We start from the raw sequence: 60948 nt of genomic DNA on the forward strand, positions 1-60948 counted from the left end.
AGTAGCCTCCAGTGTCTACTGTTCCCCATCTTTATGTCTGTGTGTATTCAATGTTTAGCTCCCACTTATAAGTGAAAACATGCAATATTTGGTTTTCTATTATGTTAATTTCATTAGAAAAATGGCCTCCAGCTCTATCCATTTTGCTACAAAGGACATTATTGCATTCTTTTTTGTGGCTATGTAGTATTCCATGGTATATATGTACCAGATTTTCTTTATCTAATCCACTGTTGAAAGGCACCTAGGTTGATTCCACGTCTTTGCTTTGAATATATGAGTGCATGTCTTTTTGATAGAATGAATAATTTTCCTTTGGTATATATCCAGTAGTGGGATTGCTGGGTGAATGGTAGTTCTGTTTTAAGTTCTTTGAGAAATATCCAAATGCTTTCCACAGTGGATGAACTAGTTTGCATTCCCACCAAGAGTGTATAAGCGTTTCCTTTTCTCCTCAGCCTCACCAGCATCTGTTCTTTTTTGACTTTGTAATCATTGCCATTCTAACCGATGTGAGATCTATCTCACTGTGGTTTTGATTTGCATTTTTTCTGATGATTAGTGATGTTGAATGTTTTTTTTCATATGTTTATTGGCTGCTTGTACATCATCTTTTGAAAAGTGTCTGTTCATGTCCTTTGCCCATTTTTAATTGGATTATTTGCTTGTCGATTTGTTTTTTGTTTGTTTGGGGTTTTCCTTTTTTTTTTTCTTTTTTTTCCTTCTTTTTTTTGAGACAGGGTCTTGCTCTGTTGCCCATGTTGGAGTACAGTGGCACTACCACTGCAGCCATCCTCCCACCTCAGCCTCCCAAGTAGCTGGGACCACAGGCTCGTGCCACCACATTTGGCTAATTTTTTTATTTTTATTTTTGTAGAGACAGAATCTTCCTATGTTGCCTAGGTTGGTCTCAAACTTCTGGGCTCAAGCGATTCTCCCGCCTCAGCCTCCCAAAGTGGTGGGATTACAGGCATGAGCCACTGCACCTGGCCTCGTCTCTGATTTCTTTCAGCAGTGCTTTGTAGTTCTCCTTGTCGACATCTTTGACCTCCTTGGTTAGATGAATTCCTAGGTATTCCACGTGAGCTATCTAACATTTGGAAATATTTCAGCAGATACCATATTATCTTCAAACTTGGATTTTCCCGTGTAAAATTATTCCAATGTTCTTGTTTTATTGGGGCAGCCCGGGGGTGGAGGTAATACAAAAACTAGGTACTAATTTCCTACCTGTAGGTTTCTTGGCTTGAGGATATTTCTAGAGTGCATTATAAATGGGACTAGGACTCTACTTTTATTCCTATTTTCCCTTTCCTGCTATCTGTAATGAACATATAATCCATTTTATATCAATTCATGATGTTGATAAGCTCATTTCCAATCTGAAGTGCTTTTTACAAATATAGCTACTCGGGCCAGGCAAGGTGGCTCACGCCTGTAATCCCAGCACTTTGGGAGGCAGAGGCAGGTGGATCACAAGGTCGAGAGATCGAGCATATCCTGGCCAACATGGTGAAACCTCATCTGTACTAAAAATACCAAAATCAGCTGGGCATGGTGGTGTGCACCTGTAGTCCCAGCTACTCGGGAGGCTGAGGCAGGAGAATGGCCTGAACCCGAGAGTCGGAGCTTGCAGTGAGCCAAGATTGTGCCACTGCACTCCAGCCTGGGCAACAGAGCAAGACTCCATCTCCAAAAAAAAAAAAAAAAATAGATAAAAAATAAATAAATAAATAAAACAAATATAGCTACTCGGATTGACAATTATTTATGCCTGTGATTCTCTCAGAAGAGGCTGTACATGCAGAATACAATACTTCAGAATGTGAAATTATTTTCATGAATGAAATATGCTTCAAAGTAAGCAGCCTCTGTTGTGTAGATCCAAAAAATTAAAGCCTGCTGGGGAGTGATGTTATTATAACTAAAATTTCAGGAGCCACCACACACTTTGACAAAGGACTATCAACACTGCAAGACCATCAGATTACCACAGAAAGTGTATGAACTACAACCCTAAGAGGGTCAGATACAATGGGGAAGTTATGAGAATCTGCCACTCTTCTACCCCTGAAGACACACTCCTATCTCGGAAGTCTTCTGACCAAAAAGTATAGCATCTTATACAAAAACTAACTAAGATGGATTAAAGACTTAAATGTAAAACCCCAAAGCATAAAAACCCTAGGAGAGGCCAAGCGCGGTGGCTCACACTTGTAATCCCAGAACTTTGGGAGGCCGAGGCGGGTAGATCACGAGGTCAGGAGATCGAGACCACGGTGAAACCCCGTCTCTACTAAAAAAAAAAAAAAAAAATACAAAAAATTAGCCGGGCGTGGTGGCGGGCGCCTGTACTCCCAGCTACTTGGAGAGGCTGAGGCAGGAGAATGGCGTGAACCCAGGAGGCGGAGCTTGCAGTGAGCCGAGATTGTGCCACTGCACTCCAGCCTGGGCAACAGAGCGAGACTCCGTCTCAAAAAAAAAAAAAAAAAAAAATTCCCTAGGAGAAAACCTAGGCAATATCATTCAGGACATAGGCTTGGGCAAAGACTTCATGACAAAAAGTATAGCATCTTATACCACTGAAACTATATTACTAAGGAGTACGGTCCAGTTTACTAAACCAAGTACTAAACCCAATTTTGGAAGCTATCAGAAAAACTTGTTTATTAATTCCTTGAAATTATAGAAAATATGCTCACCTGGACCCTTAACAAGCAATTGGTAGGAAAGAATGATTACTGCAGTGCTGTTGTCCCAGTAATGAGTTTAGAGACACTGGCCTTTGGATCGCTTGGGTAATATAGTCAATGCTGTAATGTGCTACCCAGATATGCCCCCTTCTCCCCACTCTTTCAGGGCTTAAAGCTGCCTCTATCCTAAGAATTGCCCTCAGCATTAAATTTGTGCCCTCTCTGGGGACAGCCCCCATCTAATGCGTAGTCAGTGCTCTGGTACCAAGGCTGATCCCTTACCTCAAATTTAGATAGTTTTGCAGAGCCATCCCAGCTCTCACTCAGGGGATTGGCTAAACCTTTAGTGCAGTCTTATCGCAGTTCAGCCTCATCTATCCAGTCCTGCTTCTCTGTCATCCTTACAGGTGTTTTTCCAGAATGCACTCTCTAGTAAACCACCTATGCTCAAATTCTGTCTCCAAAACTATGTCCAAAAAACCTGACCTATGACCGATTAAGTTGCAAATTTCTGGTTGCACATTTTTAAACCCTTTGCTTCCTCTAATGTGACGTGTATAAAAATTCAATGATAGGCATATTTGCTTGTCAGGGGATAATCTATAACAGAAAAAAATACACATTTCTTCTCTAAATGAATTACAATTACCAAAGCCCCAACTAGTAATGCTATGGACTCAGCTGTGTTCCTTTCAAAATTCATATGTTGAAGTCCTGTAACCCCTAATGTGATGGTATTTGGAGACAGACTTTGGGAGATAATTAGGATTAGATGAGGCTAATGGGGTGGGTCCCTTATAAAGGTGTGCCCTTATAAGAAAAGACACCAGACAGCTTGCCCCCAACCCAGCCTCCACTCACACAGGCACCAAGGAAAGGCCATGTGAGCACACAGTGAGAAGGTGGCTGTCTGCAAGCCAAGAAGAGAGCCCTCACCAGAACTCAACCATACTGGCATCCTGATTTCAGACTTCCAGCCCCAAGAACTGTGAAAAAATAAATTTCTGTTATTAAGTCACCCAGCTTATGGTATTTGTTATGGCATCCTAAAAAGACCAAGGTAAGTAACAACTGAACACCTGATATGTGCAAAACTTAATACCATGTCGGTGTTTGCAATCTTTTCTGAACCACTGATGTAGTTACTCCTTTCTAATTTTGCTATAATGTATATACCTGAGTGACAAAGGGAAGAGAAAATTGGAATGGATGAGCTGCTGGTGAGGGCTCTGGATTAATTATTGGATATTAAAATGGGAGAAGTTTGGCAATGATCAGTTAGCTGCCATGTTGAGCCTCATATCAGAATTTTCTGGGGGTGACCATTTCTTGATTATTTAGCATCACTTCCACTTCCACCTTCTCCCTTTCTACTAGTACCTAACTTTTCTTTTTGTTTCTAGAACATTCATTAACCCAGAACAAATGTTGAACCAAACTTGGAGATAAATCTAGATTAGCTTAAGCCAATCAGCACCTTCCATCACTCAGCAGCCTGTCATTATTTCTGAACCCATAATTTAGGACCATTTAATTAGGATAGTGTTTCACAGCCAGGGGTGATTTCACCCCCCCCCCCCCGAGAAACTTGGCAATATCTGGAGACATTTTTGGTCATCACAGCTCCATGTGGAAAAGGGGAGTGCTGCTGGCATCTAATAGGCAGATGCCAGGGATGCCGCCTAATATCCTGTAATGCTCAGGACAGATCCTCCCACAACACAGTATTATCTGGCCCAAATGCCTCGAGTATCAAGGTTTGAGACCAGCCTGGACAACATGGTGAAGCCCCATCTCTACCAAAAATATAAAAAATTAGCAGGGCGTGCTGCCACATGCCTGTGGTCCCAGGCGACTCGGGAGGCTGACTGGGGAGGATTGCCTGAGCCTGGGAGGTGGAGATTGCAGTAAGAGGAGATTGTGCCACCACCTTCCAGCCTGGGTGACAGAATGAGACCCTGTCTCAGAAAAACAATCATAATAATAATAAGACTGTAGAGAATGCAAAAAGTATAAAAATCATGGTCCTTTCCTTAAGGAAAAATAGACATTCACCAAGGAGATAAGACATACATCCACAGAAAAGTTATACTGCAAAAAGCACAAACCATAAAAGAAACATCTGATAAATATGATCATATTAAAATTAAAAACTTTCATATATCAAAAAACACCATAAGCAAAGTGAAAAACACAGCACAGAATGCGAGGAGATATTTGCAATTCAAAATGCATAAAATTAACAAATGATTAGTATCCAGAATATAAACTCCTACTCAGTGTAAAAGCTTTGCATGAGAATGGTAAACACTAAATTCATGATAGTGTTATCATAGGGGAAGAACAGTAGGAGAATAGGATTGAAGAAGAAGGCCCGAAGGACGGTAAGTATGTATATGTTTTATTTCTTTAAAAGAAATAAGACAATGTTAAGATTTAATGAAGCTGGATGGTGGGAATATGAATATCTCTCAAATTATCTTCTATTCTTATCTATATGTTTCAAATATATTTCCCCCAAAAAAATTTTTTAAGAATTCTTGCAAATCAGCAAGGAAAAAAATCTCAAAAATTAAGCAAAAAATATGAGCAGCTGGGAGAAGTGTCTCACGTCTGTAATCTCAACTCTTAGGAGGCTGAGGCAGAAAGATTACAAGGTCAGGAGTTCAAGACCAGCCTGGGCAACATAGCAAGGCCTCATCTCTACTAAAAATAAAAATAAAAAAATTTGCCTGGCATGGTGCACACGCCTGTAGCCCCAGTTACTTGAGAGGCTGAGGTGGGAGTATTACTTGAGCCCAGGAGGTCGAAGCTTCAGTAAGCCATGATGGCACCACTACACTCCAGCCTGGGCAACAGAGCCACACCCTGTCTCAAAAAAAAAAATACATGAGCGGAAGAGAAACTCAAGTTCAATAAACATATGGCAAAATGATGCTCAGCCTCCTCCACAAGAGAAATGCAAATTAAGCAATAGTGAGATGTAATTTCTCATTCATAGATTGGCAAAATTAAAACGTCTGACAATACTAAGTGCATGATGTGGAATGACTGGAACTCACTTATACTGCTCTTACAAATGTAAATGGGCACCATAGCTAATAAACACAATAATAAGCACACTCAGAGTTTAAGAGGGTCAATATATAATACCCCCTCTTCCCAACCCAAATTCTGAACCAGTTGAGGGAAACTAAGGAGGAAAGCAGGGAAGAAAAGGTAGTGTTTAGGCCAGGCACAGTGGCTCACACCTGTATTCGCAGCACTTTGAGAGGCTGAGATGGGAGAATGGCTTGAGGCTAGAAGTTTGAGACCAGCCTGGGCATCATAGCAAGACCTCATCTCTATAGGAAAAAAAAGCAAGGTAGTATTTAGAAACAGAATATTCAGATTGGACTATGACTGAATTTGACCGGTAGTTAATATATAGCCCAGAATAGATCATGAGACTCTCCCCCATATGAATACCATTGCTGCCTGGACTTTGTGTCTCCTCATACTGGGGAGAAAGTGAAAATGCCTTTGTTTGTAGGAAGGTAGAAACAGTCAGTTTTGTGGTTCTATAGAAATTTAAGTGAGTTTAGTCACGTGCATATGAATCCGAGTAGCCGAAGTGGTAGGCCATACCGACTACTGAGCTGTGGGTGCTCAGCTTCCAGTCCCACTTCTAGTTGGCTTTGTGATGCTGGAGTTGGGCTCTTCAAACCACCTCTTTCCCCTGCCAGGCGGATTTTTTAGGCTCGGAGAACAGGGGTCCTTAGAGGAGACTTCAAGGCTGGAAGTGGAGAGTGGCACAATCTTCCAATGCCTGTCGGTATCACATTGCTTCTTCCTCACTCCCAAGCAGCAGTTCAGTCCAGGAACAGTGGAACCCAGTGTCCCAGCACTTGCACTCGGCCTCATCATGCTCCCTCAGAAACACTAGCCCCAGCCTATCAGGTTCCTCCTCAGAGTACTGAGTTTCAGCTCCCTGAGGCTCTTTCTCCAAGTTTCAGAGTTTTAGTAATTCAGGGCTTCGGGCCTAGGGGTGGTAGTTGCTTCTTGAAGTTTCTGTCTCCATAATAGCTGTGTCTTCTCTTTGAGCTTTCTCAGTCACTATGCTAACAATTCTTTATACCTAACAATTATTTATATTAAATTCTATCTGTTAAAATAAGTATAGTGGTTTCTGTCTTCTGATTAGACCATGACTGATTTGGATAGAGATAAAAATGTCTGATTTATTTACATAGAAAGGTGGATTGGAGACTTCTAGATTAACACGAATGACTGAAAACATACAGCTAGTTCTGCATCCTCCAAAAACTCCATTACAACAACAGCAAATGATTTTAACTAACACACGGGTAAGGCAACAAGAAATGAGACAGCATCGACACGTTTTGAAAGCTGGAAATCAAATTCATCCAGCAGGACTACGAGAGCCAAATCCCAAGCCTACAGGATGAGGAAGGCTGAGAATCAACACAATTAGTATCACAAAATTCACAAACAGCACAGGATTAGCAAGTACCAGGTACTGCCAGAACCAGAAGTAAAAGTTGGATCCCAGCACTTTGGGAGGCCAAGGCGGGTGAATTACTTGAGGTCAGGAGTTCCAGGCCAGCCTGGCCAACATGGAGAAACTCTGTCTCTACTAAAAATACAAAAAAAAAAATTAGCCAGGTGTGGTGGTGGGCACCTGTAATCCCAGCTACTTAGGAGGCTGAGGCAGGAGAATCACTTGAGCCCAGGAGGTGGAGGTTGCAGTGAGCCAAGATCATGCCACTGCACTCCAGCCTGGGTAACAGAGTGAGACACCGTCCGAAAAAAAAAAAAAAAAAAAAAAAAAAGTAAAAGTCAAGAGGGCTAAATTTCAAAAACCATGGGTAAAAGCTGTTTGAGAGGTATTTGATCCTTAGATTCCATGCCACTGGGAGCCTGCCCCTCCCTCATACTGGCAGAAATCTGGAGGTGTAGAGTCCAGAGGAAATAGAATAGTCTCTAGACTGGGAGGTACCAGGCCCCTTTGAGGATGGAAATACCATGCCCGAAGAAGAGGATTCAGTGGTCATGGGCCTTCTGAATCATAAGTACAGAGACTTCCAATCGTCTTTCCCAAACACTCCTCAGAGCACTGGTAGAAAGATCCTAACCTTCTAGATGTGAGATTGGAAGGTCCTTCTCTGAAAACATCTGGCCTAAAGATGACTGACATTAGGAGTTCTCAACAAATGTCCAATCAAATCACTTTAAAACCCCAAGTTGAGACCACTCACACCACATGATCAAGACCATGATCCAATCAGCTTTCTGGTTCCCCACTCCTGAATACAATCACTCTGGCTTAGCCAAGGATTGAGATATTTGGGAAAACAAATATTAAAAAAAAATTAAATTAACTTTGTAAGACAGACTATGCAGGGAGAAGAAAATTTCAAAAAAAAAGTATTGACATCATCAGAGAGGGAAGAGAGATATTACATTCAATTTTTAAAAAGAAACATTCAGAAAACGAATAAAAAGAGCTTTTAGAAATGTAAAGCTTGTTAGCAGAATTTTAAAACTCTATAAATAGAGTTTGGCAGTTCTTCAAAAAGTTAGACATGGAGTTACCATATGACCCAGCTATTCCACTTCTAGGTATATCTCAAGAGAATTGAAAACATGCGAACACTAAAACTAGTGATCACATATTCATGGTCGCATTATTCATAGTAGCCAAAACAAACAACTCGAACATTCATCAACTGATGGATAAAAAACATGCAGTTTATCTATACCACGAAATATTATTCAAGCATAAAAAATAATGACATAGATATTGTTACACGCTAGAACATGGATGAACCTCAAAACATTATGTTAAGTGAAAGAAGCCAAACACAAAAGGCCACATATTTTATGATTCTATTCGTATAAAATGTCCAGAATAGGTAAACACAGAGATAGAAAATAGATTAGTGATTTTCAGTGCTGAAGGTAGAGGGGAGTTGGGACTAACTACTGATAGGTACAGGGTGATGGAAATATTTTGGGGATGATGTAATTTGTGCAATTATGCAAGTAGTAATTATATTAAAAACACAATGTCGTAATTATAATAAAAACCACTGAAGCATACACTTTAAAATGGTGAGCTTTATGTTATGTGAAGCATATTTCAATTCTAAAATGCTTTTAAAGTAAAACTCAGCTGGGCACAGTGGCTCACGCCTGTAATCCCAACATTTTGGGAGGCTGAGCTGGGCAGATCAACTTGAGGTCAAGAGTTCGAGACCAGCCCAGTGAATGTGGTGAAATCCCATCTGTACCAAAAGATACAAAAATTAGCTAGGTGTGGTGGCACGTGCCTGTACTCCCAGCTACTTGAGTGGCTAAGGCAGAAGAGTGGCTTGAACCCAGGAGGCAGAGGTTGCAGTGAGTTGAGATCACACCACTGCACTCCACCCTGGGTGATAGAGCTAGACTCTATTTCAAAAAAAAAAAAAAAAAGATGCTATTAAAAACAATACTCAATAGAAGGACTGAAGAAAAAAAGTTAAGGAAATCTCCCAGAAAGAAGAGTAAAAATACGAAGAGAGAGAATAGAAGAGAGAAAAATAGAAATTTGGAAACAGAGAGCAGTGAAAGAAAATAGGGTAACTTATGGATAAAATAATTCAAGAAACATTTCCAGAACAAAAGGGCATAGTCTCCAGACTGAAAGAAACTTATAATTGTCTAGAATAATGAATAAAAGCAAGTCCACTGCAAAGCACATGGTAAAAATTTGTGAAAATTTGACTGGGGCAAAAACAAGATTCTACTAGTTTCCAGATAGAGATAGACAGAGAGAGACAAAACAGTTCACACATGAAGAGTGAGAACTCCAAAGAATTTCAGACCTCTCAGTAGAGTCCACTGGAAATTCCTTCAAACTTTTTTTTAAAAAAATAAAACTATTGAGATATAATTCATATGTCATACAATTTACCCATTTAAAGTCTACAATCCAGCCGGACACAGTGCTTCATGCCTGTAATCCCAGCACTTTGGGGGGCCAAGGTGGGAGGATCACTCGAGGTCAGGAGTTCAAGACCACAGTGGCCAACATGGTGAAACCTGTCTCTACTAAAAATACAAAAATTAGCTAGGCATGGTGGTTGGTGCTGGGAGAATCGCTTGAACCTGAGAGACGGAGGTTGCATGAGCTGAAATCGCGCCACTGCACTCCAGCCTAGGTGACCAGCGAAACTCTGTCTCAAAAAATAAATAAAATAAAATAAAATGGGCCAGGCGCGGTGGCTTACGCCTGTAATCCCAGCACTTTGGGAGGCCGAGGCGGGTGGATCACGAGGTCAGGAGATCGAGACCATCCTGGACAACACGGTGAAACCTCGTCTCTACTAAAAAAATACAAAAAAATTAGCCAGGCGTGGTGGCGGGCGCCCGTAGTCCCAGCTACTTGGGAGGCTGAGGCAGGAGAATGGCGTGAACCCAGGAGGCGGAGCTTGCAGTGAGCCGAGATTACGCCACTGCACTCCAGCCTGGGCAACAGAGCAAGACTCTGTCTAAAATAAAATAAAATAAAATAAAAGTACAATCCAATGGTTTTCAGTATGTTCGCAGTTTGCAACCATCACCAAAATCAATTTTAGAACATTTTTTAACCCCCCAAAAAGCTCCATAATTATTAGTAGTCATTCCCTGTTTCTCTCTGCCCCCATCCTCTCCCTACAACCCCTCAGGCCCTGGCAATCACTTGTGTACTTTCTATCTATCTATATTTGCCTATTCTTGACATTTTTAATTGACAGATAAAATTGTATGCATTTGTCATGTACCATATGATGTTCTGAAGTATATATCCATTGTGGAACAGTTAAATCGAATGCATTGCCTCACATGGTTATCATTTTTGTGATAAGAACACTTAGATTTGCTCTCTTTGCATTTTTTTCTTTTTATTTTATTTTGTATTTGAGATGGAGTCTTGCTCTGTCACCCAGGCTGGAGTACAGTGGTGTGATCTTGGCTCCCTGCAACCTCTGCCTCCCAGGCTTAAGTGATCTTCCCACCTCGGCCTTCCAAGTAGCTGGGATTATAGGTGCACACCACCATGCCTGGCCAACTTTTTTTTTGTATTTTTAGTAGGGATGGGGTTTTGCCATGTTGCCCAGGCTGGTCTTGAACTCCTGGACTTAAGTGATCCACTTGCCTCGGCCTCCCAAAGTGCTGGGATTATAGTAGTGAGCAACTGAGCCTGGCCACATTTTTCAAGCATACAATATATCATCATTAACTATAGTCATTGTGCTGTACAATAGATCTCTCGAACTTACTTATCCTAACTGTAATTATGCAGTTCTGCATCTCTTAATGACAGGGATACATACTGAGAACTCTGCCTTTAGACGATGTTATCATTGTGCAAACATCATAGAGTGTGCTTACACAAACCTTAGATGATACAGCCCACCACACACCTAAGCTATATGGTATAGTCTATTGCTCCTGTTACAAACCTGTACAGCATGTTATTGTACTGGATACTGTAGGTAATTGTGGCACAATGGCCAGTATTTGTGTATCTAAACATGCCAGAAGATAGAAAAGGTACAGTAAAAATACAGTATAAAAGATTAAAAATAATACACCCGTATAGGGCACTCACCATGAATGGAGCTTGCAGGACTGGAAGTTACTCTGGGGGAGTCAGTGAGTGAGGGTGAGTGAATGTGAAGGCCTAGGATATTGCCATACACTACTGTAGACTTTATCAACACTGTAAACACTGTACACTTAGGCTACACTAAATTTGTAAAAAATAATAAGTGTGCTACAAGGTTAGGGTGGCTATGACGTCACTAGATTACAGGAATTTCTTCAACTAACTCCATCATAATCTAATGGGACCACCGTTGTATATGCCATCTGTCATTGACTGAAATGTCATTATGTGACACATGATGGTATATCTTTTGACCAACACCTTCCTATCCCCCCATCAACTACTCAAGCCTCTGGTAATCACCGTTCTCCTTTCTACTTCTATGAGATTGACTGTTTTAGATTCCACATATGAGTGAAATCATTCAGTGTTCATCTTTCTGTACCTGGCTTATTTCACTTAACATAATGTCCTCCAGGTTCATCCACATCCATATGAATGACAGGATTCCATTCTTTTTTACTGCCCAGTAGTATTCCATTGTGTGTAAGTACCACTTTGTTTTGTTTTGTTTTGTTTTTTTGTCTTTTTTTTTTTTTGAGACGGAGTCTCACTCTGTCTCCTAGGCTGGAGTGCAGTGGCACAGTCTCAGCTCAGTTCAAGCTCTGCCTCCTGGGTTCATGCCATTCTCCTGCCTCAGCCTCCATAGTAGCTGGGACTACAGGTGCCCACCACCACGCCCTGCTAATTTTTTTGTATTTTTAGTAGAGACGGGGTTTCACTGTGTTAGCCAGGTCTCGATTTCCTGACCTTGTGATCCGCCCGCCTCAGCCTCTCAAAGTGCTGGGATTACAGGTGTGAGCCACAGCGCGAGGCCCCACATTTTCTTTATCCATTCATCTGTTGATGAACACTTAGATTGATCCCATATCTTGGTTATTATGAGTAATGCTGCAATAAACATGGGAGTGCAGATAGCTCTTCAACATATTGATTTTATTTCCTTTAGATACACACACAGTAGTGGCATTGTCTTCAAACTTCTCAAGGAAATTATTTCAAACCTAGAATTCTATGTCACCAAACTCTCCTACAAGTATGAGGGTAAAACAAAGATATTTTCAGACACACAATGGCTTAGATATTTTCTATTTTCCCTTCTAGACCTATTCTTCACTGTGTTTATACACTAGGAGGATTTTTTAAATAACCTGCATCAATGAGCTCCTTAGCCTTCTAGGTTGGACAATGGCAGGCACCAGAGGAGATCAGAAGGTAGGAGGAGAGCAAGGTGATCCTATTCATTCCCCTTGCCTCCCTCCCTGGTTCTCATGGATTGCCTGCATCCCTCAACCAAAGGCCACAGCTCTTATCATACAGTCCTCTCCTCTAGCTACTCTCCAGGTTCTAGTAACTGCTTCCTCTCCTTCAGCCTACCATCAACATCTCTGAGGTTCTGTCCCATCTCTTATTGTTTTTTATTTACTCCAGAGCATCAGTTATCTATTGCAACATTAATGCTGCATAACCACTACCCCAAAGTCCAGTGTCTTTTAGAAGACTATTTTTTTCTCATACATCTGCAGGTCAGCTAGAGTGGGGCTGAGTTAGGCTGGGCTCATTTGAGCATCTTCACATCATGCCTTGCTAGATACAGCACTATGCTTCCCACTGTAGATCTATGGGGTGGTTGGAGCAACTCTGTTCCCCATGTATCTCATCTTCATTAGACCAGCAAACATGTTGCTTGTGGTGGCAGAGGCACACGAGAACAAACAAAAATACGTGATGCCTATGAAGGCCTAAGCTTGGAACTGGCATGCTGTCATTCCCACTCACATGTCATTGGCTAAAACAAATCACAAGGCCAAGCCCAGTGACACAAGGCAGGGAAGCATGGTCCACTCATCAAAAGGGCATGAAAGGATACAGATACAGATAGGAATGAAGAATTGAAGTCAATTTTTTAATCTGCCACCATGCCTTCATCTTTATAAATATTACCTTTATTAAATCCACGTCAATTACCCCTATTTTTGTGTATCTGAGCACCTAGAGCTTAGCCACATTTGAGTGTGGCTTAGTGGTTGCCTCATGTTGCCTTCTGGGCTCCAGAGTAATATAAGAATAGGTACCAGGAAGGGCCCAAGGAAACAGACTCCCACACTAGGAGTCTGATATTCTCTATTGCTTTTATACTTAAGAAGCACAACACTTCTTAAGTAACCTCCTTACCAGGAGAACAGTGGATACTGGTAATCCATGGCATTCAGTGACATAACAGTGACTAGACTTACCATTGTTGGTGGCAAGGAATAAATTCAAGGAGGATGGCAATAGAAATAAAGTGACTGTGGTACTTAGTCACCATGGTGACAATAGTGATTATAAAGACTGTGGAGTCAACTGACTGTCTCTGATGGCTCTAAAGAGTAAACAGGGAAAAAAACATATTGAAAGCCTTGCATACCCAACTGAAAACATGATGGGAAATCAGAATGTCTCCACAGTAGCTCTAATGGAGTCCTTCTCCTGTAGTCAATGGACTGATATGGAAGAAGACCACATCTAGAAAATGATGTTAATAGTTGCAGAGATGCAAAACCAATTAAATACTCAAATCCTTCAGTTTCAATTTCTTACAATAAGCAAAGGGTACTAGTGGAAGAGATATGGGACCCTGAGAGATGCGATATAGACATTTGTGCAGACATGGATGAGACTAAGAATCTGAATCCTAAAATCCCCCTAAACCTCTCTGAGGAGGTTTATACCCTGCAACCCCAATTCCATTGAATAAAATCCTTTCAATGGCTATTCCTCAGGCAGTTCCCTTACAAAAAAAAAAAAAAAAAAATGTGACTTTCCTCAAGACCCACCTCCACTGCCCCTCGTTGCTTCCAGATCCACAGGGAAAGTAAAATGCCAGCATAGTCCAGATTGCAAAGTATAGAGGCTAGGCCTCAAGGAGATAGACTTTATGCCAAAAGAGTTGCAGAACTTCATTAACTTTTATCAACAGGAGTCTGGAGAACATTTATTTAAGTGGATTGTAAGGTTGGTAGGCCAAGAAGAATGTAACTTAAGACTTGATTAGGCTGAATGTATTGAAATGGGTGCACAATTGGGAATCAGTATTTAATGTCATGGTTTGAGCACTTGGGAAGTGGCATTAATAGTCGGCTAGATTGGTCAATCTCAACAGCAAGCCACAGTCAGTAAAGTTGAAATGCCAGAACTTGGCATACTATAGACAGAGGAAGAAGTCTAAATGTGAACAGGCATGAGAAAGCTAAAATGGATCTATCACATGCAGCTTGATTAACTCCTCCTAGCCATATCCCCCCAGGAGGGCCCAGAGGATGCTCCCTTCTTTAAGGCAGTAAGAAAGGAATTAAACTGACTAATCCTAAAACCTGAAATCCTACCTTGGTTCACTAATCAGAATGTGCTTATGGAAGTCAGGTAAAAGAGGGAGTTTTGGTCTAAGTCCAGTGGAATCATGGATTCATTTTGTGGCTCCCAGCCTCAGGAGGTATATTTAAAATAGATATATTTAGTAATTAAAAGACCCTCACATCTGAGCTGCAGTGAACCAAGATCGTGTCAGTGCACTCCAGCCTGGGTGACAGAGTGAGAGTCTGCCTCAAAAATAAAATAAAACCCCAAAAAACTGCCAAGATCCTCATATCTATTTCCTAGCTCACAGAGTGAGGTATTCTATGGCCATAAGGGAACAGCCAGTAGCAAGTAGAAGACCCTAGAATTGCCCTACCCAACCCACTCCCCCATGCCAAACTAGTAACCCAAAGTAAACCCACCACCCCGGAGAAACTGCAGAGTTAGTGCCACCCGTTAAAGGCTTGACAGAGGCCGAGGTGGGATTCTAACCACATCTCCACTTAACTTCCTTCCTGGCTCTTAGAAAAGCCAGATGCGTTTTGGAGAATGACTATGGATTATTACACACTTAATTAGCAGTGCCACAATGCAGCCCTTGGAAGCTGGTATGCAGATATTAGCCTAACAAATTCCTCCCCCCAACCCATTCCTACCACCAAAGGAAATCAGAAGCAATCTCTTACCTCAGGCTATGGCAGTGCTCCTGCACATTGTCATCATATAGCCTGGAGAATCTTAATTGTCTTAATATTTTATAGAACATCACACTAGTCCACTCTATTGGTAACATGATAGAACGTTCAAAGGCTTGCCACTTCAGTGAAGCTCATAAAGGTCTACAGGTCTAGTTCATAACAAGATATACTTTTTAAAGTAAAAAATGGCCGGGGGCAATTGCTCATGCCTGTAATCCCAGCACTTTGGGAGGCTGAGGTGGGCAGATCACTTGAGGTCAGGAGTTCGAGACCAGCCTGGCCAACACGGCGAAACTCTGTCTCTACTAAAAATACAAAAATTAGCCAGGCATGGTGGTCAGCGCCTGTAATTCCAGGCACTCGGGAGGCTGAGGCAGGAGAATCGCTTGAACCTGGGAGGCAGGGGTTGAGTGAGCTGAGATCACCTCACTGCACTCCAGCCTGAGTGACAGAGCGAGACTCTCTCAAAAAAAAAAAAAAATTAAAAAAATTAAAAAACAACAGGTTGCATCTACCTACCAAAGAAAGAGGCATAGCGCTTGGCAAGTCTGTTTGGATTTTAGAATCAAAATATACCACCTACGAATGTATTCCTTCTACCCATTTATCGGGAAGCTCATAATAAGGTAATAAGACTGTCTGTTTTGAGTGGGATCCAAAACAAAAAAAACTTCGCAGCAGGTCCAGGCAAGCTATGCTTTCACTGAGTCACACAGGATAACACTGACCAAGTGGTAAGTGAACGCAGCAGGTAGGGCATTCTCCAGAAGGGTTATCTTGCACAGCTATGTTCAAGGAAAGCTTCTTTGGAATAGTAAAGCTGAGGGGTCATATGCTGGAAAGGAAGGGTTAGTCGGGTCCAGTCAGGGAAAACAGCTAATCGGCTGGCGTATTTCCATGTAGCCTTGTTTCAAAAATCCCAGGCTCAGGAAGTATTCCTAAATGAGAGAGTTCATATTAAACTCAGAGTTTCCCACCAGGATTAGAACCCACTTCTACTCAAGTTCTCCTCTGTGGGACCATCAGGAAGGTTATGCCATTGCCTGCATCTCTTCGAGAGGGAAACCGTATCAGAAGTGAGCGTCTGCCAGTCACAGTCCTGTGATGACTGAGGAGCCTGGGCGAAGAGCATAGTAAATATTTGGCAAAGTTAGCAGCCTTCGGAGCGGGAATAGAGAAGGGACTGAGTGATTCAGAGGGCAACGTGCAGGCCCCTGCAGCCGGAGCAGGATTTTTGCTCCTGTTCCTGAGTGAAAGGGAACAGGCTGCTATCCCCCTGGCCGGAGGGGCCTTCCAGCACCTCCCAGGGGAGCGGCTGCACTTGAGGCGACGGGAACAGAGGATGGGGACGGCGGGGTCGGGAGTGGCCGCAGCAGGGAGTCCGCCGTCAGACTGCGGGGAGGGAGGTTGGCAGCGACGCCCACACATGTGCGGTGCCCTTTGTGTAGGGAACTGCTCTGGGACCGAGATGAAGCAGGGGGAGGTTTAGGCAGCTTAATGAGTTGTTGCTCCCTAACCACACACTTGTCAGCGGCGGTATTATTGTTGTGGCTTAGCGCCTGGGAGCGCCGCCTCTCCCCGCTGCGTTCCCGAGTGGCGGCTGCGGATCCCAGTAACTCCCACCTGCCCCTCCGCACCGCGTCCCAGCGCCTCGCCCCGGGCAGGCCTCCCGCTTCGTCTCCCCTTCTCCTCCCCGTCTCAGGGGAGCAGGGAGCCTGCAGCCAGGGAGCAGGCAGGCGAGATGCTAAGGTACTAATTGTATTAATGAAAACGGCAAACACACACTTTCCATCTGGCAGCACAAAAGGATACGCTGTTGGGGATGCAATTACCCACTACAGGAGACAGTAAAATATTTGTCAGGTTTAGCAATAAAATTAATATCCCCAATTACTAGCATCTCGCTAATGAGATGCATACAAATTGCTTTTCCTAGTTGCAAGAAGAAGAACCTGTGGCATAAAACCCAAAGCCCAGGAATCTCTGCCACTGAGACTGCCGTCGTCCATGCCTGGAGACTCAGGGAGGTGAAGCCAGCGGAGATGTTCGGATTGTCAGTGTCGTGCACCCCATTACACAGTGGGGTTGTGTGGGCGGTGGGGGGAGTGTCCGTCTGGACCCTGTGCCCCCAGGACTCTTGAGAGTCTGGACGATCCCAGACCCACGTGGCAAGATGGCCAAGTGCTCCACGCACCGTGGCGCACCGGTCACTTTCCCCAATCCATCTGCACAGCCTTCCAGGTCTCCTGTAGCAAGTGGTAGTAGCCCACCTATGGTCAGATATTTCCGCAATTTCCTACATTATTTTCCCTCAGGAAATTTGTATATAGCAAAAGCTGAGTTTGCTTTAGGCAGAGCATATGCTTCCTATTTATTGGAATAAGTTTTCTAGTTCCTTAGCATTCTGTTCACTGATATTCCGTCTGTTAAAAATATCTCTGCTTTTTCCCCTGATACTCAGTAGTAGGCAGCCACAGTTTTCCTCTATAGTTTTTCTGGGTAGAAACCAGAACATGCTCTCCACAGCCTGGGGGAGTATTCTATACCTTTGCAGAGGATGACCTGATTTCCCACCCATAAAGAGAAATACGATTTTCCTACTCTCCACCAGTTTCACGGATAATGCTATCAGGCAGCCTGATTCCAGGGAGGACCCTTAATTTAGAAAGGAAAAAGCTAAGACCTAACACTTTGTCTCTCACTAAGGGAGTCTGGAATTCTGATTCCTCTTTCAAGTCTATAATGTGCTCTATGTAGGAAGCAAAAAGAAGAGGATCTGAATCCTTTGGTGAGTCTGGGACTCCAGGAGATTGCAAATAAGCTCTGCAGGAGCACTCTTCCCAGGAAGAGGGGGTCTATGGCCCCCCGGGGACCTCACATGCTCAGCCCACAGCTCTGACGCCTCTGCGATTTCCCAGAGGTCCACTCTGGAGGCCATCGTCCCTGCTGAGCCCCCCAGAGACACAGGGAGCTTCGATCTCAGCAATGGGACATTGATTTTTACAACTCCAGCAACAAGAGAACAGTGAGTAAGCCAACACTACCCACATTTGAGAAAGAGAATTTGGAGTTTAAATGGCAGAATCAATATTCAAATTCATAGCTGTCTGTGTGTGTGCGTGCACATGTGTGTATGTGTGTGTGTGTGTGTGTGTGTGTGTGTGAGAGAGAGAGAGAGAAGGAGGAAGGAGAGAGACAGGGGAAAGGGGATTTTATGACTAAGAGGAAAGAACAAACAACTCCTTGGAGGGAGGAGATCTCAGTTGAATATGACCCTAGTCTGTGCTGCTGGAAGGTTGGAATAGAGGATGGAGTGGCCAAGGCCAAGGGTGATGATGATACACTTTACTGGCTCCATCAACCCAGAGGTCTCCTGGGAAGAACCTACCCCCAACCCCACATCCTCAAAACCCATGTATAGGGATTAGCGCAGTCTGTTGTCTGACCCAGGGAGTTGTCCAGGGGCTGGGCTGCAATAGGTCATGGCTTGGTAGAGTCACTAGCATAGCAGGTACCACCCTGGGTACCCAGATCTGTCTTCCTAGGCCTGACCTCAAAGAGTTCTATAAGTAGATTGAACTTACATTTCAAGTATTATGAACCTCATTATGTTTCAAATATTCTTTTGTAAGGTGGTTGTCTATAAGTTAGAATGCCTTTTCTCATATATGCAACACTCAACAAATGTTTATGGATTGTCTACTCTATCAGATGCTGGGAATATAATGGTGAAAAACAGAGGATGCATTCCCAGATCCACCCATAAAAACCTATTTAATCAATAATAAAGGCAAACTATTCTTTGTGTGTGAGAGCATTGCATTCTGAGCTCCATCTTGGAATACCTGGAAAATAGCATTCCCTGCCTTGGCAATAGCAATTGAAACTTCCACCTGGTCCCTGAGCAACTGCAACCACAAGTAAGAAGTGTAGAAACCAATATTGTTGAGTGCCTACTGTATGTCTGGCTGTGCTAGCATTTTATGTACATCTATGAGATAGGCATAATTGCTCTTGTTTTACAGCTAAAGAATCCAATACTCAGAAGCTAAGCGAGTTCCCTAAGGTCACACAGTTACTACGCTAGAATTTGAGTCAAGGCTACAGATATCAAAGCCCATGTTCTTTCTTCTATTCATCAACTGCCTTATTTGGCGCTTTGGCCAGAAAGGATGAGGCAGCATGGGAAGGCACTGAGTGCACTCAGAGTGCTCTGGCCATGGGACGCCATGCAGCCATGGGGAACTGAAGCATGCAGATGTATGTATAGATCATTTGCAGGCCCACGGTTCTGAAATCAAGCTCTGAGTGCACCAGTTTCCCTGACGCGGCTTGTTGCTGTTATTCACCTCCCTAGTTACCCTGGAATCCTTAGGAGTGACCGGGCATTCAAGTCACCAAGACTCAGCTGGAACGAAGAACCCTTTTCTTCCACTGTGTTTTCTAGGGGGAGGTACTGTAGGAGTCTTGCAGGAGCAAGCAAGTGTGAGTGATAAGAGTTGCTTGTGTAATAGGAAGCCACGCTGTCTGGGGCACACGGACTTCTCTGGGATTCAGGGAGCCAGAATTCCAAGGTTCTCTTCCAAGTTCACCCACACTTGGGTCTGTCTTTTTTGAGCAAGTCACCTCACCTTCTCCAGTTTCCTGCTGTGCAGCCTTGACACAAAATGTTCTTTTTTACCCTTTTCCATGATGAGCTCCCCAAAGAATGGCTGTGCATAGCGACCGCCGGAGCTGCGTGGCAGTCTGAGCAACATCCTTTGGTTTCTACTCCCAGCCAATGCCCCTCTCACCTCCAGGTGCTCACTTTTCTACGGCACCCCACTGGGGATGTGACCCCCATTTATCTCTCAAATGTCTTCAGCCTTCTTTGATGTGCCTAAGATGATTTCTCCCTGCAACCCCCCAGGGGCCCAGTGAGGTTATCATGGCTTCTTACTGTCTAGCTATGAACAGAGGAGAGACATTGGCAGCTTCCACTTCAAATGAAATGTCTCAGCCTGTATGCCTGTTTTCCATTTCCACCCCTTCCACTAATGACGTCTGTGTTCTGAGATCGTCACTTACCTCTCTGGACTACAGTTTTTTCCTTTGTAACAAAAGGGGATGGAACCAGATGTCTCTAGGAATCTTGCAGTTTCCTGATTTTGAACCCTTTACCTAGGAATCTGAGCCACCTTGTACATCCTTTCATTTCATCATCTTAAAAATGACAAGGCTCCACAGGTTTATTGAAATGGACACATGGAAATGTATACACAAATCCAGGCCCTTCCCAACCATGCACCTAGTTAGACTCCCAGTGTCGGTTCTCTGAGAGGCAGCATTCCAGCCACTGTAGTCAGGTGTCTTCAACTAGGGCTCTGCTCTCTCCCCAACCCTTGCACCTTCTCCCTGGCACACAGTCCTCTGCCCCAGTCCAGCCCAGTGAGGGTTTCTTCTGCACAGCAGGTAGCTGTCCACCAACCAGTCCCTCTTGGAAGTTGGAGGGGCCAAGCTGTACGAGAAGACGTTTTCCTTACCCCAGCCACCCGCATCCCAGCCTCAGGACAGTTTTGCTCTGCTCCACACGCCCTGCGTGGGTTGGCTCCTGTTGCTAGGAGAACCTGACCATTTGCATTTCCTGCTGTTTTTATTTTAGATTAGCAGCCGCACTGCTGCAGGAACACAGGGTATTTTAAGAAAGACAAAAAAGGAAAGGGTGAGGGGAGAACCTAGCATGGGCCCTCCTTCCCACAGGCCCCCAAAACACTCAGACCAAGGTGACAATCATCCCAGACCCTGTCCCCACCCTGTCCCCAAGAGGAGGCCTCTTGCCTCCTCTTCCCTGAACAACACCATCACCCAGTCCTGACACTTTCACAAACACCTTCAATCCATACAAGAACAAATGGCCCAGTCTTCTTACACAAAAAGCAGACACAGGTCAAGTCTTCAAATCAACCTAACACACACACAGCACCAGCTTCCCCATGTTTAAAAAAACCCAACAAATAGATATACTCCCAGATTCCCTGTGGATTCTCCAACCCCAAAACACCTGATCTCCAGAGATGACTCCTGCTTTTTCCTTTGTCCTTGCCCTTTCTCTGCCCTAAAGATAGAGATGTGACTTTTCCTTCAAAGCCTTAGCACAAATCGGTGTTGTCTTCCCAGAGCCGCTCAGTTCTATTAATCTCTGCCTCCCCTGTTCTAAAGATCCCTGCACCTTATCACGGTTACCGTTTTATCAGATCCATAATCTACACTTCTGTCTCCCCCACTAGACTGTGAACTCCTAGAAGCCAGTGTCTTCATCATTTTTTTTTTTTTTTGAAACGAAGTCTCACTCTCTTGCTCAGGCTGGAGTGGAGTGGTGTGATCATAGTTTACTGCAGTCTTGACCTTCTGGGCTTAAGCGATCCTCCTGCCTCAGCCTCCCGAGTAGCTGAGACTATAGGCATGTGCCATGATGCTCATCTAATTTTTAATTTTTTGTGTAGAGATGGAATCTCATTATGTTTCCCAGGCTGCTCTCGAACTCCTAGACTCAAGCGATCCTCCCACCTCAGTCTCCCAAAGTGCTGGGATTACAGGCATGAGCTACCATGCCTGACTGTCTTTGTCATTTTTAATGTTAATCCCCTTCTTATCTCCAGTGCATTTTGCTCACAGCAGATGTTCATTAACACTTTGTAAAGTTTGTTCATCCCCATCGAACGCTTTGAGAGTCGTATGCCATAGATGGCCCAAAACATTTTCTACCATGAAGGAGCTTTTAGCACTATGGAGGAAGGCAAGTCAATAGTTTTAAACAATGTGACAGGTGTTGTTGTGAAGATCACAGAACACATACAGAGGATTACAGAATCACAAGAAGGTTCCTGGGGCAGGGGTTGGGGATACAGAGAATGGTCAAGAAAAATCAGGAATAGCTTCATGGACCTGACTCTTAGAGAGGGATTAAGAGTCCACCAATGGGTAACCACTCCAATCAGATGGAACAGCTTGTGCAAAGGCTCAAAGATCTAAGAGAAATAGATTGAAGTAAATATACCACCCAGGTCCCAAACAAGCAGAATCTCAGACTGGCCCAGCTCACCCCTCCCATACCCACATCCCAGAGCCTTCCTCACTTCATCTTTCCTTAAGAAGTGAAAATGTCTTCCCTCTCCTCAGCCACCTGTTCCAGGCTGTGAGGAGCAAAGTATTGCCAAGAAGAAGATGATTATCAGAGACCAAACAAAGGTGTTCCCATGCATACGATGCAAAGCCCCCGACAAGGCCATGGTCCTTAATGGAACAAGTGTCTCCTTTTTAGCCTCCTTTCTAATAACCAAGCCCTGGTCAGAGAATAACCCTGCCAACCTCACTCAGGAGGACCAGCTTCTGAGGACCCATTGTGAGCTTAGGAATCCATACCAAAGTAGGCATCTCCATGGTAGGCTTTTTCCTCCAGTCAGCTTTGTCTGAGCAGGAGCACAAAGACCCTTGAGACATGGTAGCATCTCCTCCCCCAAATCCAAGGTTGTTGACCTTTTGTGAGACAGACATTGCAGCAGAAATTCCTAGTTGTCTACCATTCTCTCCTACAAACACAAACACCAGTATTACATGGAAATGCCCCATGTTAGCGAAACTATCATATTTTCCCAGCCTCTCTTGCAGGTAGGTGTGGACAGTAAGATGGAAATGGATTTCTAAGAAAGCTCATTAAAAGAGGGACAGAAAACTGGAGTAGAACTTTCTGGTCTTTCCTGCCCACCAACTTTTTCCTGCTTCCTGCCTAGAATCTAGGTGTTCAGCTGAGGCTCCAGCAGCCATCTCAAACCATAAGCTGACCTCAAAGATGGAACCACCTGCTGAGGATGACACTGTGGATCACATACCAGCCCTGCTGGAAACTCTGTATCCAAAAAAACTGGTGATGTGCACAGAAACAGTTTCGCAAACAACTTCCCAGGTTTGATGAGCCCCGAAACCAATGCACAGACCCAAGATTAAGAACTCAGTCGTAGGGAAGTGGGGAGACCCAGCTCTACCTCAACTTCTTAGATGACTATCGTTAAAGTGGGAAGAGCTTAGGATTGTGCCGTGATGGTGTCCTCTGTGACTGGATATGTCCTGTCTTCCCTCTGGAATCCCAGCACAAACACCTTCCTTGCCTTATCAGTCTTAATAGTTCTGACGCAGGGCTGCTACTGCCGCCACCCATCTCTCCCTGCTGCCTCTCCTCCCCTCTCCCCAGCTATTCCCCCTGCGCTGCCAATCCCACTCCAAAGTCACTTTCTACAGGGGAGGAAATTAGCATTTGTGTTGGGACAGAAAGTGACACTGCTCAGCTCTCACTGTCATTCTGCTCTTAATTAATATTTAACCTCAGAGAGATTGTGTAGCAGACGGAAGTGGCTGATGGGAGAACAAAGGCCTGGCTGGCTCTCCTTTTCAACACTGCCTCCCCTACTTGCAGCTCCTCCCCCTGCACCTTAAGGCCCTGAAGGACCCAGAGGCCCAGGGGGAATGGAGAGGAGTGGAATGGGACACCCTTGGGGATCCTTGACTGTACTGTATGGATTTTCTCCCTCGGGCCTCTTGTCTAGAGAGCCCTTCTGCAACAAAATGAGAGCAGCCAGTGCCCAGAACCTCATTCCCAGTGCCCAGAGCGAGACCCAGGCCTGGCCTGCCAGGAAGGATGAAGAGACACAGGCGAGGGGGAAAGAAAAGCAATGCAAATGTGCCCCTCAACAGATTATATTTAATGCACTATTTTTAGTTGCCTTCAATCCCTCGGGGCTGTCAGGGCGGTTGCAGCCCCACTCCCCCGGGAGAGGAAATGACAGGCATTATTACCCAGCCCAGGAACACTGGTGCAGTGCGTGGTGGGTGGGGGAGGTGCTGCCTTGCCAGCTCCAAAATATGGGAACTTAACTTCCAACGGGAAATCGAGGACACAGAAAAAAATGCAGCCTCAGGACCTCCTCCTCCCTTCCCAGCCAGTCAGCCAGATCACCCCACATGCACGTCCACTGGGCTCAGACCAGGCGTGTGGGAGTCTCCTCAGTCCCCAAGTTGTCTCAAAAACTAGGTTATACAACATCCTTCACTGCCAAGTTCTTCCTTCTCTCTAATCTTAGCCCTGCCTTCGGTCTAAGCCCATTTCCCCTTGCTCTGCAAGCAGAGGCAAAGGAGGACAGCTGGCCATCATCCCCCAGCAAGAGAGCCCTTCTTTGTCTTGGAAATGATTCAGTTTCCTCTCGGTCTTCTCTTCTCCAACCTGAGTCATTCCCGTTCCGTGAACCTTTCCACACATCATGTTTTTTTTTTTAGCTCATCTTGTTGTCACTCCTTTAACCTTGCTCTGAAAATATTCCCAATTCCTCCTTGCAACCCCAAACAGACACCGGACTTTGGCCAGGAAGCACCTAAGCATCGATTTGAATGCAAGAACTTATTATGTATCATCTGGAAGAGGTTTTCTAATTATCTTGATTGTCTTGCCTCTCCATAAGACCAAACACTTTGTACAGACTGCGTCCTCTATGTTGCGAACTTCCCTCACCCTCATCCAGCCAAGTGCAAGGCTGATAAGAAGTGGCACATAACTTTCCATAGTGTTTAGGTTTAAATGAGATACAGATGTAAAATTTGTTGACCAAGTACCTATAATTTACTTTTTAAATTATGCAATGGCATCTAAGTGGTGGGTTTTTTACTATTGTGGTGCATACCAGATTTTTGGAAAATGCTTGTTTTCTTAACCATAGCATTGTAAATCATATAAACCATAGCATTGTATTATAGTCATTCGTTCATTAAATATTTATTGAGCTCCTACCATGTGTCAAACGCTATGCTAGATGCTGGGATGTCAAAATGAAAGGCCAGGCTGGGCACGGTGGCTCATGCCTATAATCCCAACACTTTGGGAGGCCGAGGTGGGTGGATCACCTGAGGTCAAGACTTCAAGACCAGCCTAGCCTACATAGTGATACCCCCGTCTCTACTAAAAATACAAAAAATTAGCCAGGCGTGGTGGCAGGCACCTGTAGTCCCAGCTACTCAGGAGGCTGAGGCAGAAAAATTGCTTGAACTGGGAGGCAGAGGTTGCAGTGAGCCGAGATCACACCATTGCACTCCAGCCTGGGCAACAGAGCGAGACACCACCCTCCCCCACCAAAAAAAAAAAAAAAAATGAAAGGCCAAATCCTGGTTCTATAGGCAGTCACAGCCTAGTGAGGAAGATAAGACAGAAACAAGGGCAAGGCAGTGTGATGACTGCCAATAAGGCACACGCTTGGCGAGAGGGCATACAGGGAGCACACGCTTGGCGAGAGGGCATACAGGGAAATGGGGGAGCCGATCACAGCTCTTTACTCTGCAATGATTCTGCCTTGCTAGGCATCAACATGGCCATGTTTTTGATTGCCAAGGTACCTTCCCAGGGCTGGCTCACCCCTGCCCCAGTCTGTGTGGTCCTGGAGTGTTTGTCAGTAACATGAGCAAACGCCCAAGAAAGGTTGCTTAGAGCCCTTTCATGAAATTTTATATACAGGTACATAGAGAGAGACGGTTTCTTTTTCTCTTGAGAGTTTAGGGATTCTAATAACCTTCCTTTCTCCACCACCATAAAAGGCCAAACTGAGGGTGAATATAACACAGAGACACCCTGAGGGAGGCACTGCTGAAAAATGGAAAGGGAGACAGAAACCTGATGGCATTGTTCTATGCCCCTGGTCCAGCCACGTCAGCCCAGTTAAGTGGCTTCATAACATCCCCAGGTTTGATGAGATAGTTATTCCAGAAGGAAGCAGAACCCTGGGAGGGCCCTCAGTGCCAAAATGACCTTTCCCAGAGGGGAGAAGAGAGGGAGAATGTTGCTTAATATGCAAATTCAGTCTTCTGTCTTAATGGCTTTGTCACTCTAAGTAAAATACACAGATTGAGGAGAAATTCATCCAGGCAGGAGAGGTGGCCAAATAGTGGGGACAGCTTTGGAGTCAAACAGACTTGAATAGAAGCCCAGCTTTACTGCCTACCAGCTGTATGGCCTTGTTCAAGTTACTTAACCTTTCCTTTCCCCATATGTATATTTTTTACCTGTAAAACATTGGGGAATGGTATTTCTTCACCATTGGTATTTGCTTGGATTATTGTGAGTATGACACAACATAATGTATTGAGATGCACGTGCATTCTTTAGTCATCCAGTCCAAAACACCCTTTTCTTTTGTGGAACTGCTCTTCCCCCACTCTTACCAAATTGTTCTGCAGGGCCCTGCCAGTCACCGAATCCAGCTGGCCACACGGTTGTGCCACAGGCTGGGTCACTTATAATACTTCCCTCACCAAGCCACAAGGGTTGGTGCTAGGATAGGCATAAGGCTCAAATCTGGTTTATCAGCGATCTCCTCTGGGAATTTTACAATTATTATTAATGAGGTCAGAATTGAAGAATTCTATTTCTTCCTTAGTCCCAAGGCTATAATGGCTTAAGTTCAAAGCTGCCTGCAGCCACCGTTCCAGCATTATGGAAATGTCAGCATTATGCAGAAGGAAGCAGAAACAAGTGGCATAAAGGGAGGAAGACAGTCTTAATAAGATTTTACATTCCTGGAACTCCACCTCTGCCCTTTCAGTGAATCAGCGCTTATGTTAATGTAAGTTGAGTTTCTATCCTTTTCCACCCAAAGAGTCTTGATCAATACAGTATGTAATGCACTTAGTACAAAGCAGATGGCACATAATAAATGCTCATAATAAAGATTTGGCACAGAAAGTGCTCCCTGGAAAATGGTTTAAGACCTTCTAGATTTATAGAATCTTTGCTTTAATTTAAGATAAATTCTTTTTATTTTTCTATTTTTAGAGGCAGGGTCTCACTCTGTTGCCCAAGCTAGAGTGCAATGGTGCGATCCTAGCTCACTGCAGCCTTGAACTTTTGGGCTCAAGCCATCCTCCTGCAGCAGCCTTCTGAGTAGCTGGGATCACAGGCGTGTGCCACCATGCCCAGCTAATTTTCGTTTTCTGTAAATACAGGGTCTCACTGTGTTGCCCAGGCCGATCTGGAACTCCTGGGCTGAAGCGATTCTTCTGCCTTGCCCTCCCAAAGTGCTGGGATTACAGGTGTGAGCCACAGTGCCCAGCCTAAAATAAATTTTTAAGCCCTTGTATATATGTATATATACATTGGTTTACAATAATAAAAATGTATAATAAAAAGAAGTGCCCTACCAGTGTCCCAGAGGTTTCTGCTTGTCAGTATAAGCCATTTCCATCTAATAATTAAAAGTAAGTAATACTCATTTTAAGGGAGACAAGAACTTTTAGGGATTCCTTGTCCTAAGGGTATCTAATTAATCTTTCAGAATATCCGAATAACTAGATTGGCAACTGTTATGGACTACTGAGGGCTGTCTGCAGGAATGGCAGAGGATGGGCACCACCCCCCAAAGGAGCTCCAAAGGCTGCACAAATGAGGGACTCTAGATGAACATTCACTCTGCCTTTAATCAATCTCCTCTCAGTGCTAACCTTGGAGAGTTTTGTTTTTATCGAAAGAGAAGAGAAGTTTCCTCACTGGGTTGTCTGACATGGTTGATCCTAATTCCCTTGACTATGTTCATGGATTAATGACTGCTGCCTACCAGGCCAAACCAGTGGCCAGTTGGATGGAATGAGGATCAGCCAGCCACTGCCATTTATAAGGGAGTAAAGGCCTACCGCCTATCACTTTTTTAAAACCAATATACATTGGCCTTTTGGCTAAGAGATAAAATGCCTAAACCCATCCAGTCTTCATCTATCTTTGGGTCCTCATCTTTGTCTTAAAGGAATTTTCCTTAGTTACTAGTAATTCAAATTATAGCAAGCCCATACTCCAGACATGGGACAACTGGCAGAGGTTGACATGATAGAAATAATGAGAGAGACCAGGGGACAAAGGCTTGAGTATGACTACGGGAACAACAAACAGTCACTTGGAATCCTGCAATGGTTCTTTCAGCTAAGCAGAGCCAAGCTAGAACAACCCATTAGGAAATCAAGGTTGCACAAGATTGCATAAATTTATGTCTGAATTACAAGGCATCCCAACTTAGACATTTCAGGGTCTGTTGTCAAAGAATCCCCGGAAACAACTTCCACATGCTGTCCTCATCTTGTCAAAAAGATAGGTGCATTGATCTGATGCATTCGAACATCTCTTGTATTATTGTGGCATATTAGGGATTCATTCACATAAATCTGTTTTTTGTTTTTTTGAGACAAAAAAACCGCTCTCTGTCCCCCAGGCTCTGTCTACCAGGCTGGAGTGCAGTGGCACAATCTCGACTCACTGCAACCTTTGCCTCCTGGGTTCATGCGATTCTCCTGCCTCAGCAGGAGATAATAAGTGGGATAGTAAGTGCACTTGGGATAATAAGTGGGGTTGTGTAGACTGTAATGAAACCATCATGGCAGACACGATTGCTTACCTAGTCAATATCCATGCACTCCCTCTTCTTGCTTGATAATGCAGCTGCAGTTTTGTTGGGGTGGTTGTGGATCCAGACATGACAACGGGTCATAGTCTAAGCCTGTTTAGGGGTAATCATGAGACACAGATATAGCCAATGAGGTACAAGCCGATTTCTTCTGAGAAAGCTGAAAAAGCTCCTACTTCCCAGATAGGAGAGGGCAGATGGTACTACCAGCTCCTGTTTCTTATTCCCTCAATGCAGAGCTGAAGTCTGGAGCTGTATCAGCTGTCTTATGACCATGAAGCAAAATGTCAACATGATAAAATCATGAGAGAAAACCCTCATAATCCTATAGACTTAAGCCACTATCATTCAGTCTTTCTATAATAATATGTATAATATGTACATAATATGTATAATATGTATATGTATATTCAGTCTTTCTATAATATAATATAGTAATTCTATATGAACGAGGCTGGGCTCAGTGGCTCATGCCTGTAATCCCAGCACTTGGAAGGCTGAGGCAGGCAAATCACTTGAGGTCAGGAGTTCAAGACCAGCCTGGCCAACATGGTGAAACCCGATCTCTACTAAGAATATAAAAATGAGCCAGGAGTGGTGGCAGGTGACTGTAGTCCCAGCTACTCAGGAGGCTGAGGCAGGAGAATCGCTTTGAAGCTGGGAGGCAGAGGTTGCAGTGAGCTGAGATCTCACCACTGCACTCCAACCTGAGTGACAGAGTGAGACTCCAGATTAAAAACAAACAAACAAACAAACAAAAAAAACAGCAATATTGTCTCTCCTTTAAGGATAAAGCTTTATATTCTTCCTCTTTTGAAGAACATCTACTAGATAGGATTGTATCCAGTACAAACCTTTGACTCTCTCTACTAGGTATATATGAACACTGAACATCTATGGAAAAGTTATCCTAAGACCCCAGGGTCAAAAGGAAGTGTGGTTTTTACTTTCATTTCCTTCTCTCTAAACATGTCTTTTCTCTGAGCAGAGAGAACATTTCCACTAACAACCCAATCCAAAAACAGCTCATGTTCCAGCTCTCCCCTCAGTCACCCCACTCCAACACACAATCCCATGAAGGCAAAGCAAAAATAACACAAATACAGCAACCCAAATAACTATCGGTACCTATCTCATTAAACTTAAATGTCTCACCCAAACTACAGAATAGCAAAAATTTGTAGTTAATAATCCTTTACCTTTCAGTGCTTCAGTCTGACCAAAAAGAAAAAGAAAAGGCAAAACAATCATCACTTTCCAAGATTAGAGGCAGGGCTTATCTGGGTAAGAGAACTCTCATTTTTACATAAAGAAAGACATTTGTTCATATAACCAATTCCTGTGTCATGATCCAAGTCCAGGGGTATGTGAAGTATCTTTCACTTTGGGTATACCCTTGAAGAAGCTTTGGCTTGCACATGGCCTGCCACCCAGGCCTTGCAATGGCTGACTTCTAATATCTGCTCATCTGTATCTTGGCCACAGTGACAGTCCACTGGAACAATCCTGTCAATGTCTTCTTTCTTCTGAAGTCTAAAACTTCAGAACATGCCAACACTTACTATGAGAAGCTCATATGAAAACTCAGTAGAAGATGGTTACTGGTAACACCATCTTCAGCCAGACGGCTGACTTGGATTGGTTTAGAGAAGATGATAGGTGTTAGGCCCTTAATTCCTCATAAACAGCAGTGAAAAGGTGGTCTTCGTCTACCCAACAGGCTGCCGCTTTGACCTAGTAGGCAGAAGTCATTAGCCTGTGAGCTTATTTAAGCAATTGGGATCTGCTATGTCGGACCACCCAGTGAAAGAAATGTCTCCTCTTTTTAAATAAAAATAAAACCCTCCAAGATTAGCACTGGAAACAAATCTCTGCATTGCGACAAGACACTAAGGCCACGAAGACTAAAAGTCGCTTCCTCTTGTGATGCCTCCGTAAGAACTGCTGCCACCAAGCTGACTGCCCCACCCTGGCCTCTCTGGCCCGAGGCCAAGTATATAACTCTTCTTTGAATGTCCCCTCACATAGCTAAGACAAAGTAGAATTGCTTAACCAAGTTAAAGAAGGAAATAATAAAATGGAACTAGACAGAGAGTGACATTAAACCAGATACACTGGAACAGACGTGGCTCCTTCCTGGCTTTCAGGTCCAGTCTTGTTCTATCTCCCCACTGCTCCCCAAAAGAGGCCACCTCAGCATCAACTTTATCTTCACTCCTCAAATTGGAAGCCCCAACACCAAATCTCAGAGAGATGAAGAGTTGCCTACCTATTTAAGGCCTAACTTCTGAGTTGTTGCTGAAGACATACCTGGACCTCTAACAGAATCATGGCCTGCTGCAAAGAAGGTCATGCCTGACCACAGCAATATACTTTTCTTTACTGCTTGCTTCCTCTGACATATATTCTTTCATTCTCCTCCTTATTCATTCAATTACTCAAAAACTATTTATTGAGTATCCACTATGTTCTGGATATTGTGTTAAGGCTACCGTGGTAAAGAAAACATCTCTAATCTCTTTCTTTATTTTTTCTTTACATTTTTGTATTTTTCCTTTTTTTGATGGAGTCTTGCTCTATCAGGCTGGAGTGCAGTGGCACAATCACAGCTCACTGCAGCCTTGACTTCCCAGGCTCAGGTGATCCCCCACCTCAGCCACCCAACTAGCTGGGACTACAGGCATGCACCACCATGCCTGGCTAATTTTTGTATCTTTTGTAGAGATGGGGTTTCACCATGTTGCCCAGGTTGGTCTCAGACTCCTGGGCTTAATTGATCTGCCTGCCTCAGCTTCCCAAAGTGCTGGGATTACAGGCATGAGCCACCATGCCCAGCCTTCATTTTATATTTTTCAAGCTTTATTGAGGTATAATTGACAAATAAAAATTGTATATATTCAAAATGTACAGTGGGATGATTTAATATATGTATACTTTGTGAAATGATTAGCACATGAAATTAGTTAATACATCCATCACTACATATAGGTGTCATTTTTGGTGTACATGTGTGCGGTGATCACACTTAAGATCTACTCTCCTAGCAAATTTCGAGTAAACAATATAGTGTTATTCACTGTAGCTGCCATATTGTACATTGGATCCTCAGAATCTAATCTGTTTCCCCACAGAACTTATAGGCTAATGAACATATGCTTTAAAAATAAATATTAAAGGGTCCTTATTTTTCAGAGAGACATGCTTAGATATTTATGAATGAAATGATAATGGGGGAATCAGAAGGCATACGAATTAAATAAGTTTGATGATAAGTTGAGGAATTATTGAATGTGGATGATGGGTACAGTGGAGTTCATTACTTTATTTACTTTTGCATATGTTTAAGTTTTTCTAAAATAAAAAAGTTTTTTAAGTGTTAATATGAGGCAGTAAATACTAGATGCCAAATTAATGACATAGCCATAGCCAGCGGATCCAGATTAGAACGATCAGTCCAAACTCTCAGACCAGAGAGCATCAGCATGAAAAGTGTGAGCCTGGGATGCTGACCACATACACGCAGGCAAGAGCCACTCATTCTGGATGATTTTAAGAGGATAACCCTCTCCTGGACAAGAGTTCCCCCTTCCTTCTGCCTAGAGGTAGACAATGATGAGGAGAATGGCCTGAACCTCACTTGGTTCAACAGGCATGCATTGCTGGTTAAACCAGGAATTTCTTGTATCTGACTATCCAGCAGAACCACAAAAGGAGCAAACATCCTTAAATGGACTAAGAAATAACGTAAAAACTACATCTCATGTAAGTCTTTTTGCAGAAATCAATTAAAATAGGTCTTTGTCTGAACCAACACTGAAATGCTTATTATTCGGTTTGTTCTAGAGTTTGTTATTCAAATGGTTGGCACCTTGTTATTAAAAAAATTGTGTTGGTCTAATGTTTGCAGGCAGGATGTGCAGGCCCAGCAGGGACACACACTGCTTAGCATCAGGAGCTTTCACACATTAGGAGAGGTGGGGAAGCAAGCTGAGGAAAGGGAGGCGGAAAGGTAAGAACAAGTAGGTGTTTGGAGCAAAATAGGAATAAGGAGCTACCACATCCAGGACTTTGAACTACATCTGAGACCTAGAAAAAATGGGATGAAGGCAGAGGAGCCAGACACCTGGCACATCTATAGGAGCAAGGGGCAGGTGTGCATTAGAGCTCCGAGGAGCAGCAGGGCTACGGTACTGTAGATGAATTCAGAGCACTGAGCTTTGGACATAAAACCCTGGGTAAAGGAAGGATACTGGGATTGCTGACCTCAGGGCCCTTCTGGGCTGGGGTGGCATGCACTCACAGGGACACTAAGTGTGGTGCATGGCTCACATTTGCTCCTGCCTCAAATACTCTTCTGCCGACTCCTGGCCCTCTTCACTTATCTAAGTTGTATTTTTGTGTAAGCCAAAAATAAAATTCTAAGGCTCCCTCGAGCCATCTGAACAAACCCCTCCTCTCAACCAAGGGCATTCCAAAGTTAACCTGGAAAACTTGTTCAGGCCATGATGGGAAGGCAGGGGGTCTGACATGCTTCATTATACCCTCCTCCCTTTTGGAATTCAGGAAAAGCCGACCAGCATTAACATCAACACAGACCTTAAGACTGATAAGAAATATTTACCATGTATTCTGTCTGTAGCCTGCTACCTGGAGGCTTTGTCTGCATGATAAAACTCTGCTTATCATGGTAAGCCAGATATTTCCTTTCTATTGATTCCAGGTCTTTAGATAATAACTCTTTTAACTGATTGCCAATCAGAAAAATTTTAAATCTACTTATAACCTGGAAGCCACCACCCTCCATCACAGCTTCAAGTTGTCCCACCTTTCCAGATCAAACCAATGTACATCTTACAAGTACTGATTGAGTATTATGTCTCCCTAAAAAGTATAAAAGCAAACTGTACCCCTTGTACAAGCTTGTAAAGCAAGCTTATACCCAACTACCTTTGGCACATGTCATCTGGACCTCTTGAAGATGTGTCAACAGGTGCATCCTTAACCTTGGCAAAATGAACTCTCCAAATTGATTGATACCTGTCTCAGATACTTTTGGATTCACACTTGCTTCAAACCATCATCCAGGGAGCCTTCCTTGACCATCCAAATTCTCAGTCATTTCTTCCACACCTCAACTCCCATAACATTTACTGTCTGCTTAATTCCTTTGGTATCTATCATTCATTATTTTATACACACACATGCACACATATATGTACTTCTTCCATCAGATTACAACATCCAAGAGAAAAGAGATTATGTCTGATTTGCTTAGTTGATGCTAGGAACACTGTAGAGGAGAAACGCAGAATTCAAAGTCAGAACTCCTGGGTTTTAGTCCTAGTTCTGCATTTCATCAGAGATCTAATGCTGGACAAATAGCAAGTCACTTAACCTCTCCCAGCCTCAGTTTCCTCCTCAGAAAAAGAGGTTAGAAATAACAATACCTCCTAGGCTGGGCATGGTGGCTCACGCCTGTAATCTCAGCACTTTGGGAGGCTGAAGCAGGCAGATCACTTGAGGTCAAGAGTTCGAGACCAACCTGGCAAACATAATAAAACCCTGTCTCTACTAAAAACACAAAAAAATTAGCCTGACGTGGTGGTGAGCACCTGTAATCCCAGCTACTCAGGAGGCTGAGGCAGGAGAATCGCTTGAACCTGGGAGGTGGAGGTTGCTTAAGATTGTGCTACTGCACTCCAACCTGGGTGATGGAGTGTGACTCTGTCTCAAAAAGAAAGAAAGAAAAAAAAGAAAGAAAGAAAGGAAGGAAGGAAGAAAGAAAGAAAGAAAGAAAGAAAGAAAGAAAGAAAGAAAGAAAGAAAGAAAGACCTCCTCACACTGTTCTCGAGAGCACCACTTTAAATAATGGATGTGGTAGCACTTTGTAAAGTGCTTTCAGATTTATCCTAGAACTCACTCTAGAATATTGGTTCTTTCCCCATCTTAGCGAATATATTATATCAAGCCTTCCGTACTGCCTCCCTAGCAGCATCCTGAACATAGCAGAAGTTCAAGAAATATTTACTCCTCTTGATAATGCCGGTAACAATCATGATGCTGACAATGACAGAACAAAATGACTACTGGTGAAAATGACTTAACGGTCACCTAATGTCCAGCGAACCTGATTTCTACCTTTGAAGGGACCCCTTAAGCCACGTGCTTTCTCCCCCTCTCCTTTCTGACATGTGGGGTGAGGGTGGGAAGAGGCCTCCAGCCTGGCGGAGGCCCCTTTAAAAATGTACCCGGGCTCCTCCTCTGCCAACCAGGTTGCTAAAAATACTACAACAGCAAAAGCTGAAATATTTGCAGAGAAAACTGAATTTCCTGCTACCTCCACCCCCTCCACTCAAATGGGTAAAATCCTGACCTAAGAAGCCCCCAGATCAGCTCCACCAAAGACACAGGCCTCTTACTTTCTAGCCCCCTTCTGATTATGGGTCCCTCCATGGGCTTGAGCCAGGATGTGAAGTTCAGAAGGTGCCCACTCCGAGAAGGGGAAGCCACAGGTTATTGGCAAATAGATTGTCACGTGCCTTGGCTTTTCTGCCAGCTTACTAGGACCAACCCTCTCCAAATCCCCTTCCATCTGTCCCAAGAAGAATCTGTATTGGACCACAGGAGCTTCCCACTAATCCATCTTCTATTCTCTCTTTTGTCTATCCCTCGCCTGCCTTGGCTTCTATTCCTCACCCTCTCACCTCCATGCTTCCTGCTGCTTCCATCCCACGGCACCCACCACCATGCCCCAAGTTGCCTCTCTAACCTGGCCCTTCCCTTCCAGAGCTCATCTCCTTTCCAGGCCAGCAGTTCTTCTTCAGTAGCTATGGGGGCTGGAGACTGTAGATGAGAAGCTTTAAAATTTGAAAAGTCAAGAACAACTACAAGTCCAAGCCCATCTGGACAGTAGGTCGTACTCCAAATGTTGACCTGTGGCACGCAGGCCCTAGGACAGGCAGGTTACCATGGGGAGTATAACTTGGCATCATTCTGCCAAAGACCGGAGCCTGCAGTGGCAGACCCAGCCATCCCTTACTGCATCTGTCCTTTCTCCTAGCTCATCTATTTGAGTATCACAGGCTGAGTCCCACCAGTCCACCTTGCTGACAAACCCCAGCCACCTAGAGGCTAAGAAGAGGGACCTTTCACCAGTGCTAGTGGGTGCCCTGGCCCCACAGTGGTTAAGGGGCCCACGCTGAGCATATCTTTGGATGTCAGTGGGTGACAGCCCGTGCAGGGTGTGTGTCTCTGGGTGTGTGGGCAGTGTGTGTGTCTGCAACTTTGGGTCTGTGTGTGTAATTTCTATGAGGCCATATGTGTTACTGCTCCTGCCACTGGTATTTGAGTTTGTGAGTGTCTGTCTTCTCATCTCAGGCTCTGCCTTCCTCTCTGTCTTTTCCTCACCTCAGAGCCTGCCCATCCCCCAGGGCCAGCACTGTGGCCAGTTCTGCGTAGGCGCCTTGAGTGGGCTGTTGCTGAAATGGTTGCTTTGCGGATGGAACTGACAGTTGCCGTATCTGTTCTCCTATGGGCCCTCCAGTGTTCAGAGACACCCTCACCCCACACAAAAGTGTCCTTCAGGAAGAGGGAAGGGCTGTGTTGCCTGTGTGGGAGTTGGTGGGGGGGGTGTTGTAAAGATACCCCCCCTTCAGTTCTGACCAGCAGGAAGAAGGGCCCAGAGGCAGCGCAGTCTGCAGAGGGATGTTGCCTAGCAACTTGGGAGACTTTACTGCAAACTCACCAAATCCCGAATTCCTCAGCTCTAATTTGGGAAGAGAAAAGCACAGAGTCTAGGCCTGGTATCCACTCTGTCCCCCAATTTCCCCCTTTCGTCTCCTCTCTGGATTCTTGAGTTGAAGTCCAGCAGGAATTGGCACAACAGAAGGCCGCAGATGTGCCCGTCATTTAGGCAAGGGCCTGAGTTCCCAGGACATCTGGCCACTTGGAGGAGGTGGGGAGATGGAAGATGTGCCAGAGACAGATTGGGGAACAGATTTTCGTTACAAAAGTGGGTGGGTCCCAAACATGCTGGGAGAGACACCCCTACACCCCAAGCCCTGGAATCCCGGCCAGCATCCAGCTCAGCGCGGGACCCCAAGCCGGCTAACCTTATCCCCACCCTGAATGGACTCAGGCATTTCCCTCCCACTCATTTTTCCTTTGGCAAGCAGAGCCTCGGGCCCAAACGTCTAGGTGGAAAGGAAGCATGTCACCGCCATGTGGTCCCTGGTCATGGCCAGGGGCTGGGGATGCACAGCAGAGCTGTCTCAGGATCTGCTGTCCCAACCAGAGCCACAGGGCATTTCCCACCTTTGCTCCCAGCAGGAGCCATCCTTTCCTCCTTCCCTTCTCTGGGACCTTAGCTGAGAAAGACTTTCTAGTTTTCTCAGAGAAGGCCCACCCTACCCACATAACAAGCCACACTGCCAGCTCTTGTACCCTGCCGAGTTGGGGGAGGCTGACGACCACAACAGTGGCAGTCTGTCCCTCCCAGATGCTCTTTCCATAGCTCCCCTTCCCAGCTTCTCACGAAGCCCACATCCTGCCTCATCATGGACCCAAGAGCCAATTACTTCGAATTCTCTATACTTGGGTTTAGGGTATTTTTCTTCTCAGGAGCAAGGGCGAGGATGGCCAGCTTTTGTCTTATTCTGAGGCAGCAGATCAAAAGGTTAGGCAGAGTCTGGTATGAAAGGGCACAGAGTCCGGTATAAAGGGCACAAGTCTGTGCTCATATATAAATACATACAAAATAGGTGTTGAGCCTATATGATGTTGTTTGTTGCAGCTCATGTAGACAGATCGATAATAGATACGTCATGCCGACAGCTTGAGTTGGGTGACTGTCCGTGTGCGTGCGTGAGCGCGCGGCCGCCCACAACAGGGTGTCCGCATTTACCTGCAACTGAAGGGCTGCGTAGTTATTTTTGCAGGTTGTGTCTGCAGTGTCTGTATGTTGGAAGAAGGCCTGGGAAAATCATATGTGGACATGCGGGGCTTGTGAGCTTTTGTGTGGACGCATGCCCATCGCCAGGTTGTACCAACAGGTTTCTCCGTCTGTAGCAGGAGTGATGATGAGACCTTTTTACCGCCCGTTAGGGAGCCTTTCTTTGCGGACTGAGGGGGAGTGAAGTTAGAGGGAGCCATATTTGGGACTCCTGCTAGGTTGTGGAAGTATGGAGGGGTGGGTGAAGGGTGCGTGGTTTTCTCTGAGCGGGAGTAGGTGCTGTGCCCAGATGTGGGTGTTTGTGCTCGGGGTGTCGGGGGCCTCCTTCTGCCTACTCCGGCGTACATCTGCCTGGCAGTCCGCCGCCTAGCAAGCCAGGGGATTGCGCCCGGGAGGATGGAGTGCGTAGGAGGCTTGGATACAAGCGTGTAGGCGGAGGGGCTGGGGCAGGAGCGGGAGCGCGGCGGAGAGAGAGACGCGAGAGGGCGTGGTCCTCCCTCCACTTCTCCCCGCCCACCCGGCCGGAGGCTGCTCCTGATTGGCTTCCCGGCCGCGGGGCTCAGGTTACATTCGCGAGCGGAGCCGAGCGCGGGAGACCGGACCCGAGAGCAGAGCTGCTGTTTCGGCGCGGGTCGGCTGGCGGCCGACTGTCCCAGAGCCCCCACCCGGCACCACACAGACCCCACCCCCGCCCTGCGCCAGCCTTCGTCCCCGCCGAGGACCCCCGACACCAGCATGGACTGCTGCACCGTAAGTTAGAGGGCCCGGGGGAGGGGCACTTGGCGGGGTCTGCTGCGAGAGGCGCCTGAGAAAGCCCTGGAGGGCGAGAGAGGGATGGAAATGGATGCGGAAGACCTAGGAGCAAAAAGAAAAAGGGTCCTTGCCGAGACGTGGGTGGTGGATGGGGGAAGGCGCCCGCCCGACTTGGAAGCCCTAGGAAAAATGCTCCTCAACTCGCGGGGGCGTCTGAGCGCCCATCCGCTAGACAGCCTAGGCTGGACTGGGAGCTCGGCAGGGCTCTGCAACAGGGGAACTGCGGGTTGGATGACAGGAGGAACTTCCTCCCCAGTGAGACGCTGGAAACCATCGCCTGGAGACACTGCAGCGACTCCTTTCTCCCGTCTTTCGGCCCCCACCCCGTTCCCCATCCCACTGCCGCCGCCGTCGGTGGGCGGACAGGCTGATCCTCATGACCCTCCAACGATTGCCTAAGCGCCCTGTGCAGCGCAGGCTGGTCCATATTGGTTAGCTCGGTAGTGATGCTGGCTGCAAAGAGCCTAGTCAGGGTGGTTCCGGGGAGGGGTTGTCCCGGCCCCCAAGGCCTTCTCGCTCGGAAGGGGCTGGGTGAAGTGACCGCGAGAGAGCCCTGCTGGCGAGGGAAGGAAGTGTCTGCAATTTGTCAGAGCCCACGCGGAAACCTGGGTACTGCAAGTGCCCAGCGCCCAAGGGGGTTGCTGCTAAGGTGACTCGGTATGAAAGCGCCTGGCACAGGCCCTGGCTCCTGCCTCCCTAGAAGAGCACAGTGATCATACGTATATGAAATTTATTTGTTTGCTTATTTATTTTTTGCCTCTGCACTTGGAGAAAGACTATTCCAAAGTCCTTGTATTTTCAGTCATTCAGTCAACCAGCTAATGATACACAAGGTTACTGACTTTGCCACCTTATGGCATAGTAAAGAAAAAAAAGTGGGATTTGGAAAGAAAGGATAGCCCAGTTCTACAATAGGTGAGACTTTCCCATATCTGGGTACCAAGAGGCATAGAAAACTTAGGGGCAAGTGGTGGTTGTTGCGATTTTAACTCTTATTAGTTTCAGTAATAGTTGCCAGTTTGTGAATGCCTGCCCTGTAGGCAGCACTTTATATTTAATCATCGCAACAACCCTGTGAAGTAGGTATTATTTCACAGATGTGCCAACTGAGGTTTAGAAAGTTAGATTTTTCCAAGGAAGCATGACTCCTAACTGTGGAGGCAGGATTCTAACATAGCCCTGTCTTCTTCGAAAAGCTGTGGTTTAACCTCTCCTCTAAATATTTATGGATTGTAAAAGTAATCTGCTCATAATAGAAAACGTAAAAACTAGAGAAAAGTATGAGAAAGAAACATGTCAGTCACCTACAGTCCCACCCCCTGGAGAACACCCCGATAACATATCTCCTTCTAGCCTTTTCCCTCTGCTTGTTATTCTACAGGAAGCAATTTTTTGGTTGTGAAGGGAGAAATGGGCTCCTCATGGAGGTTCCTGGGCTCCGCTAAGGAAGAGCCCCTCCTCCCAGCAGTGTTGTATAAAGTAGAAAAGACACATGGGTGGTGGGTTCTGGGAAATGATGTGGGGGGAGGGGAGAGGTGAGGATGAGAGGGGAGTATTGCTGGGGAAGGGGAAGTGGGAGACATGGTCACTGGAAAGAGGTGAGTAAACAGAGAATCCAAGAGGCCAGGGAAGGAATGGAATTGGTCTCCTCTGTGCAGTAGTAATTAGAGTAGGATGTAGGGGTCCCTGCCTGGAACTGTTGCTCTTGAGTGCCCAGGGAGCCATACTGAGGGATTAGTAGACATGGTTGAAGTCAGTGTCCCTTAAAAAAGGAGAAGCTACCCACCCAAAAGGTAAAGAAGAAGCAGATACACAATGATCTCCGTGGCCCAGGGTCTGAGGCACCTCCTCCAGTGCACCCTGTACACAGGAGCCTTCCTAAATCATGCCCTGTCCTAGGTCTGCAGGGCTAAAGGGCTGAGCAAGAGAGAGCACCATTATCAGACTGTGCAGGAGGGCAGGAAGAAGAAGAAGGAGTGACGTGTGGACGGTTGGGGAAGGGCAGGGCTGGGGGTGGGCATTTTCCTCCCCTTTCTGTGGAGGGCTGGACTCAGTGCTGGGAGAGAGCTGAGATGTGGAGGAAGAACAGCATACCTCTTGGGGGCTAGAGGCAGGACCCTCTTCATCTTTCATTCTGGAGCTCTCCTCACTGACCGCACCACCTGGTGTTTGGGAAGAATCTAGTCCTGCCTTATTCCCGTTTCTCCTTGGTACAGAGGCTCAAATAGAAATGAGGAAGAAGAAAACAGATCTGCCTATTTTTTTAAGAGACAGAGGAATGGTTTTTTCTTCCTTTTGATTCAAATATTGCAGTTGCTGATTTACATAGCCATATATATATGACTTTTCCTGCATTCACCGCGCATGAAAAAGCGCATGAAAGAAACATTTTTTTTTTTTGGATCCTCCTCATTTCTTTTGCTTAGTCTAGTTGGCTTGGCCCTGCTGAATTCATAGAAATAATTACCTGCCCTGAGGCAGTGGCTAGCAGCAGAGGCTATTGAATCCCATCACTTCACTATTTGTCAACTGAGTGACCTCAGGTAAGTTACAAAATGTCTCAGAGGCTGTTTCCTGACTTCCAAAATTGGGATTAAATGAGGTAATATGTGCAAAGCGCTTAGCACAGGGCCTGACATATAACAAGCAGCAAGCAGGGGAAATCCTTAAAGCTATTTGGATTTGGGAGCTGAAGGAGACTTTATTTATTAGTTGTGGCTGAAGAAAATGAGACTCTCAGAGATGAAGCGATGTGCACAGTTGGGACTAGAAGCCTTGGCTCCTGCTTTGCTGACCAGGGCACCTTCCACCTCCTTCTCCCTCCCAGAAGTCCCTAGTTCCTATGGAACTCTCAGGTACACACCAGCAACCTTGGCTTTGGAAGGCACCAAGGCACCAGCCAGGCACCATGACCAGTGAACCTCTTCCCAGGTCCTTTCAATCTCTTTCCTTTTCCACCTGTGGACTGGCCACCTGGCAGCTCTGTCCTGAAAATTCAGCTGGCAGGAGAGGGAGCTGGTTCTGGGGAGGAACATGGAGCATCGGGGGTGGCTTTGCCTGCTGTTCCAGGTTTCCATTCTGGATCCAGCTGGGGCGGGCGGTGACAGCAGGTCGGGTCTAGCGTGGTTGGAGGCAGATATCCCGTCCTCCACTCAACCTTCCCACTCCTCCACAGCTGCGAGGCCAAGGAGGAGAGGTAGGTCAGGAATGCTTTTTTATGGTTGTCACGCTCTTTTGAGAAGAAGCCTCACTGTTCCCTGAGGATATCCCAAGAAAGACTTGAGCTCTAAGAATAAAAAATTCCAAAGGAGACTTTTCTGAGCACTCTAGACCTGTGTTGGGCCTCTCCACGACCATACCTGCCTTTTTATAACTCTTTTTTTGGGGGGAGTCTTCTACCAAAATATAACTCCTTTTATCTGTGTTTAAATCGATTGTGGGCATCTTGAGCACAAATTGAAGAATGTGAAGCCCAGGAAATGAGGCTAACCTTAGGAAACATGGCGAGGGGAGCAATTTATAAGCTGGGGCTTGGGCATCTGGAGTTTAAGCTTGTGCTCCTGGGGCAGAATCTGGCTAGGACAGTGATCACTGAAGCCTTGCTCATATCCTGTCCACTTCTATGAACCGGATGGATGATGGCAGAGACAGCAAATGTACAGAACTGAATTACCATTATTATGTGAAACCTTGGTCATCTTGTGTCCTAGAAGAAAAAGATAGTCAAAGCAGTGGAAGACTTCATGAAAAAAAAGAAGGAGGCAAATTCCTAGAAGCCAGAGAGCCAGATCAAAGGAGAAATGTCCTTCTAAGTTCATAGTAACCATCCCCATCCTGACCCACGCTAATACTGCAAGTAATGTTAAGCAACAAAGGGGCTCAGAGGCTGAATTCCTCTCCATTCCATAGCCTTTCCTCTGCAATCTATACCATCAATCCCCTCACTCTTTCTGCTTTCAGCCAGGGCAGGCCGTCAGAGAAACAGAAACCTAGTTTGGGGCACAGAGATGGGCCTGATTATTATTAGGTTGAACCATATGAAATTGTTATTATATGACCACTTTTGGCCTGCAAAAACGACTGTTTCACATTAACTTAATGTTATTTTTAAGACAATCATAAGAGCTACCATTTATTGAGCAGCTAGGTTGTGCAAGAGACTTTATGCATATCATGCTGTTTATTCTTCCCCACAACCCATAGAGGTGGATGCTATTATCCTGATATTTTAGAGGAAGGAGCTGAGATAGGAAAAGGTTAGATAACGTGCCGAAGGCCACACACCTGTAGCAAATGGTAGACCTTGGCTGGTTGACTGGGCTGCATTTTCTTATCCTACAAAGTAGGGGTAACAATATATTCTGGACTCTGAAATACAAAGGTTTGAATCTTGGGTCCGCTGGTAACTGTATGACCCAGGTAGGTTTTCAAACAGTCGAATCATTAGTTTTATTAGGTGTAATGATAAAAAGGTACATAATAGCTTTATTTTGGGGGACTAAATAAACTAATGCCTGTAAAACACTTACTGCACCTGGAACAAGGTAAGTGCTTAAGTGGTAGCTATCACCATAATTCCCTCCTTCCTCATAAGCACACCCTGGAAAGGGCTTCTTGCTCCTGCTGCTCTTTTCATTTTCTTTTTTTTTTTTCTTGGAGTGAAGCCTTTTCTCTATCGCTTCATCCAAATCATCTCCTATCTCCTGTGTTTGAGTTCATCCTTGGGCAGTGGAAAATGAAGAGTCAATGGGAAAACAATCTCTGGGCCTCTAGCCTTAGGTCGGGGCAGGCTGGCTCACTGACTAGTATCCCCATCCTCTCCCTAATTCCAGCTGTGAGCTTCCTGCATTTCTACTGGGGGGAGATAGCTGGCGGACTGAGGCTTCTCCACCCTCTCCACGGAAAACCCTGGACTCAGACTGGGTCCTTCTGAGCTGGAGGTACCCTCTGAGAGCAGGGGGACAGGCGGCCACTCCAGGAGTGCCTGCTGCTGTTTTCCTTGCCCCTCCAAACCCACCCTCCAATCAGCTCTGCAGACCCCTAACTCGGTGCTGGTGATGGGCCTGGCTCTTCCGCACCCAATCCTGCCTGCACTTCTCCTTCCTGAATTGAGACATGACTGTCCACCTGGCCCTGAACCTTCTTCGCCTGTCGCTGCCCATGCCTCAGTGCGTGTCCCTGCCATAGCCCTGCTCCAGGCTCGGCACCCCTCTCTGCACCTCCTACCCCGGCGTCGCCATAGTCCCTGCTGCTCAGGGCTCTATTCCTACCCCACTCCCGCGGATCAAGACCCAGTGACCCCACAAGAACCCTCCTCCTTCGCCCCCAGGAGAACGCCTGCTCCAAGCCGGACGACGACATTCTAGACATCCCGCTGGACGATCCCGGCGCCAACGCGGCCGCCGCCAAAATCCAGGCGAGTTTTCGGGGCCACATGGCGCGGAAGAAGATAAAGAGCGGAGAGCGCGGCCGGAAGGGCCCGGGCCCTGGGGGGCCTGGCGGAGCTGGGGTGGCCCGGGGAGGCGCGGGCGGCGGCCCCAGCGGAGACTAGGCCAGGTGAGGCGGGCGGCGCGCGGCAGGCTGACAGCTGCCCTTCCCCAGCCCTCCCCAGAAGGAGCAGGGGGAGAATAAGGGCGGGCTGGAGGTGCAGGGGGCGTGGAGGGAGCTAAGGGTTGGGGGATAGAAATCCGAGATGGGAGGTGGGTGGGTGGGAAGAGGCTGAGGGTTGCGCGGATTCCAGAAGCTCACCTGTTTCTCCCCTCTGCATCCTCCCTTCTGCCCCGCCCTGGACCGAAGAAGAACTGAGCATTTTCAAAGGTAATGAACACGGCCCCTAGGCGGCGGGGTGGGACCCGTGAGTGGGAGAAAAGGATCGAATCCCCAGCCCTTCCCTCTGCCCGCCCTCACCCCTCCCAGCCGGGGAAAATGCACCCTGCCCCTGCGGGTTTTCTGATACGTCCAGACGCCCAAGGCTGCGACGGCGACATACCTGGACCACGACATGCGCAGCCACCCCATTTGGCTGCACAAGCCCGACCGAGGGGCAGAAACACATCGCGGCGCGCACACGTACCTGCCGCGGGGCTCATTTCAGCGCTTTGACCCGGGGTGGGGGTTCTGGGTGACAGGGGCCCTCTGGCACTCACCGCCCAAAGAATCCTGGTACTGAAAGGGGGAAGGGGGAGGGCAAGAGGAAGTAGCAGAAGAGGGCAGGTTCTCAGACCTTTTCTCTCCTCAGTTCCCGAGGAGAGATGGATGCCGCGTCCCCTTCGCAGCGACGAGACTTCCCTGCCGTGTTTGTGACCCCCTCCTGCCCAGCAACCTGCCAGCTACAGGAGCCCCCTGCGTCCCAGAGACTCCCTCACCCAGGCAGGCTCCGTCGCGGAGCCGCTGAGTCCGTGCCCTTTTAGTTAGTTCTGCAGTCTAGTATGGTCCCCATTTGCCCTTCCACTCCACCCCACCCTAAACCATGCGCTCCCAGTCTTCCTTCTTTTGCTTCTCGCCCACCTCTCCCCGCACCCAGCATGCAGCTCTGCCTCCGCAGCCTCAGTGCGCTTTCCTGCGCGCACTGCGGAGGGCGCCCTAAGCGTCACCCAAGTACACTCACTTAAAGAAAACACAAGTTCTTTCGTTCTGTGCGCAGCTAAAAGGGGCGCCCTACATCTCCGTGCCACTCCCGCCCCAGCCTAGCCCCAAGACTTTGGATCTGGGGTGAGATGAAGGGAAGAGGGTTTTTATGGTTTCGGACGCCCCTTGCTCTGACCGGAAGAGAAGTCCCCATCCCATACCTGCCTGTCACGTTCGCTCCCCTTTCCCCAGCGCACTGTTGCGGGCAGCCTCTCCAGCTCTCTTGTTTATGCAAACGCCGAGCGCCTGGGAGGCTCGGTAGGAGGAGTCTTCCACGGCCCCGCCCCGCCCCTGTCGGTCCCGCCCTCCCCCCCGCCGGGCTCCTGGGGCTGTGGCCGAAAGGTTTTTAATCTCCGCGTGTGCATGTGACTGTGCTGGGTTGGAATGTGAACAATAAAGAGGAATGTCCAAGTGTTCAGAGGGTGCCAGGGGGAGGGAGTTTGGGTGCACAAGGCCTCCGCTTGGAACTTGAACAAGTCTCCTTGGGCCAAACCAACAACCAAAAATCGGGGGCTGGGGGGGTGAAGTGGAGAGGCACCTAGGTTGAAACCTACCCCTTTGACCCAACCAAACTTCCTGCCTACCTTTTCTCGGACTTCAAGCCCATTCCTTCTCTTACTGTTAATACTCTCTGAGCCGCCTAGAGGAATTCGCCATACCAGCAGAAAGAAGAAGGAGACAGTATGGTACCCACAGACTTTAATTATTGATATTCCCCCTCACAGCCCTCAGGGATCGGGAGAAGTCACACAACCATAGGGAGCTTGGACTTGGTGGTCGTCACGGTGCTGGCAGACGAGGGTCTTTCCAGGAAACCCTTGCTAGAATCAGCCCTCATAGAAGTGTGCTCAGAGATCCCAGGAGCGATGGCATCCTCCCTGATGGGTATAGGCAAGTTCTGAGTGAAGAGTAGAAGCCTCCTGCAGAGGAGGGCTGTCCTCTAACCTGGGGACTTTTAAATTTCACTGTGCTTGAGAATAATCTGTGGAACTTTGGTTAAAATGAAATTTCTGGGCCTCATCGCTCCCCAACGCACAACTCTAGGAAGGCTAGAAGTGGCCTGAATCTGAATGTATAACTAGTTCCCGGTGATTTCTGTCCAGGTAATCTGAGGACTCCACCTGGAGAAATATTGCTCTGATCCCTATCCTAGACCCTGATTGGCAGCTAAAGTGGATGACAGAGGCAGCTTCCCCTCCCCTTTCCTGATTTCCTCCACAGAAGAATTGAACTCAGCTGACTGCTCAGGACAAATCCATTTCCCGGCATCTACAAGCCACTACTACTCCCAGGTGGTTAAAATATATGAAAATGCCTTCAGAACAGAAAAGTAAACTTTATTAAATATGAGGAGGGGCAGGGCAGTCCTGCAAACTGAGCTTCCCTGCCACAGCTTGTGGACCAGCCACTCCACCCTGTACCGCTTGCCTGTACCCTCACACAGGTTATACTGCTGCCACCAGCAAATTCCAGGGCTGAACAACACCTCCTGCCCCTAAACACACTGAAGGATGTTGGAGTTCGAGGGTTGCAGGCACCCGCTTTTAACTCAAGCCCTTTCCTCCCTCCTTGCACCCCCCCCTCCACCGCCCTCCTGCTCACCGAAGGTCACTACCCCCATATGTCTCCTTGGGCTTCTTCCCCCTCTCTTTCTGGAACCTGATCAGGCAGAATGCAGCAACTGACAGCAACAGCACGCCCAGGAGCACCCCAATCAGAGCTCCGGCCACTCGGCCTTGGGAGGGTTCTAAGGAGATACAGGACCCTCAGAATTGCAGGCTTTCCTCAGTCCACCAGCTGACAGCTTCCTCAACACAAGGCTGCCAGCCTGTCCTCCACCCAGCATCCCTACCGGTCACAGAGAGAGTCAGCTCACAGGATGCACTGCCCATCTGGTTGGTGGCCACACAGCGGTAGGTGCCCGAGGAGGTCAGGGAGAGGTTGGTGAGAATGAGCTGGCCAGACACCTCATCTAGAGGATGAAGAGGAAGTGTTCCACGACTCATTCAACTCAGTGAGCAGCTCTATGAGGACAGCACATTTCATGTCATCCTTATAACAATCCTGTCAGGGAGGAACTAATTTTTTTTTTACTGGGGAGGAAACCAGTTCAGAAGAAGGAAGTAGTGTGTCTGAGGTGACCCAGAGAGGAATTCCAAAGCTGCTACAACTTACCTGTTCTTTCCACCCTACATAGCTGCCTTTTTGGGAGGAGGAGGACTGCACTCATGAAGGATTCAGAAACTGGCAATGGAGTCGGGGTGGGGCGCTTACTGGCTGATGTCAGGTTCCTGGTTTGGGGTAAAAGTCTTGATTGCTAGAAACTGCATCCTGTAGGGTGGCTCTAAGCTGACACAAATGCTTTTCTAAACTGTTTAACTTTGCCTTAGAAGGCAGAGCACATACCAGGAAGGTGATCTGGGGGTGGGTCATTCATTTCTGGATTGATAAAGGAGTTTCCTGGGGCTGGAGAGAGAAGAACTGGATCCAGGGAGAGGAAGCCGAGAAACTAAGGCTCCTCCAAAGAAACTGGTTAAAAGATTCCAGCCAGTCCGTGGTACTCTGCCTCAGTTTCCTCTCTAGGAAGTTTGGAAGTGACCCAGGACCCTTAGGAAACCTAAAAGAAATCTCCCCAAGGCAGACGGGTGGGCATCATCAGAATGCTCCCTGCCCTCTACTCTCTTCCAGGTTATCAGTAGTATATTCAGCTAGAGAAATACTCCCAGATCATGCAGCCACAGACTGCAGGAAGACAGGCAGGAGGGAACAATACAGGAAGCCAAGGAAGAGACAGGGAAAGGTATAGTGGTTTGTCTCATACCCCTAGTCATGGAACTGATAATACGGGTGGGTGGGATTTAGAGACCAGATTTGCCCAGGTCTCCAGTACCCTCTTCCTGATGCCCTGGGCCCTTACCTTGAACCATGCTGCCAGGAGAAGGTGTAGGAAAAGTTCCAAGACGCACCCAGTTGTACACTGGCTTAGGAGCCCCCTCAGAAGAGCTGCATCTCAGTGCAGTAGAGCCTCCCACAGAGGTTTGTCCACTCTGACTGCATAAGGGATTACTGGGGGGAACTGCAAAAAACAAAACAAAAAACAGAAAGTTCCTCAGCAATCTTCCAACCCCACTCCCAACTCCATTATGTGCTACATTCTCTACTTCAATACCCCTATCAAACAGTGGTCCTCTTGGGTCCACACACCACTGCATCCCCAGGAACTGAGGGATTTCCACTATTGGAAATTCTGATTGTTAGAGAAAATTCTTCTTCATGTTGAGCCAAAATGTGTGTTAACATAACCTCCACCCATTGGTTTCAGTTCCTGCCCTTTGGGCCCACAAAGAGAAATTAAAATCTCTCCTCCACATGACAGCCCTTCGGATAGTTGAACCCAGCAGTAATACACCCATCCTAGGCCTTCTCTTTTCCATCTAAACACCGCCAGTCTCTGTTAGTTTTTCTGGTTGCTCACCTCTGAACAGGCTCTAGTTTGGGGTGAGACAGAAGCTCTGAGCATGAAGTTGGTGCTCAGTAATAGGGGCCCTTGTTCCTTTGGTGGCCACTCCCCTTCTCTGCCATTGACCTTGGGAGGGACAGAATCCAACTACCAATGAGAGGCTCCCCCGTGATGGAGCTGCTGGGAGCAGGCTCAGATCCCCATGTATGGGAAGGACTTTCTCTCACACACTCTGTTATTAGGCTCTGATGGAGGAGATGCTCTCGGTGGAGGGTGGAGTTGGAGTATGACCACCTGAATTAGAAGACTTGGAAAGGGAGTATTTTCGCTTGGGGCCCCCAGTGCAGTTGTGTGCTTGGGCTAAAAGTCAGAAACCAGAGGTTTAGCAGGACCAGTGCAAACCCCCCAAGTATGTGAAAGAGTATGTGGCTCGTGGATCCCCAGCCTGCCTTACCCAGCACAGTAAGGTTGATTAGCCCCAACCCATTGGTGTAGAAATCTGGTGGGTTGTTGACTTGGCAGAGGTAGGTTCCAGTATCTGAGGGGTGGACGTCAGTCAGTTTCAGTGTGGCCACCCCCACTGTGGGGGGGTTCTGAAGCAGGCTGACCCGCTTTGACTTAGAACCAGTTGGATACAGATGGCCATTGGTGAAGTACAGGATCTGGGGAGAGGCAGAAGACACACATATGTGCCTTTTTCTGCCTGGCATCAACTCTACAGTCCTTCCTCATCAAAGTGGGTATAAGAGGCCCCTGACTTACATCAGCCAGGGAGGCTGATACCCTGTAGCTGGAACCTCAAAGGTATCTCTGTCCCCAAACACCACCCCCTTTCAGGTGCTAAATGAACCTGATCCATTGGTCTCTCTCTCTCTCTCTCAAAGAGAGAGGCAGAAGAGGCAGCATATTATCTTGGTATCAGTCACAACACCTTAGTGTCAATGGATACACTAAGGCAGGGGAGTTGGAAATAGGAGCTATGGGAGAGGAAAGAAAGATATAGGGTCAGGCAGACTGCAGCTCTGAAGAGATCTAGAGAGAGCCCACTTACCTTTTCATCCAAGCAAACTGATCCCCAAACGCCCCCTCCCTACCCCCATGCCCCCATCCTGGGCTCCTCTCTCCAGGCCAACCCAGCTTCATGCAGTCGCTCTCAGCTCACTGGATGGGACTCAGAGATGGGCTTCCCAGGCTGCACAAAGCTCCACTCCAGGGCGAAGCTGTCTCCCACCGACGTGCTGTAGGTGCAGGTCAGCTCGGCTGTCTTCCCCAGGGGCGTGCTCAGCGGCTCCGTGGGTACCTTCACCTCCACGGCCAGCCCTGGGGCCGGGGACCAGAGGGAGGTGGGAACCCAAATTCCAGTGATCTGGAGGGTCGGGCCCACCCCCGGGCATCTACATTGGAAGCTGGGGGCTCCCTCCCCAGAGCACAACCCTCTCGCCTCAATCCAACCCCTCCCTTCCCAAAACCTGAGGTTTCCGGGAGGGGCCGGGTCTTTGTGGGTAAAAGGGCCGGAACCGGGCCAGGTGAGAGGGTGTGTGTGTTTAGCAGAGAAAGGAAAACACTAGCCCTGCGGTGGAGTGGTTCCGGCCCGTGCTGCGGAGAGGCCCAACTCGCCCGCCGGCTTGGGGGTCTCTCTCCTCCTCCCTCCGGGCCTTCGACACCCACTCTCCGGCCTCACCTCAGGCGCCTTAGGGCCCCTGCGGCCCACGGCAGCCTCATCTGGCCTGGCGGGGACAGAGTGGGTCCCGAGGAGCCGGGGAAGCCAGGCCTATGCCCCCCAGCTCTCGCCGTGGTCCCGCCCGGCCCCTCCTCACCACTCAGGCACAGGAAGCCTAGCAGGGCCCCGCAGAGAAAGGGCCCCGGGAGCTCGGCCATGGCCGCGTCCGGCCGTCCGGTCCTGCTCTTGCCAGGTGGGCGGTCAAGGTCGGTCTGGCTGTCGGGCAGGGAAGGGAGCACCCAAGGGCAGCCGCCCGGGCTGGGCAGGAGCGAGACTGGTATCTCAGAGCAAACAGGGGAGAGGCCGGCACCGCAAGTTAAAAAAAAAAAAAAAGTGCTCCTCCCTCCTCTCCCCAGCCCCGATTCTGCAATCCCTCTATCCCTTCTCCCTCCTTCCTTCCTCTTCTCCCCAAGGTCTGAAGCTGTCAGGCCTTGGGAAAAGGGCTGGGCTTGGGGTGGGCCTTCTGCAGAGACGGAAGGAAAGCTGACTTTGGAAGGCGTCCTGATACCCCAGAGCTGGCAAGTGGCGTCCCCACCTCGGAGCCTCACTGTGAGTGTGAGCCCCAGGCCGCAGACACTTCCTGTCCACACTCCTTTTCATTTCACCACTTACTGAGGTAGGAGGCTCTGTAGAAATGAGCATCTCTCCATTTCCAGAGCCACTCCATTTTAGGGGCAGAGAAACTGAGACCTAAAGGAGACCTCACCCTTGGTAGGAAAGAACATGGCAGAATTTGGACACACACCTGGACCTCATACTATGCCCAGCTCTCCGTCAGTAACAACAGAGATCTCTTCCAGATGGGCAAGAAGTGTTTTGTTAAGGATTCCGTGGTGTGGGAGAGGAGCCCACGTGAGCTTCCTCTCCCCTCTCCCTGAAGAGGAAGCAGATGAGGTACACGTAACCCCTTAGCTGGGAGCACTCAAGCTCCAGCAGAAAGTGTACCAACTCCATCCCTCTGCTGTTCAGAGTAGCTTAGAGTCTCCTCCCCTTCTCCACGTGACAAACAAGGACCCTCCTAAACACTAGAAGAGCTGCTCTGAGCCTGTGGGGAGAAGCCCTCCTGGGTACACAGCTTGGGAAGGGGTCCACTTTGCGTCCTCCTGAAGCTCAATTTCTAGAATTCTTAGTTTGAAAAGGCAACTTGTTTCTTATCTCATACAAACATTATGTATCTTTATTTAAATTTGCAAATGAAAACAACACATATTTCATGTTAGTTTTAAAAAGATATTCCCTATCTTCTGCCCCAGTAACACCTAACCAAGCCAGCCAGACAGGTTATATCAATACAGGGAGCTGGAGTGGGAGCCAAGGGTGGTGTTAGATAGGGGTGGGGTACAGATCAAGGGGGCCTGGGAGACTCAGTGACTGGAAGTCTCTGCCACTCACTCTTGGTGAGTAGCTAATTTCAGCAGCTGGCTTCATAAGGAGGAGTTGGGGGTGGGTGGAGGCTCCTCTCAATTCCAGATCCACTTCCTCTTCTCCTTCTATCTCCTGGACACTTAGGTCTTACTGAGATGGTTTTCCCACAGTAAAGAGAGGTGGGGGCAGAGTACTAAGGGTCAGGAGTGTGACTCTTTCCCATGACTCAGGCCTTTGTGCTAGAGGTGACCCCTATAGGAAGGAGAGACCCCAAATCCTTTAGCCAATGAGTGGCAGGGTCATCACACCAGAGAGCCAGCTTGACTCTGGGCAGGCACCATTACAGGCACAGCACCCATGCGGCTCAAGCCAGAGGAAGAAACCCCACCAGGGATGGGGGATATTGGTTGAGGGTGGGCCCCATCTGTCGTGGGCAGTCTTGGTGAGGGCAGGGCCTGGCTGGAGAGACTGGGCGTGGGGGTCAATGCACCAGGCCTGGGAGGGCCATGGGGTGGCCGGAGGGCTCGTGCGGAGGTGACAGAGGAAAGGGTCCCATTCTTGGAGATTGTGTCTGAGCTCTTGGGCCAGGGCAGGGTCCGGGGAGCAATGGCATCCTCCCTAGTCATCAAAGAAATAACAAGAGGTCAGAAGTGGGTGGGGGAAGGAGGAGTTTCTACATGCTTGGTCTTATATGCCACCTCTGCCTGCACACTTCAAGACTCCTTTCCCTCTCCCTTAACACCTGCCCACAGGAATGATGTTTCAGCCACTGACCCCATCCCAAAAGATGAGAGCTGCCTGAATTCCCAGACTCTGTGAGGAGAGCTGGGAGAGCCCCCGCTGCAGCAGACACCAGGGACACTTACTTGATATCGTTGGCTGGCTCCTCCAGGGCCTTGCCCCGGCGGTGGTACAAGAGGACCAGTCCAGCCAGCAACCCCAGTCCAACCAGGGTACCCACAACAGCTCCAGCAACCACCGCAGCTCCAGGCCCTGGAAAAGGCGTCGTGTCAGAGGAGGACACCCAGCTGAGGGGTTCTCACCCCTCTCCAGTCCCACTCCCCCCACCCCATCTGCCACCATACACATTCCCTCTTATTCCCTGTCAAGGAGAGGGGTGGCTGTTGAGCAGGAAATGACCAGTCACTGACCAACCATTTGTACAAACATTTGATCAGGGCAAGCTCCATGCCCTGTTACAATGACAGGCCTCAGCAGACAGGCCTCCTCCCCACTTGCAACCCCTCCCCCACCATTGACCACTCTTCTTAACCACACTTACCCCTCACTGACCTGTGCTCACTTCCAGGGTCACATTACACTGGGCAGTGCCCACCTCATTGTGGGCTTTGCAGATGTAGACTCCAGCCATGGAAGAGGAAAGGTTGGTGAGGCTTAAAGACCCATGGATGACATCTGTGGACACAATTTAGCCATCAGTCCAGGGACCCTCTTTCCCATTAAAAAAAAAAAATCTTGTCCCTCCTCTGGAATGTCCCCTTTGACCCTCTGGGAGTCACGGCTTGTCTATTCCCTGATGGGGGGAGAGGTGTGACAGCTGGGCTTGGCTCCCAGCTGCAGACTGGCTAGTGCAATAACCTCCATTGCCACTCCTCAGTCAGTGCCCCCAGTGGATATCTGACAGGAGGCCACAGAGAAAGTGAAGCACAGAGAAACCAAAACACCATTTTACTTTTATTTCGGCAAGACAGTGTAATGAGAGAGAAAGAACACTGGGGTAGGAACTGGTAAACGTGGGTTCCAGAACAGGCCATGTGACTGACTTGAAGCAAGTTAGTTGATATCTGAGGATCTCCATTTCTTCATCTGTAAAATGGGGACAATATGACCTACCTGAGAGTGTTAAAGGACTATATGGACTAATCATTATAACAGTGAATGTTTATTGGCTGCTAACTCTGTGCCAAAGACTGCTCTAGATTCTTTATGTGTATGAACTTACCACAATTTCCCAACAAACCTGTGAGGTAATAAAGATTTTTTTTAAAAGAAAAAGCTACTATTATAAAAATGGTCATGGGAAAAGTAGAAAGAGAGGCAAAATGAAAATCCATATTCCCACAACCTAGATCCAACAGTTGCTAACTTTTTGCCATATTTATTTGATTTCTTTCTTTTACTTAGATATTTTAAAGTAAATACTTCAGCATAAATCTCCAAAAAAGCAGTACATCGTTCAATATAACCACAATAGCATTGCCATGCCTAGGAAATTAATAACATAACTATCTAAAATCATCGAATACTTCATATTAAAAATGTTTCACTTATCCCTAAAATTTTTTTTTATAACTGGTGTGTTCAAGTCACACTAATGAGTTCAAGCTGATATGTGTAAAATCCACATTTTACAAATTCGGGAATGATGGCACCAAGTCACACAGCTAGTCACTAGAAGAGCTGGAATTTGAACACAGACACTCCAGCTGTAGAGCCTCTTTCATGACAGTATACACAGTGAATGCACCTAACACAATACACAATACCCGCCCCTGGCAGGGCATCTTTCTCTGCCCCCCATCCTCCCCACATCCTCCTCCTCCTCCCCAGTGCTCATCAGCATTGGCCCCCCTTTTCACCCCAGTCCCTGTGGTACCTCTCATCTTTCCCCTTACCCAGCCACAGTCTCGGCTGTTTCCAGAAGTGTCCTTACCTAATGCTGGTGCAAAGAAAGTCTGGAAGGATGGAAGCTGCCGATCCCACTGGTATTGGACAGCAGGCTTACTCCTTGGAGACTGGCAGCTCAGGGTCACGTTTGCCCCCACACGGGGCATACCCTGGAGACGGCAGGATGGAGGAGCTGGAGGAACTGGGCAGGGGGAGACAGATTAAAACCACACCCAGGAGACCCACAGATCCTCTCCTTCCACCCTGCACCCTTCTATCGCTTCATTTGTTCCTCCTCCAACTTTTGCCATTTATGAGAGAGACTCACCAGACCTCCCAGTGCGGATGGGGAGGGGTCCGGAAATCTGCTTTTCACTCACCCAGTACATTGAGTTCTAAGGTTTTGATGCTGTAGCCCCTAGAGTTGCCTTGTTTGTCTTGCACATTCACAGAGCAGCTGTAGGGGCCAGAGTCTTTCTCCTGGAGACCCTCTAGCCGCAGGGACAGGTTCCGGGAGGGCATGGAGTAGACCAAGGATACTCCAGGTTTGCTTGTTGTGACCCCATTGATGTAGGACAACACCTGGTGTGGGGCATAACACATCCCCGTCATTACTACATGTGTCTACTGTGCCTACAGGCTCAGCCACTCTCCCTCTCCCAACTGGCATTCTCCAAATGCCCCTCACATGCACTCATTCTTCTAACCTGAACCAGCTCCCCATTCACCTTTTGTCCCTAGCCCCCTCTCACTGCCCCTGGGTCCTCTTCACCAGAACGGTTCTTGGTTCCTGTGCATTGTCTCATCTCCCAGTTGTGGTGTTTAGAAAGGTGACATAATAGTGGGAGGAGGGACATGTAAATAGGAGGTATGTACGTATGCAACTCAGACTGCTGGGGTGGGTCCAGGTTTGTAAGACCTGAAACTTACACAATGGGGGAGGCATCTTCGAGGAAAAAAATATTAAAAATCTATTTTGAAAGTATCAAATGAGGCTGGGCACGTTGCCTCACGCCTGTGAGCACTTTGGGAGGTTGAGGCAGATGGATTGCTTGAATCCAAGAGTTCAAGACCAGCCTGGGCAATATGGTGAAACACAGTCTCTACAAAAAATACAAAGATTAGCCTGGCACGGTGGCGTGTGCTTGTAGTCCCAGCTACTCAGGGGGCTAAGGTGGAAGGATTACTTGAGCAGGAGCGGTAGAGGCTGTAGTGAGCCAAGACTGAACCATTGCACTCCAGCCTGGGCAACAGAATAAGACCCCTGTCTCAAAAAAATCCAAATGACTTCCTTGAACACAGTTTTCAGGGGTTCTGAACATTGTTTCATTCTCTTCTGGGTAAATCTGTGTTTGGATGTAAGCCTGGTGTCAAGACAGATGGGTGGGAGATTGTGGGAGGAGACGGCCCCTTGGCTCTCGAGGTGGTATAAAGGGGGGCAAGGTGACAGATGAGAATTATCTGGGAAGAGAAGTGGCCTGTGACTTGACAGTATTCAAAGCAGAGAATGTGAAAACAGAAATATGCTAATTTTTTTGGAGACAGAGTCTTACTCTGTCGCTCAGGCTTAAGCGCAGTGGCTGGATTTTGGCTCACTGCAACCTCCGTCTCGTGGATCCGAGCGATTCTCCTGCCTCAGCCTCCCAAGTAGCTGGGATTGCAGGCGGGTGCCACCATGTCCGAGTAATTTTTGTATTTTTAGCAGAGACGAGGGTTTCACCATATTGCCCAGGCTGCTCTCGAACTCTTGGCCTCAAGTGATGTGCCTGCCTCGGCCTCCCAAAGTGCTGGGATTACAGGTATGAGTCACTGAGTCAGGCTAGAGATATGCTAACTTATAAGTCGTGTGTGTTACTTCCGCTAAGCGTTTCCCAGTCCTCAACTTCCATTCTTCCCCTTCTCTCCTCCCCCATAACCAAGTAAAATGCCTCTCCACTTTTACAGTATTTTGTGTGCTGGATTTTGGGGGAAAGTCGGCAAGAGATAATCGTTTGGTAAGTCTCCAACATCAGAACAAAAACTGAATTGGTGAAGACTTCTGCTCTTCCCTGAAACTCCTTCCCCGGCCCCCATTCCCTCTCCACCCCTCCCACCGCTACCAGCTCTTTGCTTACAACCCCCGCTGGGCGCAACTTGCGGTAGGCTGAGAGGCGTTCTTCCCTCACCTGATCCTCCTTTTCTTTCTGTTTGAAGAACCACATCACAAAGGGCACCTCCCATGGCTGGGCTGAAGACACCTCCCCGTGCAAGGTGTACCACGCTGGAAGCACCACTTCCCCTCCCTCCACCGCCTGCAACCGGTTGGCGGGCAAGTGCAGTTGCAGCTGGGCCCGCGACGGGGGCGCTGGAGACAAGAGCGAGGCGTGAGTGCCCAAGACCGGCTCCCAGCTCCGCCCGCGGACCCTGCCCGACGCGGCTTCACGAGAGAGTGAGGAAAGTCGCTTTAACTGGAAAGAGGAACCTTGCGGGGTCCGGCCCCTGGAGGCCTCAAGGGGTGCCCAGAGACCACTGGCTCAGTGTCCTGCTTCCCATTTCATCACGACTTCTCTCCGCCGCCAGCCTCTGCAGTTGTAGCGGGGATGGGGACACATTTCTATGCATTTATTCGTATCCAGAGGCGCAGATTTCTGAGCATCAGAGAGAGGGGGCAGATTTCCAGCGAGGAGGGGAAGATATCAGGAGAAAGGGCAGATCGACTGTTTCTGTTGTACGCTCCACGTAGCCCACTTGCTTCCCTAGTTTTCCTGAGGGAGAGCCAAGGGAGAGTAGAGACGCTGCTCAGGGCCGCCAGGGTCCCTCACTCCCGAGTTCTCAAAGGGCGGAGGGGTTTGGGAGGCCGTCTGGTTACCTATTAACCCTGCGGCTCCTTCTGAGCTTGCCAGGAGCTGGAGAGAGCAGAGCGGCCCAGCGCCCAAGCCAGACCCAGTGAATGCGATGCTCCCCGCCCTCCTGCGCAATCCCAGAGGCGGGCTTCCCTCGGAAAACGGAGGGTTGAAACGCAGAAAGCTCCTCGGAGCCCTTCTGGGGTCCGGGCGATCTGGGCAGAGACCTCTCAGGTGGCAAGGAATTAAGGGCAGCGCGAACGACGGTTTCTAGACAAGTATAAAGCCTCCCCTGCGTGTGTCCGGGGCTCAGGGGGTGGACCGGGATGTTGGTTTCAAGGAGGGGGCCGTCGTTTGCACCACGGCGTCCAGAAATACTCATCCTTTGCCCTTCGGGGAGGCAACAGAGCAGCCAACGGGTAAGCCCTTTGGGGAATAACCTTGGGCTTGCACACGGCCAGGCCTGAGGATGCTGGCCGCTCTAGTTCCGGGCCCTACTCCCTCCAGGCCTCGGCCTCTGCCTCGGAGCAGAAGACGCCACATCCGCGTGGCGAGCAGGCGGCCAACGACGCGGGAGGAGGCCGCAGCCAGGCCGCGCTCTCCACCCTCGCCCTCGGAGAGCCAGGCTGAAGGCCTTTAAGGGCTGGGAGCCGATCCGGCCAGGATGCAAGCCACCCCCACCGCTTCCCGGCTGCGCCGTACAGAACCCCCACCTCTGTTACTTGGCCTTCGCTGCATCCCCCTTCCCATTTCCTGGAGGATCTCTGTGGTCTGGGCAGGAAATTTGTACCCAGTGATAAGGCAGAAGACAATGAAGGGGGGGCCACTAGACCGGAGGCTCTACGGGAGGGAACAATCCCCGCCTCAAGGAGCTGGACGCCCCCTGGGGACCCGGCCCGCTGGCCATTCCGCTGAGGCCGGGCACGCCTGGAGCCTGCAGGTGCTGCCGGCTCTCCCCCAGCCTTTCTACAACACACAGCCAGCGGCCAGAAACGGTTTCCGCCGGGAAACTGCCTGGGGCCCAGAAGGGGCGCGCCCTTCCTTCACCTTGTGGACCACCAGCGACCTCCCCAGGTCCCACATTTGTAATTCCAGAAGGTAGAGGAGAGTTAAAAGAGATAGTAACGGACACACTGGGGGCTGGGCACATGCTCCTTGCCCTTCGCCCTGGCCTGAGGCTTTTCTGCTCTCTATCCCGGGTGTCTGCTGGCTCAGAAGTCACCCAACTGGTCCGTTTTTTTCGGTCCCAGGGTCCACGGAGACACTGGGAGAGAAAAGGAGGCTGGTTGGGTCTGAGCGAAGGACACTGGGACAGCCCAAGAAAGGGACCCTCTCCGAGGCCAGAGTGAGGGAGCCGGCAGGGGCCGAAGGAGAGCGAAATGGGCCCGCTCCCCGGGGCTACTATTTTTAGTCTCCCTCTTTCTCTGAGAAACTCCCCCCGCGGGCTTCTCACGCCCCAGGGGCAGCAGCACTGAGCCACCGAGGAGCGTATTGAACCGGAGAGCCTCCTCCAGAGCCCAGAAGAGCGGAGGAGCCGGGCGCCTGCCCGTTGCCCCGGGGTCACCAGAGCCATTTAACCCTCGAGTGGCTGGCGGGAACTGGACAACCCCCAGGGGGACCGATTGGAACTTTTGAGTCCAGGTCTTCAATATGACAAACTGAGGCTCAAAGCTGGGGTAGGACAAAGGGTTGCAGATGAGCCGCAGGTGAAGCCTGGGACACTCAGGCAGCCAACTTGAACTGTCCTCCCTCGCTTCAGAGATTCTCTCAGCCCCCACCCCCCACAAGGAAGGAGGATAGAGTTGGGGTGGAATGCAGAAGGAACAGAGCTGAAGTTGAAGTTGGGAAAGCCGGGATGAGAAGTTTGAGGGATCCTGGAGCAGGCCCACCAAGCCCAGAGGGACAGAAGGCTACTCCTGGCTTTGGTGTGGCCTGGGGGGCTGTACTTGAGACTCACTTTGTCCAAGGACTATAATATTGCATGCCCCGACACCTGTGGGGCACAGAACAGGCTAAAGGGGACACTGGTGATCTTCATCTTAGTCCCCATCATTGTGGCTGAATTTCACTCTACAGCTTTCCAGGCCTTACTTGTCCTGACATCCTCCAACCTGAGAAATGAGTTAAAGTCAATACAGTTAAACCCACCCTTCACTCCCATTCGAGATCCTTGAAGGGAGATGGCGAGAAAGCTGAGGGACAGCAAGTGAAACAGTTTAAAAGGGCCTAGTCCTGCCGGGTCCTTCTCTCCCAGATGGAGTTTTGAGCCACCCCAGCTTCAGCTGAAGCCAGCGCCGCTGGAGGCCTACAACACTTCCCAAACACTTTCTCCAAGGAGGTTCCCTTCCTCTCTGACCCTTGGCCACCCTCTTCCCAATTTTCCCTTGTCCCTTTGGCTCTGGGAACCAATAGGGGTGGTGGGCCTTATGTGGGGGGGTCACAATTCTGTTTCTCTGTGCGTTTGAACCCCTCCCCCATTTCCTGTGTCCCAAATGACCTCACGGTCGTCCTTTTGGGGCACCTCCCTTGATTCCCAGGGCAGGAAGCAGGGGGGGGGCAAGAGAGAGCATCTGCGCTGGGGAATTGACACGAAGTGCGTGTGTCAAGCCTGGGGACCAGGGGTATTTCCCCGGGGGATCTTCTTCATCGGCTTGTATGTGGGGTCGAGGATGAGAGGGGGCTAGAGTTAAGTCCTTAAGCTCTTTAGCCAGTGTCTCATCTAGCGGCTCAGCTCATCCGGCTCTGCTGGGTGGGGGGTGGGGAGTGGACAGGGTGAATAATGGTTCCGATAACTCACCCCAGAGGTATCCCCAGGTTTTCCGAGAGATGCCCTTACCTCCCCCCGCCATCCGCCCCCACACCCAAACTGGGAGCTGTCCCCGCCAAAGCGAGAAGTCAGCGCCAGCCAGTGATGCCCTGGAGTGGGATTAGGAGGTCAGGGGAGGAGGGCGAGTCGTGGGACCCAGTTCCGCAGCAGTGTCCAGAGTTCTCCCTCAGGGTCGAACTCACCCCATCCCGCATCCCAAGTCCCCTCCAGGTCCGGGTTTCACTCACCGAGGGCACTCAGCCCCAGGAACAAAAACCGCAGCAAGTTGGTCACCAGGGGCCCCGGGAGGGAAATCATGGCCCTCCCTGGCCGGGACGGAGTCAGGGCGCCAGCTGCGGGACGCACGGACCTGCAGGTGCCGAGGCTGCGCGACGGCCGGAGCGTGCGCGGGAGCCGGGCCGCTGACACCCAGGGCGGCTCCAGCCCAAGTCTGCGCGCCTGTGTGCCAGTAGCGGGGTGGGGACCGACGGCGACAGCGGGGCGGGGCATTCGAGGGGGCGGAGAGGTCGCCGTCCTCCCGGGCGGGGCGCGCGGAGTCCGCCTCCCGGGGGCGCCCCCAGGGCGCGGACGGCGGGATCCTGAGGCCTCTTCCAGGTGTGGACGCAGGGAGGGGAGAGGTAAGCCCTGATGCCCCACGAGCCAGCCAGGGAGCAGAGGGGGAAGAGGAGGCTCCAGAACTATCCTGAGCCGTAACCTCCCCTTCCGCTGGGGTGGGATAGGAAGGGTTACCAGGAAGGGTGGGAAATTTGGGGACTATCCGAAGTCAGAACCACCCGTAACCCCTGACATGTAAACGCTCCTGGGCTCTGGCTCCAAGCTTGAGGGTGCCGCATCCCCGGCCCAATCAGGGCGGC

At 48.1% G+C, this 60948-nt stretch overlaps 3 protein-coding genes across 5 annotated transcripts; 1 reads left to right on the forward strand and 2 right to left on the reverse strand.

Moving 5' to 3' along the window:
* Positions 1 to 38424: 38424 nt before the first annotated feature.
* On the forward strand, positions 38425 to 45690 carry NRGN (neurogranin). 2 transcript variants are annotated; one of them, XM_032167790.2, is made up of 4 exons: positions 38425 to 38582; positions 43975 to 44201; positions 44442 to 44462; positions 44884 to 45690. In XM_032167790.2, exons 1-2 carry the CDS (start codon positions 38568 to 38570, stop codon positions 44194 to 44196), a joined length of 237 nt encoding a protein of 78 aa, XP_032023681.1. In that variant the 5' UTR covers positions 38425 to 38567; the 3' UTR covers positions 44197 to 44201; positions 44442 to 44462; positions 44884 to 45690. The 2 variants fall into 2 exon arrangements, with proteins under 2 accessions (XP_032023681.1, XP_032023682.1); XM_032167791.2 differs by having other exon boundaries at positions 44445 to 44462.
* Positions 45691 to 45775: 85 nt separating this feature from the next.
* On the reverse strand, positions 45776 to 50610 carry VSIG2 (V-set and immunoglobulin domain containing 2). The gene is made up of 7 exons (XM_032167792.2): positions 50550 to 50610; positions 49895 to 50052; positions 49187 to 49394; positions 48190 to 48348; positions 47125 to 47244; positions 46875 to 47019; positions 45776 to 46150 (listed from the first exon to the last, which is right to left on the reverse strand). The coding sequence occupies exons 1-7, from the start codon at positions 50608 to 50610 to the stop codon at positions 46018 to 46020; spliced, it is 984 nt and encodes a 327-aa protein (XP_032023683.1). The 3' UTR covers positions 45776 to 46017.
* Positions 50611 to 51321: 711 nt separating this feature from the next.
* On the reverse strand, positions 51322 to 60722 carry ESAM (endothelial cell adhesion molecule). Of its 2 annotated transcripts, none has more exons than XM_032167789.2 (7): positions 60322 to 60722; positions 56611 to 56789; positions 54826 to 55027; positions 54492 to 54647; positions 53111 to 53233; positions 52684 to 52810; positions 51322 to 52435 (listed from the first exon to the last, which is right to left on the reverse strand). In XM_032167789.2, the coding sequence occupies exons 1-7, from the start codon at positions 60581 to 60583 to the stop codon at positions 52120 to 52122; spliced, it is 1365 nt and encodes a 454-aa protein (XP_032023680.1). In that variant the 5' UTR covers positions 60584 to 60722; the 3' UTR covers positions 51322 to 52119. The 2 variants fall into 2 exon arrangements, with proteins under 2 accessions (XP_032023680.1, XP_058302697.1); XM_058446714.1 differs by lacking the exon at positions 60322 to 60722 and adding an exon at positions 57981 to 58174 and having other exon boundaries at positions 51323 to 52435.
* Between the last annotated feature and the right edge of the window lie 226 nt (positions 60723 to 60948).

Source organism: Hylobates moloch, unplaced genomic scaffold (genome assembly GCF_009828535.3).
Source record: "Hylobates moloch isolate HMO894 unplaced genomic scaffold, HMol_V3 SCAFFOLD_11, whole genome shotgun sequence".
NCBI lineage: Eukaryota > Metazoa > Chordata > Mammalia > Primates > Hylobatidae > Hylobates > Hylobates moloch.

What these genes read in the sequence shown, in the direction of transcription:
- VSIG2 (XM_032167792.2), bottom strand. Translation starts at nt 50,610, where the DNA reads ATGGCCGAGCTCCCGGGGCCCTTTCTCTGCGGGGCCCTGCTAGGCTTC. An exon ending in AATCAACCTTACTGTGCTGG is followed by an intron (nt 48,349 to 49,186) that starts GTAAGGCAGGCT and finishes TGTTTTTTGCAG; the next exon opens with TTCCCCCCAGTAATCCCTTA. An exon ending in TCCTGGCAGCATGGTTCAAG is followed by an intron (nt 47,245 to 48,189) that starts GTAAGGGCCCAG and finishes TTCATCCTCTAG; the next exon opens with ATGAGGTGTCTGGCCAGCTC.
- ESAM (XM_032167789.2), bottom strand. Translation starts at nt 60,583, where the DNA reads ATGCCCCGCCCCGCTGTCGCCGTCGGTCCCCACCCCGCTACTGGCACA. An exon ending in CTTAGAACTCAATGTACTGG is followed by an intron (nt 54,648 to 54,825) that starts GTGAGTGAAAAG and finishes CCCCCTGCCCAG; the next exon opens with TTCCTCCAGCTCCTCCATCC. An exon ending in TTTCTTTGCACCAGCATTAG is followed by an intron (nt 53,234 to 54,491) that starts GTAAGGACACTT and finishes TTGTGTCCACAG; the next exon opens with ATGTCATCCATGGGTCTTTA.